This window comes from Pinus tabuliformis, chromosome 4_2, assembly GCF_031772625.1.
Source record: "Pinus tabuliformis cultivar Carrire ecotype Pingquan chromosome 4_2, CPIR1, whole genome shotgun sequence".
Taxonomy (NCBI): Eukaryota; Viridiplantae; Streptophyta; class Pinopsida; order Pinales; family Pinaceae; genus Pinus; species Pinus tabuliformis.
The window spans coordinates 923439420-923511508 of record NC_142304.1 but is presented as its reverse complement, the minus strand read 5'-3'; the positions used below and the strand labels follow the sequence as shown (position 1 = coordinate 923511508).

Below are 72089 nucleotides of genomic sequence, written 5' to 3'. Positions count from 1 at the left end.
TTTCAAGTAATATGAAATGATATATAAAATCATTTTTATTTTTTCAAATAGGAAAATTGGGATTCCCCACATCTCAATATATATTTTGTTTCAGCCAAAATCTTTTCATTAATTCATAAAAAAGGTACAACATAAGGACATAAAGCCCACTGCTCTCCTGACTTCACTCTAACTGGATTTGTTAGCCACGAGAGTGGTACAAAAATTGAGTAGGAAGTGTCATTTTTTACATAATCCCGAGAGACAAAAAAGGCAGATTACCTAAAACACGTGAAGAACTATAAAACAACCAACAAACAACATAATTCAAAGGTGAACGTCTGATGCTTGAGAAGCGTTTGGGGCCGCAACAGGGCCATGATCCCTGTGAGCATGAAATTCAATGTAAGTTAGGCACGCCTTCATCTCTTCCAATCATTCACTATCTCGACATTGGCTCTGACACAAAGATACCAAATGGTCCAATATGTCCCACTGATTATACTAAATCTCATTGAGCAATGCAATCACCTCATTCTTATCATCATAATGTTGTAGCCAAAGGTCTTCTACAACAGTCGAGATGTTGCACAGCTGCTCAACAATAGATTCTAGTGTGGGTGGTTACTCTACTCGACTTGACGACTAGGCCTGAATCTGGGCCACTTCCCCCACCATATCCACACCACCAATCATGTCCGCATTCGCCACTCTTGCCCACTTGTGTGGTTGGCCTCGAGGTCTTGCTCCATGCCAGGCTCGACCTCATTAGCGCAACATGGACACTGTATCTCCAAGACACCAGGAAAGGGCCTTAAAATTACAGGGAAGCAACCCACTTCTCTAGGGCCCACTGCTCCACACCTCCAAATAAGACTAAGACACACTATGGTTCCAATGTTTCCTGACACATCCAAAGTACCAAGATTGACACAAGCCCTTACACAGAGTCCAATTAACACCAGTGTCGAGAAAGGGATTCTCTGTGAAATCACTAAGACGAAAATGCCCTTCAATTGTGTTCCTCGAATACCCCAATTCGAAGCTTCACAATAGAAACTCATACTCCCAGTAAAAAAACTAAATTGAGCATACCAACCACATTCCAACCCCAGGACCAAAATGATAATTGAAACTAACAGGAGGTACCAAAATTACCACTACACCACCAAGGGTTCGAAAGTCTCTCCAAGAGTTGATCTCTGTAGAATGAAGTTGTGCAATAGGAGCTCCCACCCACGATTCAGGAGGTTATTTCAAGCATCCAAGAACCCCCTCCCCTGGATCTCACACCACCTTGAAATACACTCGACCAAGCACAAAACCGGGATAAATATGCTATCCATAATCACCAACCAAGACAAAGCTTCCAAAACCAACGAGCATGCATAGGTGTTCCTGTGGATACTCAATATTCGTAAAGCCTCCCTCCCTATTGCCCATACCAAGAGACCAAAAATGTATGCAATTGTAAATCATCCAAGGCTTTAAACATGTTTTCACCTTCTCGATAGTTCAACCATTTTGGTGCCACCTGTCATGGCTACCTCGCCACTTCGAAGCATGTGTCATTCCCCATTAATCCACCCAACGTGAACCATATGATGTCCCCTTTGTTCATCCACCCCCAAGAGGGTCACGTCCCAATAAATTTTAATATTATTAATTTTTCTATTTTTTTTTCAAATAATATTTGAAATGGTATATAAAATAGTCAAAGGATCTTTAACTTAAGTGGGTTTGTGAACAATTGGTTTGTCTAGTTGTGGGTTCAAGTCTTGGGAGGTTATGTGTCTTTTAGTTGGCATGTTTGTGGCTTTTGTGAAATTAATGAAATAGTTGTATTTGGTGTAATAGTGACCGTCAATCTTTCCGATTTAACGATTCTCCTTTGCATTTATGAATTAGTTAAATTTGGTGTAATAGTGGCACCAGGGAAAATTTTAAAGATGAAAAACTATCTTGATGTTTAAAAACATTGGTGAATCTCACTAGTCCCTAATCTGCAAAATATAAAATGTTTATCTATGTACTTGTAAAATTATTCAAATTTATAATGATTTTATATATAGTCTCTATATAATTTTGACGATTTTTAAGATAAAATAAATTTATATTGTAAAATTTGGGCAAATCATTTTTATAAAAAATGGAAATTGGAGAATCTTTTTTTGGAAAAATCATAGAAAATTAGCCCACCTGGGAAAATTAGCTTCTAAAATTTTCCATGAATAACAGTCAATCTTTCCAAATTACAGATTCCCCAAAAACTCTTATCATATATATAAAATTAGAAATATAAATTTATTATAATACAAATTTAAATATTCTATAATATATTGAAAATTTAACAATCACAATAAAAGTTGTCCACATTGATTTAAAAATTAATTATTGAAAAACTAATAACTGTAATATTTATTTATTTTCTAATTATTTAAATTTTATAACAAATTATTTTAATTCCAATTAATTATTAAAAGACTAATAACTTTAATCTTTTTTTAATGATTTAAAATCTATACCAAATTATTTTAATTTATGAAAAAAGGTAATTTCTAAACGAAGGCATCATTAAAAAGTTTATGAAAAACTACTCTATTTTTTAAAGAGATAACTTTAAAATATCAGGAGAGAAGTAGAGGAGAGAGCCATCTTTTATATAAAATGTTTATATAAAAAATAAATTCAATATGATGTACTCCCTTAATTTAATTCACTACCATCCTATATTTAAAATGCTTCACTCTCTATTCACTTTGTACATCTTGGATTACTTATTCCTTTAATTAAAATAATTGATTAACACATTTATAAGGGTTTTGATGAATTAGCAATCACCCTATATAACAATGAAATTAAAAATAAAAAGTATACTCCGAATCAGGTAATAAGGATGTGTGATCCCTTGGGGATTGAGGAGCCTTCTTAATTTTCGATGGAACAACACGCTGATAATATAGACTATGGGGTTTGAATGTTCATTGATGGGTTAATGGATATAGTGACAAATAATATTGGAGTTTGCTCCATGCGTTCTTGAGTTTTTTTGGCTAGATTGTCTCTGTTAAATGATAGAATTCGCAGAAGAGAAATGATATGAATGATCATTTTATTTCCTCTCTGTGGTTGGAGAGAAGACGTGGAGCAAGAGACAACATCATTCTTCACATCCTTTGTTAGCAAGTGAGATAAGTTCGTTAGTTGTTAAAAAATGTTGCAGTTTGTTAATTAATTGCAAAAACATAGTTACCGGTTGAAAGAATGTTGCAGTTTGTTAATTGATTGCAAAAACATAGTTGCAGGTTGACAGACATTTCCGCACGATTTTCCAAATGATTTATTTTAATTGACTTTGGATGGCAGGGGATTAATTCAGAAACACTTTGTGGAACCTCTCCTGTATTCAGATATGGATTATCATGTGCATGATCGACATATGAACAGATCGAGCTATCTACCGGGACATCCTTTTTCGGAGAAACATATCAAGCATTACTCCAACTTCCATCAGATATTGTTAGTTGGAGAAGGGGACTTTTCTTTTTCTTTATCTCTGGCTAAGGCATTTGGGTCTGCAGAAAACATGGTTGCCACCTCTCTTGACAGTAGAGGTCTCAAACGTTTCCTCCAATTTTTCTGTGTGTTTTCTTGTTGTGTTTATGATTGCTATTGTATACGTTTTGTGTTATGATTTAGTTTCTATATTTATGCCCTTGATGCAGAGAAGCTGCAACAGTTTTATAATTCAGCCCATGAGACTCTTTCAGAGTTGGAAAGGCTTGGAGCACTGGTATTGCATGGCGTTGATGTAACCACAATGGAGGAGCACCATATCATAATGAAGATGAAGTTCCATAGAATTGTCTACAACTTCCCTCATGCAGGATTTTGGGGACGGGAATCCCATTCAACAGTTATCAAGTAAGTTTCTTTTAGACTTTATATAATTTCCTGCTCCAACAACATTTATGAAAGTGATATAATGATTAATCCTTTTGTTAAATCAAGGTATTTATTTTGTAAGTGGAGATTAGAGCATCTGATCACAAATGCATGAAAAATATTATAGTTGGTCAATTTTTTTTATTTTTTACTTTCAGGAAGCACCGCCAGTTGTTGAAGATGTTTTTCAAGAATGCAAAGACTATGGTAAGCGAAATTGGAGAAATTCATGTTACTCACCAAGAAAGAGACCCATACAATAAGTGGGAGTTAGTGAAACAAGCAAAAGAATGTGGCTTACTTTTGAAAGAGTCGGTTAATTTTAGAAAAGAAGACTATCCTGGCTACGTTAATAGAAGGGGAGCTCCACCTAAAGCTGGTGTAACATATAGAATGGGAGCTCCACCCTATGCTGGTGAAACATTCTTTTTGGGAGAGTGTCGAACTTATAAGTTTGTCCTATGGTAAAAGCATTCTGGAACAAGCTTTTTGTATAAGACATCTTCCTTTGTAGGATAGCATTGTTACATACTTTTTCTTATTTGAAATTTCCATTTTGCAGTCCAGACATCCTTTACAAGCGCGAAATAATGGCCATACAAGCAGAAACAGAAAAAGCTGAATTAAAGAGGCAGAGGGATGCGGCCCTTTTGAAAAAAGATGCAATTATGAGAAAAGAGGCATGCCTTAAGGAAACTATTTTGGAGCTTGAATATGAAAGGCGAGCAAGGAACGATGCTGAAACAGAAAAAGCTGAATTAAAGAGGCAGAGGGATGCGGCCCTTTTGAAAAAAGATGCAATTATGAGAAAAGAGGCATGCCTTAAGGAAACTATTTTGGAGCTTGAATATGAAAGGCGAGCAAGGAACGATGCTGAAACAGAAAAAGCTGAATTAAAGAGGCAGAGGGATGCGGCCCTTTTGAAAGAAGATGCAATTCTGAGAAAAGAGGCATGCCTTAAGGAAACTATTTTGGAGCTTGAATATGAAAGGCGAGCAAGGAACGATGCTGAAACAGAAAATGCAGAATTAGAGGCATCGTTAAACCACTCGATGATTTTAATCAAGGAATTAAAAAAGCAAAGGGATGAGGCCCTCCATCAAAAGGAAGAAGCTGGCAAACCAAAAATGCAGAAAGGAATGATGCCCTTATTTGTGTCTTCTTCTGTGGCTTTTGCATTATTTTTATTTCTTAAATGTAGAAATAAAAATTAAAGGAGCCTCCAAGAATGAGCAATACTGTAGCAATGACGATTTTATAGTATAACCTGCCTTCCATTCCTGTGTATATTATTGTGTAGCTAGTGTGCTTTTTTAACATTTATATGTTGCTCTATAATGACAAACTCTGGTCAAAGAGCTACTACAGTGAGTTATTTGTCAGACAAGTATGCTCTCTGTAGCTTGGCCTCAGGTCTCCTACTTGTTTGGGATGAGTAATTCTTGTTTTGTTTGTAATTATATTAAAATATGTAATTGATGGGAGGGAGATAGAAATAGTTCCTATGTGAATAGCATTGTGTGTTTGTCTTAAAACAAAGTTTGATGTACTTATATGTTGCAATTATTTTGTTAAATAAAACATATAAAAAAAATGTTGATATGTGTAAACATGTTTATTTTCCAATTTTTATACATGGTATTAGAGTTGATAAAATCTTGATCATCTCCCAATTTTTCTACTACATGGTATTAGAGTTGGTACAACAGTCAACCCTAATGCTCTCACAGTAGGAACTGTGATCACACAAATTCTACATTGTAAATCTAGGATAAACGAGTGGATTGTTTTTATAAATGATTTCTATGATGTGTTCGTGATAATTTGTTTAACCATAGAGGCTATGAGATCAAGTGCATGGTGGGTTGTTGAATTTGTCACAATGGAAGATAACATTAAGATTTAATTGTGTTTTTTTTCGTTTTTTTAATTGAGGAAATTGTGTTTGAAACAACTTTAAGCATATATAGTTGTGTTGGGGATTAGACCACATTATTTATGGAGACTAAATCTCTTCACCTAATCATTGGACTACATCCTCAAAACTCTTATAATTTATGTTACACAGATGGCCTATTGAGATACAAATCCGAGTGTTCGTCTGCCAAAAGTGCGGATTGTTAAAGTGACCAGACAAAGATGACGGTAATCTGCTATTAGTGCTGGTGATGATTGAGATCTAGTGATAGTAAACTACCCGTGATGATCTTGCTTGAGTTGTAACTTGTCGCATGATGCTTAGTTCATGAATGGAGTTGTACGTGTAAGCCGTAATTGAGCAGAGATGCATGGCCCTGCGTATTGTTAGATCTCTCAAAAATAGTGAGGTCTTGAGATGTCGTTGATGGCAGCTTGTTCCATTGCGTTTTATGTGTTCAATGGTTGTGAGGAAAACACATGGGAAATCCTTAATATGACATAGATAGATGTTATTGGTATGACAGAGTTGAATTTATGTGACGTACTTACGAAGAATGTATGGTAGGTGAAGGGAAATGTTTTTTTTAATATGTCACTATAAATTTTGTTAAAATTGACCGATTGAACAATTACAACTCTTTTGAGGAGATTATTGAATAGAAATGTCAAAGATGCAAAAGTCAAAGATGTGGATGAAGATTCCACATACCTCAACAATTGAAAAGGAAGGATAGGCTTAGAAAGTAGAAGTTTTATGTACATTCAAGGGGAGTTTATTAAGAAGTTGTATGAATCATGTATATGAAGGATGCCATAATAGATTAGTGATTGCAATGGTTAGCTATCTATGTATTAAGTGGATGGTTGTTCGTTTATATAAATTTTGAAAATTTGTTGATGTCTACATGAATGAGTTATAAGATGCAAGTGCGAGGTTGGACTAGATATAGACTTTGCAAATCAGAAGTGTCCTCATGATATGTGGAGCATTTGATGAATTGAACCAATGACAGTTGATGATGAAGACTTGACCTCATAAAAATTGAGACAAGTACTAGTTAAGGGGGAGTGTTAGAATGAGTAGCTCCTACTTGTCTAATGTGTGATATATTGAAGGTTGTGATTGTTATTGTATTTCTCAATGCAAGGTAGAGTTTGTTTCTATGTGAATAGTTTACTTCAAGTTCTAGGAAGTTGTTAGATCTAGTTGGATATAAGAGATTCTTTTCAGTGAGATAACTCCTATTTTGATGTGTGGTGGAGATATTATTTCAACAGTTTGTTTGTGTGTCTATCTTAAAAAAAATAAAAAAATTGATGTCTTCAAATGTCTAGAATTATTGTTTTGAATAGAGCACAACGAGAAAGTTTTGATGTGTGAAAACAATGCCTAATCTCTCATTTCTCTACAACTCTGTTATGCCTTTAATAACATTATTTATGAATTCCTACTTTTTTATAAATTTGATATCCAATAATTTATTTTTTCCTTGTTAACAATTTTCCATCTTGATTCATGTTAATAGAGGAGACCTAGAGTCAAGAGTGAAGTGTATAGTTTAAAAAATTGTTATGTTTGAAAGGTGAGAAAGCAGAGAATTTGAGAGGGAAAAGTGCAGCTGAATGTTGTTCAATTGCTCCTTCCTTGACACTTGTTACTCCTTTCTTAACATTTTACTTCAAATATTCGGGACATTTGATTGAACTATATTGTTCTCTTCGTTTGATTTCTCATTATGTACAATTTCTTCTTCCATTGATTTATTGTCCACAAAAAAATGAACAATTTCATTGTTTGATTATGTTGGTTGTGAAGGCATGTTTATGCTTTTTTCATTGGTTCTTGAGACATTATGTTTGTTCATATTCATCATGGCTTCTAACAACCATGGTGGTGGGGTTACTTAGCTTAGCAATATCAATTAGTTAATGTTGCTTCCTAGCGCAATATCAATAATGTTATTTTTAAACACATTCTCATTGTTAGTGGCATGATCAACAGAGTAATTAAGAATGTCAAATGCAGAAGTTGCATGTGCTTCAGTTGGTGGAACAACCTCCATGTTACTGTCAATTGGTTCATGATTATATTGTGTTTCACTGACATATTCATCATCATCACCATATAAGTCTCTTTGAGGGAGGGAAATCATATTATCAGTTGCAATTTCATCTTCATGTTCATCCATTTATTTTTGTGCATCAACATGTGCTTAAACATTTCCTTCTTCTTGACTGACCACATGAAATGCTTCATTACAACCAATATCATGCATAAGGTAATCATAAGTGGTCAGATTCTAGTCTTCCTAAACCCAACTTTGATATTTGATGGTGTGAGAGCCATTTTAAAGGCTTTACTTGCAATCTCATTTAGCTCTTGAACCTTTTCACCTCAACCCTTAGATTCTTTTCCATCCATGAACCTCACTCTATCGGAAATAGTTCTTGAAATTCCCAAACACACTCACATCAAGGAGTTGCAATCTATGAGTGGTATGAGCAGGGAATGTTAATAGGTTGATGCCAAAATTATTAGCCTCCTTAATTTTTTGCATAGCAATATGGCTTCCAAGGCTATTTAAAACCGGTAGTTGTTTGCTTTTAGTTGATACACCACCTAGAATAGATGTAACAAAGTGACAAAGTCAAGTAAAAAAAAATTATTTAGTCATCCATGCATGGGGATGTGCAGCCATGCATGCACCTAATTCACAATTTTGTATATAGTTTTTCAGTTGAGTTTTACTCTTGAATAGATAAAATCTTGGGATTGAAGTACCAACTGCAATGACACAACACTGAATAGTGATCCACTCCCTGCTTTTAAGAAAAATATTTGGTACATTTTGATTCCTCTTGGCAATTACTTGCATGCCACAACCCCTTCTTGCTTGTAAACCTGTTTCATCAAAGCTCCATATATGGTTTGGAGGATAAGGGTGTTTCTTGTATGCACTAGAAAGAGTGTCATAGAACTTAGACACAATTTCAAGGTGTAGATTTAAAGCTTTGTCTCTATCAAGGCTCTCGGTTGTACACAATACAAGGTTGGTAAGTTTTTTTTCAAATCCAAACCACCATGATTTACCAAGAAACCCATCTCTGTATGGGTTTGGCCTCCTCTAACAGATTTGAGCAATTGTGGATTTGAGTTGTATCAACTCTAACCCATGTGCCAATTGTGTCATCTCCTTGCACCACTAAACCACCTTGAATTCTTCCTCTTCAATCATAACTGCAATAGGCCCTCTACATTTTGTATGAGTGAGCCCATTTATCTAATAATGTAGTGACAAGGGAGAAATGTCGTACTTTTTTGCAGCTACTCGAATTTAATATCCATTGAACTCTATATTGTCAATTACAGCTAACATGTCTTCATTTTCCCGTCTTTTTATAGTGTTGATCTTCTTAGTTGAACTGTGGTTGATGGTGGGACAACATCATCTTCTGCCACATAGTCATCCTCAACAACATTGTTGGGAGAACTATTGACATTCACATGATTCACCCTGCCCTCATATGATGAAGTGCATCGTAGTTGCACACCTTTGGTCACTCGTCTCCTTGTTTTCCTTGTATGAGCATCAGAATTAACTGTTGCCATAGCTACAACTATCTACAGATTTATTACATGCAATTAGTTTAAACACTAATATATTATAAAGGCTTATAGATAAGTTGAATTTATGCTTTCCTACAGGCAATTAACAACATGTCAGTTTATTCAGAATTTGTAGGAGATTTCAATAAAGAATTTGCAATAACATGGATTATAATAGAACCACAATTGGCAACAAAAAAATTCGCATCTTATGTCCAAGGGGGTTAGCGCAATCGGTGATCACAATAATGGGAAATTTGTGAAAATTAAGAGATCCAGGGTTTAAAGACTCCCAATTGTGACCTGATTTATAGGGAGGAGGACAGATCGTAGACCCCCAATGGTTTTCTAGTAGCTACATGTTAGGTGTTTTGTTGGGTTCCTAAGATACAAAGGAAGAAGAAGAAGAAGAAACTTAATATATTTTCATACATATGCCTTTTTGACAATACCTTGTAAAATCAAATCTACAGGACAAGGAATTCATGATGTGCACTAGAGATTAGGGCTTGAATCCAAATCCTATATCTTTGTCATTTCAAATGGAAAACTATTGCTAATGTACTTTGTTGTATGTCTTCCAATATATCAATTTGATAACTTGTTTCTTCCACTTAAAATACAATTATTGTATTTCAAATGGAAAATTACTCTCAACATGTTGAAATTGACCTAAACTTGGTTGTATGTCTTCAATTATATTAGTACGTGTTTTTGATAACTTGTTTTATGTCTTAAAATAAAATGATGTAGACATTGGAGAATTTCAAATAAAACAAGTGAAACATAGTCCTTTTTTGGTTAAGATGTTGATATGGTTAACATGTTGATTTGGTTAAGATGTTGGCTATACTGTTAGGAGTGGATCTTATACTTATTATAGGATTGGACACTAATTTTCCTAAAACTGGGAAAGCAAATTGCTAAACTTGGACATTATTAAAATTAGAACTACAACCCTTTATAATACATAACTTCCTTCTATAATCAATGTGGCACACAAAGTTTTTTTACAGACCATAACCTTAGTTTATGGTTAACTACAAGTTGGTGATGATCGCAAGAGGTAGCAAGTGCATCCAAGTGTCTTTGTGATACATTAGCAAAGGAGGTTAGGAAAACCATGTCATCAAAAATGAGAAGTAATGAGACAAAGGCATGGTGTAAGATACACCCATCACCAACTTTTGTATTCTTTCTATGAAACCTTTCAAGTTAAAAATTTAGATCCTAGATAATGTTGAAGAGAGAGGACAATCTTGTTTGACTCTGATAAGGCTCTTAATATTATTAGAAATACCATGTGCCATGTGGAAATGGTCCACTATTGTCTTGTAGATCCTCGTGACAACAATGACCAAGTTTGGTACTTCAATGACAAAGCCTCTCAAACAAAATGTGCATGACAAGCATGGAGTCAAAGGTCTTTTTTCCAGAGTTTTCCTCTCTTCCTTGACTTACAGAAAAGCAGAATGCATTCTGCTCTAGTAGGAAGACCAAAAAAATTTATAACACTTTCATCAATGGAATTCAAATTTTGTATAAGTTGATCTACCTCCTTTAGCTTCTCATTCACAAAATGGACTACATTCCTCATGTCTATTTGAGCATTAGGGATAATGACACTCACAATGCTATAATATATCCATGCAAGGCCTTATTGTTGTAGTCTTCTCATTAATCATGTCCCAAATCTTATTTCTTGCTTAAGATGTCGTAGCTCTTCCCAATGTATCATTGTATATAAACTTCCTTAAATATTTTAACTCCTCGTTTACTCTTAGGAAGGATTTGATTCCTTCAATAACATTGTTTTTTCTTATTGATTTTTGCAACCCAATTTTCTATGATTTATTTTTCTAATTTTAGATTCTTTATTTTCTCTTCTAGATCAATAACCTTTAGTTTAAATAATTTAAGCTTATCGGAGCTATAACCTCCAGCTACATCTTGTTTAAGAATAGAGTCAATTTTAATCATATATTCACTGATTTTGTCTTAATATTGTTTCTCCTCAGCTTCTAATCTCTAATTTGTTTTATTGTTTTCTCCTTCAAATATTTAAGTTGTGACTCCTTTACATTGAGAGTTCTCTATAGTTGTTGTACTCTCTACTCCTCTTCTTCCCTATGTTGATAGGATTTAACCAAATATGAAAAGTCAAGTTCATAAGCTTTGCAGGTCACTTTTAATTTTTCATATTTATCTATCTTTGGACTCCAATAATTGTTTGGTGTCATTCCCGCCTTTGGGAAACCCTAACACACTGACTATTTGACTCTCCAAATCTTTGATCATGTTTGCTTTAGTCTGTATTTTTGTTCTACCATTCATCGATTATGCTTCTACTCTAGCCAATACAGTTTATCGTTTTTCAACACTAAAGGTGGATTCAATCAACCTCATGAGAGAGACACTTCTTCACTCTTTCGTCCAGGTTTGAGTCCTTAATGGCTTTTTTAACAATTTTGGTAATTTTGGAAATTAGGTTATCTTTGAGCTTCTTGTAGCCGCCACTGTTCTAAAGGTGGTCTTTCATTTTGGTGATGTATTCATTTCTATCCATAAGTGGCTCTCTTATTATAGTGAAATCACCCCGCGAATTTATGGAGCCCTAAAAATCCATAAAGCAACTGCCCCTCTTAGACCTATTGTCAACGCTATTGGGGCACCCACATATGAATTGGAAAAATATGTGTTATAGACATTTTTGTGCCTAGCAGCATGAAGCATGAAATGTCAATAATCTGAGGGATCCAAAGTCCCTAAACATGTTGTTCTTACCCCTAGAGGAACAAGGTCAGCAAACCACAACACTGAAAATCAATTCTCCACCTAGAAACACTCAAAAACAGGCTATTTCTGGATCATGTCAGCTGCTCCACTGAGCATCTGCGCTAAATGTCAACTGCTCCACTCTGTACCTGCGCTGAATGTCAAAAGCAATGAAGGCTACCTGCGCTGGGTGAGATTGGCCAAGTGGCACAGTCATTCTGCAAAGTGTCAAATGCCCAGGAAGCTTCCAAAATGACACTTGGATCAGGGAATTCGCCTTGTGATGAGTAAGAGGATCTAGATCTCCAAGTGGAAGCAAGAAACTCCAAGTGGACTCAAGAACTGAAGTATAACTGAAGTGGGAGAGGACACTAGTCAGCTCCATGCCAGCCTCAAGCTGACTCATCCTTTCTCCAAAACTCCTATATATAGAGCTCTCTCATGAGGTCTAAGGAGGCTGGAATTTTGTGCAAGTAAGGAAGTGCTGTTGGTTTGAGTATAGAACTATTGGGTGATTTGCTTGAAGGAGGTGAAGAGGAGATTTCTTTCTGCTGGGAGGTGTTGCTCGATTGGGCCTATTATGGTTGTAACATTCTCAGAACTTTACTTCTTCCATTAATAAAGTATTTGAGGTTCTTCTATATGCATGTGCCTCAATGGTGAATTGATGCTTGTATATTTGATTTATTCTAATCCCTGAATCGATTATGGATGTATGCTTCTTATAGTTTCCTTTTCTTGTGCTTTTACAGGATCTTTGTGTAGCTGGGCCGGTGAAAGAGCAAGAAGCTAGGAGCAAGCAGCAAAGAGGGAAGATTGGATCAACCATTAGCGGAAGATAACGGTTAGTGGATCCCCTTTCTCTTCTCTCTCTCATCTCATAAAGAAGTAATCTTGAATAGCTTTGCATTCAGTTGTTGCTGAGGTACTATCACCCTTAGAGTGGGATAGGGTCATTCCGTATTGGATACTTTTCCCAACAACAATATGTTTCTAGCACCTTGGCCCCTCTTGTTGGTAAGACCAACTCATTCATAAATATTCCAATCATTATGTTGAATTCATTATAAAACAGAGGCTGGATGCTGGCAGGGAAAATTTTAAGCATGGAAATTTATCTTAAAGTTTAGAAACCTTGGGGAATCTTACGAGTCCCTAATATGTAACTTGTAAAACATTTAGTGATATTTTTCTTAAATATCCAATTTTATAATGACTTGATATAGTCTCTATAATTTTTTGGCGATTTTTAGGATAACATAATTTTATACTGTAAATCTAGGCGAATCACTTATAGAAAAAAATTGTTAGCCTCTCTCATAAAACAATAATAAATCCAAAAATAAATTAATTAATTAAAAATTCCAAGTTAGGAATTTGTGCCTAACTCTTGGGTTGTTCCTCTAAGATAGGAGTTAGTTTAGGTAACTCCTATATTGGTGTGTCTGGTGAGAAATTATCTCAACCAAAGGAGAAATTATCTCAACCAAAGGTGTCTAAGATAGCACGCACTATCTTGAGAACACTGTCTCTCATCTATTTATTTGTAACACTATATTCAATTATTTTTGTAATGTATGAATGAGAGATAATACATGAGGAAGCTTGAAGCTTCAGCCTTTTTCTGCCAATATTGTGTCTCTGGTTTTTATGTGTGATTTATATATTTCTATGAGTTAATTTCTCTTTTCAATATGTGGTATCGGAGCTGTATGGAGGGACCTGTACGCTGAGTGGATGGTTTGAAAGGCGTGATTAAAGTGAAGTCGCGTGATTTGGAGGGCCAATCGCGCCGATCCAGTATAGCTCTTCCGCGCATTTTCATTTTAAGGTTCGTCAGCTTGTGTACAGTTGGTAGATCGTGTCAAGGGAAAATTGGACTTGGAAGATATGCGTGGTGGCTGCAAGATCGTGGAGAAACCGGTGGCTTGCGTGTTGAAACCGCGTACCTGCTTCGGACACCGTCATTTGCTGTCAGAGCGAAATGGTTAATCGACTGTCCTTCTTTAAGCTAGATGAGATTGTCAAATCTCGTTCTCTGCAATTAAATGTATTTAATCTGGATCAAATGTGGATCAGATCGACTGCCCTTCTTTAATCCGGATGAGATATGGATCACATATACATACACAGACTATAAAATCTCGCTCTTTGTAATCAAATCTGGTTCTCTGCAATATGTTAATAATCCTCCTAGTCATTTATGGCTACTTCTGTGAGTTGGCGGACATATCCCCTATTTAGGATTTCGATATCGATCCACATACTCTTCCCATTCCGATATCGAAATTGCTTTGGCTTCGTCGCTGCCTGGAATTGTTGGTTTCCCTCTGCTACCACACTGGTACTGCCTGGAATTGCTGCCTTACTGCTGCTGGATCCACTGCGAATATGAATCTTCTTAAGCGGAATGAAGAACCTGTTGCTGTTGAACCATCGGACCACGAAGGTCCCCGCTGCCTTTTGACTTTGAATGAAAAGCTGAATCGAATAAGTTGAAGTGGTATTGTTGATTACACTACCTACGAATTTTGTTATGATCCCTGCCAGTTTTTTTTAAGTAGTATGTTCACGCTGCGTGCAAATTATGAAGCGTTTTCTCCAACAACAGATATTCAAGCAACATTGTTTTCATCCACTTTGTTTTTCTACGATTTCTCTGCATATTTTCTGCGGTAATATTCAATTTATTTATTCCTGTCAGTGTATTATCAATTGATTATCGTAGAAAACTAGAATGGTTTTTTTTGGGAGCAGAAGTTGCTAGAAATCTGAAGTTGCGCTCCGGGAAAGCAAAGTTTACTCAGAATTGCATCAAAGTTAGGGCATCATTGCAAAGAAAACAGCCAGCAGCCAGCGTAGAGGAGCGTGGAGGATAGCCAGCGTGTTTGATTGATATGCGTGTTTGAGTGATACTGCCATTGTTGACCTGGAGCGAACACCATAAAACACTTTGTCAATAAATCCCGTGAAGATAAATAAGAAAACTGGAGGACGTGTTTTAAAGAGAAGAGGGTACTATTCACGTGGAGAAAGTTTTAACGACGGTGGAGAACTCTTTGTGAACCCCAAATTCAAGGTTTGAATGGTGAGAATTTACTTTATGCATTAAACTTAAAAGTTTAGTTTGGAACTAAACGTGAATTCACCTTTTATAAAGTGATATCATAAAAGAATGATAAATTCATTTTTAAGTGGGATGATAAAGTAGAGTGTTTTATGGAGCTTTTGAAGAGATAAAGTTATGAAAGATTTTTTTTCAAGATTTCCAATCATGATAAAGCTTTGTCATGGAGTAATAAGGGTGATGTTTTGAAATCTTTGGAGTGATAAATTTTTTCAGTGGAAGGCTCATTGGTATAAGAGGTTGAGTCAGGTTTTTGAATGTATTTTTTCCAAATTTGTGAGTGTCAAATTCTCATTGTTTGAGAAAGCTTTCATGGCAATGTTGTAAAAGATGAAAGGTTGATGATCTCAATACTCAATAAAGACATATTATTTGTGGTGATTGTGTCCTAGATCCGCCCGAAATTGAATAAGGGGATCTAAGGTACACTATGTGTGCTTGATGGCGCATGTGTTTTATGGATTCATGTTTTTGCTTTTCGATCTGTGTCTAGTTGTGACACATCAATAATTTCATCGCATACATAAAGCAAGCACAGCACATAGCTGCAAGAACAACACTACAACAAATAATTAAAGTTTTCAACATCGCCATTCTACCTCAACAAACAATTTCACTCAATATAATCAAGTTCATGAATCTGCAAACTCCAGCATTTCAAAGCAAAGTCTACATCACTACAATCAAGTTAATGAATCTGTAAACTTCAATGTTTCAACGCACAGTCTACATCAACATTGTTGAACTTGTAATCAAACTCAAATCACATTGAATTGTAAGGGTGCATTCTCGGTTGAAACCGACACCCAGGTCTCGAATTGAGACAAATAGAATTCATTGTAGTGAATCATTGAAATCATTGTAAGCTTTTTTGGGTGCATTTTCGACAGTGTTCGACACCCTTCCTTTAAAGCACAATCAAGTGAGTCCATGAGTTTTAACTCCTTGAAACAACCATCACAGCAACTACAACAAGTTCAACTCTAACACCAATCAAGCAAGTTGAGATCAACAAATCAAGCAAGCGTGCCATTCAAGTCCCATAACAAGTGAGCCTGTCATTCAAGTAAAGTGAAACAGTTCAAAGCACGACATCTACGACAAGAGAGCCTGACTTCAAGTGAGCAAGTTCAGATGGCGCAGCATATTCAGTTGTTAAACATTCTTCACAGTTTGATCATCTCCAGTGATGAAGACATGGTGCACGTCAGTAAAGAAACTCTTGCTGATATTTCACGGCATCTACAGCAAACGCATGAAACCATTGAGTTTCTTCAACTTGAGTCCCAACTTCAAAGGAATGAATTGCAAGAAAAGAGTGATACTTTCAAGTCTTTGAACCATCCAGATGATAAGTCATTCATCCCAACAACTTCAAGTGTCGAAGTTGTTCATGATCAAATTCAAATTTCTTCCAAACCCATCATCAAGCCCTAGGAAGAAATTCAAAATAACAAGAATAGACGTGGCTTAGGATATGTCACTGATGACACCAACTTACATATCCCAGATTATTCCAAGCCAATTAAGTTCGTGAGTGCAGGATTTCTTGAACCACTCACCTCAGCAAGTTCTGAGAAAGTTGCCGACAATCAGAATTGCACGCAACCTGAAGTTGAAGTTCAACCAAAGTGTTCTCATTGTCAAAGAATTGGTCATATGGAAGATCAATGTTTTGATCTCCATCCTTGTTGCCATTGTGGCAAACCCAATCATTCCTCACAAAAATGTCGCAACCAACAAAAATCAGCCAGATTGAAGATACATTATCAATGGATCGACCCTTGGGAATGGTCATCCACAGTCAAGCGATTATCTCAGTTCTACAACGGACTACAATCACACATAGTGCAGCCAGCAGTGAACCGATGATGGTACTCTCATGCAATTGAATGAGGGAGTACAACAGTGAAACTCTCCTACACCTAAAGGGGGGGAGTTCAGATATATTTTGGAGAAGATTGTCTCTCTTTTCAGCTGACAAAGGGGGGAAATGTCAATGAAATTGACAAGTGGTTGTCAGACTGAAAGTCTCGACAACATCAGCGAAGTAGCCAGTGGGCATCTTCATCAGCCAGTGGGCATTTGTCATCAGCAGTGAGCATCAGCAAATTCGCCAGTGGGGGATCGACAGCCAAAGCAGCACTAAGCAGTTTTCATCATACAAAAAACAACATTGAGTTGTTTTTCGACATCTTCAGCCAGTGGGCGATCATCATCAGCAAATACGCCAGTGGGCGTTCATCAAATTGTGTCAGTGGACACCGGATGCTGTTTTTCAAGCAAAGGACAGTTGTATCCTTTTGCGGCTTGGCACATGATGGAGTTGTCAAGCGTCCCTCTGAGATGAATCAGTCATGCAGTTGGCTCAGTCTCTTCATTTTGCGGTTTGTTCAGCATCCAGATTTGGCGGTTTTTTCAGGCAATGTTTTTGAGGATCCACATGAGAACTTGGAAGATGGTTCCTCGTTCTTATTTTGGATTTATCATTGAAGGGGGGAATGTTAGCCTCTCTCATAAAAAAATAATAAATCCAAAAATAAATTAATTAATTAAAAATTCCAAGTTAGGAATTTGTGCCTAACTCTTGGGTTGTTCCTCTAAGATAGGAGTTAGTTTAGGTAACTCCTATATTGGTGTGTCTGGTGAGAAATTATCTCAACCAAAGGAGAAATTATCTCAACCAAAGGTGTCTAAGATAGCACGCACTATCTTGAGAACACTGTCTCTCATCTATTTATTTGTAACACTATATTCAATTATTTTTGTAATGTATGAATGAGAGATAATACATGAGGAAGCTTGAAGCTTCAGACTTTTTCTGCCAATATTGTGTCTCTGGTTTTTATGTGTGATTTATATATTTCTATGAGTTAATTTCTCTTTTCAATAAAAATGGAAATTGGAGAATCTATTTTTTGGAAAAACCATGGAAAATTAGCCCACTTGCGAATATTAGCTCCTAAATTTTTCATGGATGCTGGTGATAAAATTGTAAGTTTTGATGTTGTCCAACTCTTCACTAAGATCCCTTTAGAGGAAGTTTTACAGGTTGTAAAAGAGGTCACAGATCCCCAAACTGCAAAACTTGTTGAAATATGTCTTCACTCCACTTTCTTCACCTTCCAAGGTGAATTCTTTGAGCAAACATCTGGAGTAGCTATGGGGTCTCCACTATCCCCTATAGTAGCCAACCTCTTTATGGAGAAATTTGAAAAGAAATCTCTTGACACTTTTCCGTTCAAACCAAAATTCTAGATTAGGTTTGTCGACGACACTAGTGTCAATCAGATGCATGGGGACAAGGAGTTAAGTAACTTTCTAGATCACCTCAACAGTATATCTAAAGATATCAAGTTCACAATGGAGGTTGAAGAAAATAATAATATCTCATTCTTAGACATTCTCCTCATAAGAAATGAAGATGGATCTCTTGGACATAAGGTGTTCAAAAAGAAAGCACACACTAATAACTACCTACATGTAGACTCACACCATCACCTGACACAAAAGATGGGGGTACTCAGGACTCCTTTCAGAAGAGCTGTCAGAATATCGGACACCTATCATGTTGAAAAAGAAATTGAATATTTAAGAAAGGTCTTTGCAAACATCGGATATAAAAATATGGACATCATCAAGACCATCAGAAGAGCTAGATCCAGAAATAAAGACAAACCACCTATAGCAAGCACCGAAATTGCTAGTAGGAGAGCGTATCTTCCATACATTCAGGTAGTAATAGACAAACTAGCGAGGGTTCTAAAAAATAAATATATTGAAACTTCTGTCAAGCCTAGATCAACCATTAGACAAAAGATGATATCAATTACAAATAGCCTTGGTCATCTCCAATAAAAGGGTGTTTATAAAGTGATATGTTCATGTGGAAATTGTTGCATTGGAGAAACTGTAATGCCTTTCAACACTAGTAGAATATTCAACAAAGACTTGTCACCATATCTGTCTTAAAGACACTAAGGACATTGCCAAAGAAAACCATAAGTATAAGCGAAAAATGCGCGAAGCCCTTGAAATTATTAAGCATATTCACAATATCAATAGGGATGGGGGTTTGGAAGTAAGAAAAAACTGGATTCCCTTACTCCCCCACTTAACTGAAATTCATACACCACCACCTTCCTCTCCCCATCGACTCCTTTCTCTCCACATGAATGCTCGTTCCCGACTCTCCTGCATTTTGTACCCTCTTCATTTTCAATCCTCCTACTTCCATCCTTCCTTTATCTAATCATTAGAGACCTTAACAATTAATTCTAATCTATAATATTTTAATTTCCCCTTTCTATCCTTATGTTGTCCTTTCCATATTATTCCTTAACAAGATTTTACCTTTTCATGGTCCCCCGGGTATCCTATACAATATGATTTTATTCCTAGATCATTATTATTATCACTCATTTTTATCAATTATAATTATTGTAAGCCCATAAAATTAATAATAATAAGATTTATTATTAATTTATTAATTAACATCGTTATTGGTAATAAAGAAATTATTACTAATAACATTATAATTAATATTAATAATAAAATATTATTATTTATTTTTGTTTTTAATAATTATTCTTAATAAAAATTCCCATAATAAAATTGATTTTATTCTAACATTATAATTAAATTAAAATTTATAAAATTGAAATTTATGAAAATTTAAAAAAACATATTTGACAATTTTTTGTTTTCTTATCATTTTCTTTAATTTAGGTCAGGGTTTGTTGGTCAGCCTCCCTTTCTCTATCTTTTTCTTGCTTCCATCCTTATTTATTTCTTTCATGCTCTTCTCTTCTTTGCAAATTTGTCTTGATGATGAGTCGTGTTTCGAAACATTGACTCAAAAAATGAATATTGTGGATAGTCTGAGTTCTCAAAGCCCTCAAAATTCTCACCATTGAAATATCCAAACTCTCATCTAAAATATTTTTAATGAAGGGTAAATCACAGGTTGAGCATTAATTAGAAAAAAAATAAAAAAAATTCCAAACCATATAATACTAGCCAGTGCGCGGAGAGATGTAAAGGAACAACGATAAGAGAAGTGGGAGGAATGTGGAATGAAAAGGAATGCTTTAGGAAATATTGTTGAAGCACTGTAAAAGACCCTAAATCGTTCTAATTTTAAGCTTTACATGTTCATATAGCCAAGGTATTACAACTACCTTCCAACTATTTGGGAACACCATTTTAATCAATGTCTATTGTAGTTTCTCCCTATATATGGCATTGAAAGTTGCTTTGAGATCGAAAAAATCCCCATAGTTCTTTAGCTTCGGTATCATAATTCTTTTCTATCTCTGTGTGTGCACGCCCAAGTGTGAGGCGATGGACAACTTTGGTAAGGACAAATTGTTCCTTTCAAGCTCTTTAGTCCTTTTTCTTTTTCTTTTAATTTGTAATTCCTATTATGAGTTTGGAAAACATTGGGTTGATGATAATAGTTTTACAGTTCCTTGCAATGTTTTGGTTTCTCTTTTAAATATGTAAAGACCCATATAAACATAAAATATCTTACATGTTGAAATACTCTCTTCCACATACTATTTATGCTTCTCATGCATCAATGCTATTCTCTCAAATTATCCTTTTGCTGCTAGAGAGATGAATGATTTTGCTCGTATAATCATGCTACCAAACCATGAAACGATGTTTCCATAAACCAAATGCCTCACTTGTTAATAAACAATACACCCTAAATTAATTTTGATTTGAAAAAAATGTAGTTAGTATGTGGTGTGGTGGGTGATAATGCTTATTGCGAGCTTTGGTGAAATAATGTGAGTAGCATATATGTAAATGATGAGAAGCCAATCTATGAAATATGGTTAGTGGAAATCTCAACACCCTTAATGTGCTCTCTTCACCATGGATAATAGTTTATTTAACAAGGGTCTGTTGGCAGTTGATGATGATAGGAGGCCTTGAATTCAATGGTATTTGAGTTGTGTTTATGTGGGAGAACATGACAACGGCGGGGATAAACATCAGTAGAGAAAACACAAAAATGTTCCACATATGGTTGCAATTCATAATTGAGTAACCACATAGCTCTTCTAACGCTTAGGTCAGCCCACATGTTTTCTTACTAACCTATACTGATTGATTCATTAAAAAACCCCTATTTATATTGTTTTGACTAAATATTGTAAAAGGTACTCTTTCTCAAAAAAAAATCTCAAATTAAACACCAAAGTGCCTCCTTATTAGCGCATTATATCTTTAATAGAGTTGTTAGAAGAATTATTTTCTACTTTGTTGAATCACTATTGAATATGTGTTAAGTGTACTTCTGATCAATATAATCTTTGTCATTCAATTGCAGCCTAGCACTATTGGATTGTTTATCAAGCATAAGTAAAACAGGTTGCTATCCAATTTATGCGAGGATGCAGGTCGTGTCTGAGGTTGATCGAACCGTCCTTTAGAATTCCTAAATTCTTATGTTATCCCTCCTCTCACTCGTCATCGAGCCATGATGCTTCCATTGTTCCCACCTAGCCATGACAAGTTTCAAGAAAGGTTTGTCTGCTCCACTATGAAAATCACTTCTATCTTACCCTTGTCCCCTACTTTTTTGATTCATAGGGAAGTATGGATCTAATGCATAAGCGTTAATCTAAGATAATTGCTATTGGGTTGGGGAAACTATAGAGCATTTCTCTGTGGAGATGGTTATATGGTGGAATAAGCTCATTGATAGAGTCTTTTTTCCATCTAGAGTGGGTTGGGTTGGGATTCTCCTCAAACTAAATATCTGAATCTAGACCTTTAGCCAGCACTTGGCTTCCACCTTACACTAATTAGCAAAACACATTGAATTAAAATCTATCAGATTGCTCTTGATTTCCTTAGTCTTCTTGTGTAGACGAACTACCCAGTGTTACAAAGAAGATAGAGACTCTTGATGTGAGATTGTCATAGTAACTATCCAATTCCTGCCTTTCGTGGGGTAGATGTCTCTAAAATCTCAATATCGAATCCAAACTTGTGTATTAGGTTGACTTCTCTTTTCTTTCCGTTCAAAGCGAGGAAACAACTAGTTCTCCAACTAGAGCTTGATCTGTAATTGTTTCAACTGTCTGTACTCCTAATTACTTTGTTGCTTGCTCCTCTCCTTACAGTCGAGTGACTTCACTCCTCTACTGTCAATTTTGCAGGTCATCATGGCGTTTCGTAGGTTTTCGTTGTTCTTGCTAGTTTTTGTTGTTCTGGATAATTGTTGTCCTCTGTCTGATGCCTGTCATCAACTCTAATGGAATTTGACATGAGAGATCGTATTCCGAAGAGGAAGAAAACTTGGCTGGAATACTCGTTTCATAGGGCAGACTCGACAGCGAGAGAAGAAGACGAATAGACAAAAGGAGAAATGAAAACCAACCACGTGTCAAACTTGGAAAGGTGCGAGGAGTACGAAAATTAAACTCTATGATTCACGAGAGTGAACAATGTTTGCACAACAGAAGCCCACAAAGAAAAACATCTTTCGATATAATTAATAACATATTTCTCTATACACAAATATTTAGAAACAAAATACGAAAAATTAGCAAAATTTTAATTTTTTTAAATATTAGCGTTTCTCACATTTATTTTTAAACTTTTTAAATATTACCCTCTCTCTCTCTCTCTCTCTCTCTCTATATATATATATATATATATATATATATATATATATATAAAATATTAATAACACATTTTTCTATTCAAAATTATTTAGAAACATAATATCAAAAATCAATAATATTTTTAAATTTTTAAATATTTCATTTTCATATATATATGGGTTATTTTGATAAAAGTGACATTTATATGGGTAATTTTGATAAAAGTAAAATAATAAAAATGATATATTAAAAAATTGTCCACATATCATTATTTTATTAATTTCTTAACTTTTTACTATGAGCTACTTTTGAGTTAAAATTTCTTTCAATTGATTGAAATCCAATTTGATTGTTGATAAAATTTAATATTAAATAAAATGTAAATGTTAAAGGAGTTGTAATGTAATAATGTGATATCTACTATTCGAATGGTTTTTATTTTCTTGATTTAGACAAATATCATGATACATATATAATTGAGAAAACTATATCGGGATTGTGTTCATATGCTTGAATTTATGTTGATATAGACCTTAATAAGGGTATGTATCTAAATCTTGGATTATGGGAGTATAGCATTCAGAGGTTGGATATGTCAATTTTCGTGACATCTGCGAGCTACTTTCCATGCTTGAGCTCTTAGTCAAAAGATAAAAATGGGGCAAACTCAAAGCCAACTTGCTAGAATTATTCAAAAAAGCCAATGTCAAATAATGACACTAATAAGAATGAGGTAAATATGTTGATTGAGTATCCACTCCTTCCTCATGGGATAGAGTAAATGACATGGACAGGGTTGTACATGAAGCCTTTTAAGTGGAATAAAGAAACTTTGCAAAACTAGTACTTTTATTTAGACAAAGAATTTGTTCCCTTTACGTTAATTTGGTTCATTTTTTAAGAGAGTGTAAAGTTATTTTGAAAATAAAATAAAATGGAAAAACAAAATGATTCTTATGATTTATAGTGAGTTATTGTAAAAAAAAAAAAAAAAAAACATTGTGGCAATAAGTTGAAGAAAAAAAGAAAAATGGAAAAATGAATGATTAATTCCCTGTATATTAATGTGGTTATTTTTTAAAAGGGTGTAAAGTTGTTTTAAAAATAAAATAAAATGGAAAAACAAAATGATCCTTATGATTTATAGTGAGTTATTGTAAAAAAAAAAAATCACTATGATAATACGCTTAAAAAAAAATAGAAAAATGAATGATTAATTTTTAAAAGAAAGAAATAATGTTCATTAATTACGTAATTTTAATTTTGTAAATACAATATAGATTTGTATTTTAATACTTTAAACACATGAATGTTTTCTAATCAGATCAAAATTGCAAATTTATTTAAAAAAAATATTAAAAAATTATTTGTAAATATAATATAAATTTATGTTTTTTAATAATATTTAAAAATTTAAAAATACATTAATTTTCATTTTTTTAATAAAATAAATTTTATAATTTTATTTTGTAAACACAAAAAAAATATTCAAATGTAATATCTATATATAAAACTAACATAAATTTTATTTAATAAAAAAAATACAAACATATTTTAAATATTAAAATTTTCTAAAATAATTGAAGATAATAAATTTCCAAAATTTTGAACACTTTAATTTATATTATTTTATTAAAAAATTCAATTATTTTAGATAATAAATTTCCAAAATTCTGAACACCCACCGGAGCAGAGGCGTCACTGGTGGGTCTTCTCCTTCTCAGCGGCAGTTAGGTCTGTTCTGGCCACGGCATATCTGTTGGAGCGTTGAGGGAATAGCGGTGCCTCTGCCTTGTTTCGTGCCGCTTCTATGGATGTCCCCGTTGGCCTTTTTTGCAGGCAGATGCGGTTGATTGTGGCAGCGTTCTTCCTCTTTTTCTCGTCTGAATTGGGAGAGTTTGAGGGGGCGGAGAAGTAGTGGCTTCTTTTGCTTCTCTCTTCCTCATTTCGTGCCTCTCCCTCCATTTTGGGCGGACAGATCTTGCTGGTCTTTCTTCAGATGCTTATCTGCTTGGTTTCTTGGTGCCTCTTCTGCACCTTATAGATGGATTGCCCTGTTTGGGGGGCAATATTGGCCTTTCGAGACTTTATTTGGGATCTGTTTTAGCAAATTTGCATGTGGCTCGATCGACATTTCTACATATACTTCATGCATTTACTCTATGTAATCTCCTTATATGAATGTTTATGCATATACTTCTTACCTTTGCTCTATATAATCTTCTTATATGAATATATTACGATACACTTTAATTTATATAATTTTACTTAATTAATTTATAAGATTCTCAAAATTGCTTTCGAAAACCACTCATAAAGGTTCTCAAGATTGCTTTCTAAATCCACTCATAGATATTTTCTTCACATTCACACATCATATGATATAATACACATACATACTTTCTTCTTACACACACATCATTCCTTCCTTGTATGCTATACCGGTAAAGTTTCCTAAGATTCTTCAATACCCATACTTATACTAGCTTCTCTCACACACAATTAATTACTTCATTAATATCACACACTAATGCTTTATATATTGTATTTTAACACCACTTTAACTTCACAGATTAATGCATGTCTTTTCATACTAGGGGAGGGACGCCATTACCTGTGCGCCCTCCCCTCCACCTGGCGGACGGGCACGTTGCAGGCACGTGGCCTCGTACGACACCACGCCAACTCAATCCGCCACCTGTTAAGGAACGTGTCAAGGGTTTAGGGTTTATTTAACGAGCATGGAGGGGCTCATTTCCGTCTTTACCGCGCGATGTATGCTCCGACTGTGGGTTTTCTGTTCGGGTCTGGTGGTTGTTCGAAGCCCTCCGCCGATGATGGCGCGGGAGGGCTCCATTACCTGTGCATGAGGTCCGCCATTGTTGAGCTCATGTCTGCTAATTGCTGTTCAGCCAGGACCGCCGGTGGTTTAGGGTGGTCCGCCATTGTTGAGCTCATGTCCGCCAATTGCTGTTCAGCCAGGACCGCCGGTGGTTTAGGGTGGTCCGCCATTGTTGAGCTCATGTCCGCCAATTGCTGTTCAGCCAGGACCGTCGGTGGTTTAGGGTTTCCTGGGTGGTTGTTTAATTCGTGCTATTTGCTGTTTGGGGAGGAGCCAGTACCAATTTACAGGTAACTGCAAATTTCGGTGGTATTTGTGTGGTTTTTTGGGTTTTTTTCTTCTGCATTTGCTCATTTGTTAATTTTTTCCAATTGTTGCAGGTGTGGCAGGTCCGGCGAGCACTGGAGAAGGTCCGCCGAATGTGTGGCGAGCTCTGGACTGATGGCTTCTATCCGGTAGGATTTTTATCCTACCAGCCATTTTCTGAAGTGTTTTTCAACACCTCTCACCGTGTGTTTCTCAACACCTCACCTCGCTTATTGGAAGTTTTGTTGTAGCTTTTCGGTGTTAAGGTCTTGTGCTTTTTTCGGTGTTAAGGTCTTGTGCTTTTTTCTGATATAATGGTAGCCCTCTGGTTTTGTTGAATGTATAATTTATTAGCTGCTTTGTTGAAGGGTTTAGGGTTTTGGATTCTAATGGCAGCTTGGTTTTGGTTGCCATCTCCAAAGCTTGCAGCTAGTGTGAGACTCGGAACATACGGAAATGATGTTGTAGCTTTTCGGTGTTAAGGTCTTGTGCTTTTTTCTGATATAATGGTAGCCCTCTGGTTTTGTTGAAGGTATAATTTATTAGCTGCTTTGTTGAAGGGTTTAGGGTTTTGGATTCTCATGTGTATATTTCTTAATAGGAATTGTAAATGCTCTTCCGAGGCCAAGATATGCTATTTTTACTACACCTCTTCGCGTATCCACCAGGAGATTGTGAGGCTTCAGGTCCCTGCCATATTATAGTCTGCCTTTCAATATTGGAGCATGAACAGAGAATGTTTCAACTGCCTTTCGAGCTTCTGTACCATTCCATATAATTTAGGCATACTTCATGAATTGTAAGACTCCTAAGCCGGTGGTGTTCTAAGTTGTTTGCTTGTAGGAAGTTTGTCAGACTGTCTTAAGGTGGCTAAGCTGTTTCTAGGGTTCTACTGCGTCTAGTCTTGTTCTGAGGGTTTGAAGGGAGTTATACAGATAAGATGGTATGCGGATTCCTTCCTAAGCAGGTATTGGAATTGAACCACTAGTTCTTTGATATCATGATTTGAACAAGGTTACTGCTACTAATTTGAATACATCTTATATGTGTTAACACTATCATACCTAAGCTTTGAACAGTGTTAATTGAGTACCCCACTAGTTCTGTCCAATAATGATTGTTGTTGTATTTTATTCTTATCGCTAGTTCTGTCCAATAAAGATTGTTGTGGTAAAGTTACACTATCATTACATGGATCTTCTTGAAGCGTGGTTGAGCTTACGAGTAGTCTAACTTATGACTACTAGATTGTTTCACTTTCTTATATTCTTTTTTCACAATATTTTGGGACCTTAACGCATGCTCTAGGATGTTTTCTTTTTGTTTTTCCACCTTATGTTTTCTATGAGATGTAAGGTTGTTTGCTTGTAGGAAGTTTGTCAGACTGTCTTAAGGTGGCTAAGTTGTTTCTAGGGTTCTACTGCGTCTAGTCTTGTTCTGAGGGTTTGAAGGGAGTTATACAGATAAGAAGGTATGCAGATTCCTTCCTAAGCAGGTATTGTAAGGATTCAAGGTCTAGTGTTTCATTCCAAAGATCTAGCTTCCTTAGTCCTTCTAAGCTAATGTCTCAGACCATCTTCAGATTGTCTCTGTCCTTCTTCGGAATGTTGGTTTGCTTCTTGAAGGATACTAGAGCCTATGGTGTAAGCAGCTTACGTATTATTCATATATTATGATAGCTTGTTTCTCTGTATTGGTTACTAGTAACCACAATGCATAACCTTATGGACAGTGTTCACATAATCTACATGCCTTAATTACGATAAGCTCTTGTTCCTGTATTAGTATAGCTTGATTACAGTGATATCATAACTCTTACATATTACTGATATAAGCTCAAAGTAAGGATATGGAATATGAAGCGTATAGTCTAATCACTTACACGGGATCAATTGATGTACCATATATAATTGACTAAGCTTAAACTCCATATTAGTAGAAGTTGTAATACATTTATACCTATAACTATTTCACGCATATGGCTCTGATTCCCATTGAATTGATTACAATGAGTACTCTTATTCAAGCATTGTGTTAGCTTCTCACTTCCATGGGACTAATCTGATGAATACCGATATAGTGCTTGCAGTAGTTTGGGTTAGGTTCCTAAAGACTATCTCCCATGTTTGCCTATGCCATTCAATTTTGTCTATCACATGCATTTTGTTCGTTTCCTTGGAAAAATACTTAGCTCAATTATTTTAGAACTATATATGACTACATATTTGATTATATTAAAATCAGATTTGTTGGATTTATTTACTTATTTATGGTTGAGAATTTATTTGCAGCTCTGTGTCTTATTATCTCAGTGTTTCAGGTTTTCTTCAACAAATTTAAATAATAATTACTTCAAAAATGAAGAAAATGACTTCAAAGAGTCCAGTAGTTCCAATTGTAACTCTTTATGATCTTTGTGGAGTAAATATGTTGTGTAGGCTTTAAGTTTAGTTCAGTTTTGGTTTTGAGCTATTGTTGTGTATTAACTTCTTTCTGTATTCAATAGAAGATGGATGTGTTTGAGAGTTGGGATATTTTACAGAAGTATGTGCTTGTAGGTAAGCTTACTTAGATCTAGGTTATTCTTTCAAAGTTGAAAAACTGCTTACAGTGGCCTGCTTTCTATGATACTTGTTGACTGCAATGAATAATTAGATCTAAAGCATATTGCTACGGTGACTGCATAAATACCATAAGACAATAATAATAAGCCCAAGACCACTGCACATTGACCATAAGAGACTAATAAAGTCATATGTTTTTCTGTTGGTGACTTTCCAAGTGTTTATCTAAGGTCTGGTATATGTTTTCTGATATCTGAAATATGCTTTTCGAGATCTGGTGTACTTGTTTTAGTAAGAAGAAATCAATTTGCTAAGGTTTAATATCCATAAGAAATCACTTATCAGTGTTGGGAGCATCATTTTGAAGCTAATGGTGAAGTATTAAGTGATTTATTTTGTGAAATATAGTTCATCTTTGCAGTGGAAAAAGATGCCCCAAGACATAATATGAATTGACATAACAATTTCAAAAGGGAAATAAGTATCTAAGTTATCATTGTAGTGTCTTTTGTGGACTGATATCATTTGTGCTTAACTCGCAAATAAAACTACTTTACAACCAACCAAGCTGTTGTTGGCTTTTCAATGTAGTGAATGCATAGCACCATAATGTTGTTAGTGTTTCAAAGCAATAAAACAACCTAGGTTGTAAGCCAGAATGTTTTTGTGACAAGAAAAAGACACAATCCATCCAAAATCCACATCATAATGTGGTTACAAACAAAAACATATGACACCCCTATTCTTTATGGCCCTGAGAATCTTGAGTGCCAAAACTCCCCGAGTTACCTTCTTGAGCCAAGTAGGTTGGCCTACCTGTCAAGGGTTGATTAGGAAATGGTTGATTGCTGCCATATGATTGACTCCAATTTGCAGCTTCCAACCATGGAGGTATTGAGTACCCATACCTCACATTTGCACTACTGGTCCCTGCATTAAGTGGAGGTGTGTAATGAGCATACATAGAATTGGCACCAACTCTGGTAGGAATAAGGCAAGTGGGTAAATCCTCAGTAGTATAGTGAGGCACTTGAATGTTTATGAGATCTTGGAATAATGGTGTATTATCTGCAATGGAGTCCAATGAGTTTGAAATAATTCTGGTTTCATTAGCTATTCTTGTATCATTGTCAACCATATTGATCATCCCTTGTTCCTTTTCAAGCATTTGTTGTGCCTTTCGTTTTTCCTTTTCCTGTCTTGCCATTTGCTTTTGTTGGTCCTTAATTTGCCTTGCTTTATCTCTTTCAATCTTTTCATCTGCTCGATGTTGTGCGGCAACAATCCTTGCTGCCTTCTTCTCCTTGACTAGATCCTTCTTTTTCTGTTTTAATTCTTGCATTTCAAATTTCTTTTTTTCAGACTCAACTAACAGGGTTATATAGTCCTCTGAGGTGAGTAACTGTGAGCTTCGGCCCAGACGAAGACTACCTGGTGCACCTTGCTTTTTTTTCATTGATACTCTCTGTACTGGTAGCTTTAGGAATTGTCCAAGTGTCTTCTCCACCCCTCCCACCTGCATGTCATTGCTTGGTACTTCCCTTCTAGTTTCTGTTGGAACTGATTGAACTATATCATTATCTTCATTTGATGCCTCATTATGTCCTTCATCTTCTTCCATTGATATATTGTCCACAAAAAAATGAACAATTTCACTGTTCAATTCTGCTGGTTGTGAGGGCATGTTCATGCTTTCTTCATTGGTTGCTGAGACACTATGTGCATTCATATTGATCATTGCTTCTGCTAGCCATGAAGGTGGGGTTACTTGGCTTGGCAATGTCAATTGGTCATTGTCAACTGCATGTTCAGCAATAACATTAACAATATCAACAACAGGAATTTCATGTTCTTGAGTTGGTGGAACAATCTCCATGTTACTGCGAATTTGTTCATTGTTATATTGTGTTTCACATACAGTTTCATCATCTTCAGCATATAAGTGTCCTTGAGACAAGGAAATCATATTACCAGCTGCAACAACATCATCTTGGTCATCTACTTCTTGCACTTCAACACCTGTTTGGGCATTCCCTTCTTCCTGACCATCCACATGAAACGCTTGGCTACAACCAGTATCATGCATGAGAGCATCATAGTTCAGTGGCCAGATTCCTGTCCTCCTAAAGCCAGCCTTGATATTTGATGGTGTCAAAGCCCTTTTAAAAGCTTTACTTGCAAGCTCTGCTAGCTCAAACCTTTTCACCTCAACCCCTGGATTCTTTGCCATCCATGCAGCACGCTCCGACCTGAAATAGTTCTTGAAAGGGCCAAACACACTAACATCAAGGGGTTGCAGTCTATGAGTGGTATGAGCTGGCAATGTCAATAGGTCGATGCCTAAATTGTTTGCTTCCTCAATTGTTTGTACAGCCATGTGGCTCCCATGGCCATCTAATATCAAAAGGTGTCTGTTATTAGGCGAGACGCCCCCTGGTACTGATGCAGCAAAGTGAAAAAGCCAACTTAGAAACAGTTCTTTAGTCATCCATGCATGGGGATGTGCAGCCATGCATGCACCTGGTTCGCAGTTCTGTATATAGTTTTTCAGTTGATTTTTACCTTTGAATAGATAAAATCCTGGGATTGAAGTACCAATTGCATTAACACAACATAAAATAGTTATCCACTCCCTGCTCTTGGGCAAAATCTTTGGCACATTTCGGCTCCCTCTCTTGGCAATTACCCGCATGCCACAATTCCTCCCTGCCTGTAAACCTGTTTCATCACAGTTCCATATATGGTCTGCTCCATAAGAATGTTTATCATAAGCACTAGAAAGTGTGTCATAGAATTTTTGCACAACTGCAGGGCGCAAATTTAATGCTCTGTCTCTGTCAAGGCCCTCAGCAGTACGCAATACAAGTTCTGGATGCCTTTTTTTAAACCCAAACTACCATGATTTACCAGGAAACCCATCTTTGAATGGGTTTGGCCTCCCTTGACAGATTTGAGCAACTGTTGATTTGAGTTGTATCAACTCTAGCCCATGTCCCAGTTGGGCCATCTCTTTACACCACTCAACCACCTCGGCCTCCTCATCCTCAGTCATAACTGTAAGAGGCCCTCTACGTTTTGTATGAGTCAGTCCATTTATCCAATAATGTATTGATGAGGGAGGAATACCATGTTTTTTTGCAGATGCCCGAACTGAGTATCCATTAAACTCTATGTCGTCAATTGCAACTAACATTTGTTCTTTTGTCCATCCTCTTATAGCACTGATTTTTTTAGTTGAGCTTGCCCCTTGGACTGTTGTTGATGGTGGTTCTGTGGCTGATGGTGTGTTAACATCAGCAGCTGTCACATGGTCATCTTCAACAATGTTCCCTGGTGCATTGCTGGCATCGACATCAGCTGGCCTGTCATCATCGGACGATGTGCATCGCAGCTGCGCACCCCTTGTCACTCTCCTGCCACTTCTCCTTGTACGAGCAGAGTAACTTCCTTTTGCCATAGATGCAACAACCTATAAAATTATTGCATGCATTTAGACATTAGAATATATGTTAAATTATGCTTTATTACTTCTGCAAAAATTATCCCTATGAAGCTGATGATCGAATAATTCCTGTAAGCTAACCTTCAATTCCTGTAAGGTAAGCAACAAATAAGGTCAACAAATTATTACAGTTTTAAAATAAAATTAAACATAAATAGATAGCATTCTTAAATTTTCAAGGCTAACAAAAGACTTACACACATGAATACCATTTTGAAAGAATTCATACCATTTGTAACTTACAACACTAGGTAGATCTTGAGATTAAGATTTTTTCTCATCTGTGATGTCAGAACAAGTTTTTACCATGGTGGTGAACTTGTGCTTTTATTTACATTATTGGAACTTTCTTTCTCTGCTTAGCATATTTGACTACAAAAATTTAGGTAGATAAGATGTTTTCTCATCTGTGGTGTCAAAACAAGATTTTTACGATGGAGGTAAACTTGTGCTTTTATTTACATTATTGGGACATGTCTTCCTCTGCTTCGCATATCTGGTTACAAAAACTTAGAAATGCTTCCCACTTGACTGATATGGAATTTGTGAGTTTGATTTTAGTTTTTCATGTAATGTCTAAATGAGTCTTTTTCTCTATCTTTACATAATTTCAAAAGAGTTGAAATTATTGCTTCAGTGCTTAGTATTTTATTGGTGTTTACCATGCTTACTGGAAATTTGGATTCAGTGCCCTGTTTTGATTGTTTCCTTTACAGTTACTCTGTCTCTTCTTTCAATTAATTTGTCCTTAGGCTTTTTGAAACAAATGGCTTGCATCTCCTCATATTACTTCACCGATAGTTCACTAAAATCCTATTTAGTTTGTTCCATGTGCTTGTTGCATGAGCAAAAATAAGCGCGACCTTTGTAAAATGTGACTGAACTTAAAATTCGGCTGAGAGGTCTCACTTTTCATTATATTTTGATATATAAGTTCACGGGGTTTCTTCAGTATCTGTTTTTTTCTGGTATACCACTTTTGTTGCAGTTCCAAAATCTTTGCAATTCTAATATATATTCATAACATGACCAAGTGTGAAATAATAATTCTTACGCCAGGAGAACTTAAACTAGTATTTCTAAAATTGGCACCTTTAAAGTTTTGAGTTTTGCAGCTATGGCTTAATAGCGAGCTGGATTACTAATGTAGCCCAAGTATTTTTAAACTTAAAAACACCTGTTTTATTAAGCAGACTTAAAATCTAATAGCATCTTGTCCTCTTATTTGATTTGCTGTCTTTCTGAGCAAAATGTTTGATAGCTTACTGCACTAATTTGTTTGTAATCCTAGAAAAAATGATCTATTTTAGAAGTCTGAAAGTTGAGCTTATTGTACAGTGTATTGTTTCATATTGCTTTTGTTAAGTTGGTCCAATCAACATGGACACAGCGGGGCTTTCGTTGCGCTTACTGTACAGTGTATTGTTTCATATTGCTTTTGTTAAGTTGGTCCAATCAACATGGACACAGCGGGGCTTTCGTTGCGGAGACCCTACCGTGTATAAAGGGTTATCGGGAATGACAACAGGACGAGGAACGATGTTTAGAAGTTTCCCATTGAAGAAACTAGGAGAAACGATGTTTAGATGTTTAGAAGTTTCCCACTGTATTCAATAGGTTAACTGTATAAGCTAGAACACATACATAAACTCTGTATAAAAAAGGTTAATTGTAACTGTATAGGTTAACTGTCACCACCCTATGGACAGAACTGTAATGTAAGAAATCTGATAAATGAATGGACAGAACTGTAATGTAAGAAATCTGATAAATGAAAACAATGAAAACAGAACTGTAACAGAACTGTAATGTAAGAAAAATCTGATAAATGAAAACAGAATTGTAAGAAGATATAACTAACTTGAATATATTGGCCACTGTTTTGTGATGTTGTCTTCAAGTTTGCTGAATAGTTTGAAAGCATAAGATGCAACTTCAACAGTGGGTGGATTTGTTTTATAGTTTTGGGGACTTGATTTTAATTGGTGGACATGGATGCACATGGATTGCAATGGCTTCATTTTGAATGTGTGGTATGGATTTAATTTGCTGTGATCTAATGGTTGGGAATTGTTTATTTGTTGATCCATGTGCTTTGATTTGTTTTAATGAGAAATAGAATGAGTTGGGTGTCATTTATTGCAGTTATTGGGTCTGGGTGTCATTTATTGAACAAAGTGGATTTAATTGTTATTGGGTTGGGTGTCATTTATTGAACAAATTGGATTTAATTGTTATTGGGTTGGGTGTCATTTATTGAACATAGGGTGTTTAGTTGTTGAACAACACAGCAGTTATGGCTGACATACATTCCTTTTGTTATGTGCAGGTAGGCATATTTATTTGGGATGCAAAGTTGGAGTTCTCATGAGTGGGGGTTGAAGTGACTGTTGTTTTGTACTTCTGGAATAGACCAGTTTGGAAGCCTTTATGGCTCTAGCTGTTTTCTACTTGGGTCAATATGTTTTGCAATATTAAGTAGTAAAATACTATTTATGGACAGTTGTGGGCCCAGTCAATGTATGGGTGATTTTTGGACATAATTTAAAACTTATTTATACATAATGTTATTTATTTTTGTTTAAAATTTGGTTTCACAAGTCTTAATCACTGGTGGTTTGGTGGGACCAGTATTATATCAACTACTGGTCCCTGCACAAGAATAGGAATCCCTCCCCTACTGTATTTTCTGAGCTGGTGGATTACCATACATATTTATTCCACTTCACATTTACTGTCACTTCATTGTACGCACAGGGACAAGCGATGGCATAAATTATAATAGAAATTGACATGGCCGTACGAAAAATATTTTACTTTTGAAAACGTGGAGAAAAATTTCCCTTTTAGTCATCTGAAGAATTTCCTCAGTCACCTGGCCATCGACATGAAAGATATCTATAAATTATAGAAACCTTAAAAACTTCGTACTGATTGATTGACAAGGGTGTACGAGAAATACATTCAAGTGTGGCAATGATTTCAATTTAGTCACCTGGCCCTCCATATGAAATGACACTGTAAATTAAAGAACCCTTAAAAACTGAGTGATTATTGATTGCAATGAAGGATGAGTAGTGATGGGTTGTTTTGCCTCCACTTTTTGGCTCCTCTAACGCGTCATTGAAGTCACTATCTACAATGTATTTCTGCGAACTGGGCTTTACTTTACCTTCTCGTATTTCTTCTGGGCAATAAGTGAGTGACCTGTTTCCTTGGTGTTTCTGAGAGCGGCCTCTTTCTGTGGTATTTCCTTGATGTTGCGTTTGAACTGATCGATCATTTCTGAAAGTAATATTAATGTCTAATCATTTTGGTTTTCTGCAGGCTGGTGCGCATCACTCTCAGTTACTGCTTTAATGCACAGCCTTCCAACTGTCCAGAGCAGCTGCCCCTACCATCGGGGGTTTGGGATCATCACAAGATTGGGTTTCAAATCTCCTGCAGAAGGAAGAAAGCTCCCACCCAGTCAAGGTGAGCAAAATTTACAATTACTTTCTTTGGGGGTTTGCAGGGTTATATAAAAATAAAATGTATTTTGCTTGGGTTCATATTTTACGGATTGAGTTCTCTTAGAATTTTCAGATTACAGATTCTCATGAAGGACCACCTGAAATTTGAACATAAGGAATGAAACTGTGAATGCAATTTATGAAACATTCTGAAAAATGTCTAGTTGAGATATGTTCCTTCAGAATACTTATTATCGTTACAAAAAGCTAAAAAAAAATTCGAGATACATCAATAAATATTCGTGTGTGATTTCAAAAAAATTACTTAGACCCAAGGGTTGAGAAAATATTTTTGTTTTCGTTTTTCTTTAGTTTAGGTGATTCGAAATGTGCTTCTATACATATCCAATCTTGCCTTGGATAGGGCATCTGCTTCTGTATTCCTCTGCCTCTATAGGTGATCAAACGAAATCTAAGTGAAGAATCTGCTGTTGTATTTTTTAAATATTTGGAGAAAAAGTATAATTGTGGATTCAAGTGAAGAATTTATTGTTGTATTCATTAAATATTGGAGAAAAAGTATAATTGCGGATTTTTGCAGTTAAATCCCAATTAAATATTGGAGAAAAAGTATAATTGCGGATTTTTGCAGTTAAATCCCAATAAACATGAATAGAGGAGATTATTTGTGAGGTAATGATCTGAAGTAATAGTTAAGAATAAAAAATCAGTTAAATTGTTTGAAACAGAACCAATATTTGTATAGAAAGATACGGAAATTGTTGGAGAAAGATTAAGAATTCCACTTGCCTTTCCTAATGAGGGGTCTCTTGTGCTGCCTCATCGAAGAATGCTAAGTTGTGTCTATGTGTATATGAGAATGTAAAACAAGTTTCTGGAAAGAAATAATTTGTGCAATAATTTGTGCAATGGTTAGGCTTTGAATAGCAATCTTGGTTGTAGGAGCCTTATCTTTGAAGATGGTGAGAATGTAAAACAGGTTTCTGGAAAGAAATAATTTGTGAAATGGCTAGGCTTTGAATAGCAATCTTGGCTGTAGAAGGAGCCTTATCTTTGAAAATGGCTTGGTTTCTTTCCAACCATATTCCCCAAGCCACAGTTAGGAAAAGGGCTTTGTGGTGGGGTTTTGTCTGAAATGCAAACCATAAAGAAAGGCATTCTCAACACTCTTAATTATGATTTATTAATTATTTAAAAAAAATGTTTCTTTAAAGGTTAAAGTAAGTTATAAATTTTTTGCCTTAGAAAGTTTGATATTTCTGTACTTTTGATAAATTTAAGATATAGCCTTAGTACGTTGAAGTATTAAAATGGTGTGCTTCTTATTTGAAGATTATATGTTTGAAGATTATGTGCACCTTAATAAATAAGGTTTTTGGTCTTGTAAAAGAAATGGCCTCATATTTAAATTTGGTATTTAACTAAATTGTAACTTTGAAATTAAATTATTATTATTATTATTTACATGGACTAGGTACCTATGCATGCACTCAAAATGGTGGAGTAGCTCTAGAAATGTTTCCACCTCCTTGCAACTCAAACGGAAGGTGGAGAGTCAAGTTAATGATTATCCTTTGTAGTGGAAGAATGACGATAAATCATCCAAGGACATTTTATCTAGATAGCGGCTCAATCCATTACTTGTATAGGTTGATGAGAGCCCCCACAATTGTGGAAAATACAAGTATGCAACATTTTAAAGCTAGGCTTATTTTTAGAAATGACAATGCTTTAGCTATGGATGGATACACTTGGGTTAGAGCACAAAATACTCAGTTTGACTAGAACTTAGTTGGTTAGCATCTCAAACTCTTGTTCTTATCTTTATGTTTATGGTTTTCTATGGGTTCACATGATTAGAATAGCTAGTTTTCAATTGAGTGAGAGAGATTCGACTTAGAATTGCGTTGTTGACAAACCAAAGTTGTGGAGGTATCCCATTACCGTATTCATCTTATTTGCAATATCTTTGTATACCCTCCCTAATTTAATCACTCATAAGGCAATTTTGTTTTCTCTATATAATCATTAACCTGGCGCTCCGCCTTCGTGGCATTTAATGCTTTACTCTACTTTGTGGTGACATTTGTTTTTATTAATTTTGGCCCCTACCCTTTAATTTCTTAGAGTTTCCATGTTCATAGTCCTTGGCTTACTCTTCTAATTGTAATTGATCTCTAACTTTTGCAATCCCTTATGGCCATAGTGGAGATCCCCTTACACTTCCACTATGGTTGACAGGGTGACAAGTTGAGCGTTCCCTCATTTGTCAGGTGGTCCCAAACCTCTGTTGTCTAGTTCAAAGCCTAAAATCGTGCCAAAGACTTTGCATTTGAAAATAGCAAACATGGAATCATAAAAAACAACAAAACTATTGGTTTGAAAGCACATGTCATAGTGGCATCGCATACTCAAACTCATCAATGCATACAACATATCCAAACATATGATGTGAGTGAAATGAAGGACTTCATAGTTAATTCTTAGCTAAAAACAAAGACTAGATGTTAAAAATGGAAAAAAGTTATCAATAGAAAACAAACAAATGCGCAAAAATCATGTGGAAGTAGAGTTTGAAGGATGGATCCTTGACCTAGGGTATTCTAGAACATGTGATAGAAAGGTATTTACACTAACATATTTATATTGGTTGAATAAAGCCTTCATTGCTCAAATAATGGAGGAGAAAGGTAGCTAGCACCAAAATATTCTACACAAGATAAATGTGATGGAAAGAAAATTTGATACCCTATGCAAAAAGATCTTGAATGTTGAGATTATAGTGCATATTCATTTAGAGAATCAAATTAAAAACAAAGAGGAAAATGATCAAGTTATAATTCCTAAAGGACCCTCATTGAAATCGAGTTTCATGCATGAAGACAATGAAACCTAGGTGGGTCAACAACGATGGCAAGCTCAAGGACACGAGTCATTGGATTAATTCCTACTATTTTGTGATCTTGAAAGAAAAGAAGTTGGAGTCCCTTCGATACCATGTTATATGGGTTTTTTTCCTGCTGCTTTAAATAGCTTACAAAAGCATAGTTATAAACTCTCACATTTTATGATTTATGGTTAGACCCGTGACGAGGCAAAGCCCAAGTTTCTTTGACTCGTAATGGTCCTAGTTTATTTATAAGGTGGTAATTCCTATTATTTTTGTAAGCTTGAAAGAAAGTTGAAGTCCCCTCGATACCATGTTATATGATTTTTTTTCCTCTTGTTTTGAATAGCTTACAAAATCATAGATATAAACTCTCACATTTTATGATTTATTATTAGACTTGTGACAAGGCCAAGCCATAAGTTTCTTTAACTTGTAATGGTCATAGTTTATTTATAAGGTGGTAGGTCATTAATAAAATTAAGGGTACTCATTTTTGATGTTATATTCATAAAAAGAGACATTATCTTAAAAATATTATTATTATTTTAAAATGAATTATATTTTTATTAATATTTTTATACTATTTTATAGCATACATTTATCCCTGGATGGGGTGTTTTGCATGCGAGAGGGTGGGTGTCACACCCTCAATTATTTTTTCATTAATTGGCAAGGGTGCGGCATCGCCTAAGTAGTTAACATGTTCCATTGTTAACTTACTTTGCAAACTACGCCTAACATTCATCTTCATGCATTAATGTGCGGAATCCATTAACATTATAACATCATCATAAACATTCATAAGACATCAGAAGGAACACCATTCATATGCAATAATAATATTTTATTATGTATTTGAAGAATTTACAAATGACCGGGAGCGAAGCTCCACCGGCGTTCTACCCGTGTCGGGCGCCCACCTCGTGCACGCCTTGCACGGTGGTCACACCCTCACTTCACCGTTTCAACCCACAAGTTTCCTTGCCTGAGTTGGGTGGGCGCACCCTCACACGGCCCTCCACCCGAACTCTCAACCGAACTCGTGTCAACCGGCGTTTACCTCCGAACGACGGGCGGGTGCCTTCGTGCGCCTTCCACCCGCACTACGACTCATCACCAAGACTTCGTGTCAACCTTCATGTAGAGCTGCCCGGCGAGTGGGCGCATAACCTGCGCTCTTGCTGCGGCTCTTCTCCACCCTTTGCACTTCTCCTTGATGAGCGAGCAATGTTCGAATGTGTGCCTTTCACCATACTTCGCCCTTCAATATATACGGTGGGCAGCGGGGGTCGTGCCACCCAGTGGACCCTCTGCTCAACCTTCAACTGACCTGCTTTTGTTATGAAACATCGCCATAAGTGTTGGTCAGCCCGCCCATGGCACGGGACTGCCCCACCACACTTCGCCTGAATTCATCAACTTGTGCAGTTGGCCCACGGTGCAAGTCTCCAACTCGTCCGTGTATAAGTAAGGTAACCAACTCGTCCACGTTATGTCTCGCCCTCAGTCGCCTTCTAACTTGTGTGTTCGCTACTTTGTTTGGCGGGTGGGTGCGCCCGAGCGACTCGCAAGCCGCAAGGCGTTACATCCTCTCCCACCCGAAGGCATTGTCGACCATGACAATCCAGCTCTACGCAGTAGCTTCCTATCATACTTCATAATCTTCCGCTTCCATCTCCAAAGTGATTCCTTTGTTTCCCAGCTATCTTCCTCTGGTGCATTCTTCCATCTGACAAGAAATTCCCATGTCATGTGGCAACCAAGTCCTATAGTTCGGAAACTCAGAATCTTGTCCAACTCTAGGTTCGGTTTGTCCACAATCCCGGCTGGTCCTCTCGGTGGTTCAACTCTCTCTGGATGATCAGCACCAAGTATGCATCTCTTCAACTGACTCGTGAAAAACTGGATGCTTCATGTGATTAGAATAGCTAGTTTTCAATGGAGTGAGAGTGATTCGACTTAGAATTGCGTTGTTGACAAACCAAAGTTGTGGAGGAATCCCATTACCCTATTCATCTTATTTGCAATATATTTGTATACCCTCCCTAATTTAATCACTCATAAGGCACTTTTTTTTTCTCTATATAATCATTAACTTGGCTCTCTGCCTTTGTGGCATTTAATGCTTAATATACTTTGTTGTGACATTTGTTTTTATTAATGTTGGCCTCTACCCTTTAATTTCTTAGAGTTTCCATGTGCATAGTCCTTGGCTTACTCTTCTAATTGTAATTTATCTCTAACTTTTGCAATCCCTTTTGGCTATAGTGGAGATCCCCTTACACTTCCACTATGGTTGACAGGGTGACAGGTTGAGTGTTCCCTCATTTGTTAGGTGGTCCCAAACCTTTGTTGTCTAGTTCAAAGCCTAAAACCATGCCAAAGACTTTGAATTTGAAAATAGAAAACATGGAATTGTAAAAAACAACACAACTATTGGTCTAAAAGCACATGTCATAGTGGCATCCATTCAATACCATGTTTTTTCTTTTCTCGGTAAAGATTAAGTCTATTAAAGGAAAGTAATGTACATCAGGAAATTACATTCAGAAGAAGCAGGAGCTCAGGCAACCGGAAAGGATATGCTATCCACCTCGGCTCCTGGACGAAGAGAGAAGAAGGTAGGGCTGGGCAGGAAGAAACAAGAAGGACCAGGGAGCGAAAGCAAAGCATAGGAATCTACCCAACATGGGCAGAGTCAACTATTCGACACTTTTTCCCTTTCTTTTTACCAACTTTGACCCATTCAGGAGGGCAATGCTGAGCTGGCAAGGTTTGCAAGCTGAGCTGGGCCGAATGAGAGATTTCCTTATCTGAATCCGATGTAGATGATTCATGAATTCTTTTCTGAGAGAATGGCTGGACGGGCAAATTTTCGGGCATAGCCGAGGGCGGATCCTGAGCCATCTTCACAGTCACTTCCTCCTCATTCTCCTCCTCTTCATCCGTGCTGAAATCAAAATCGTCCATGGGGGGAGGGTCATGCGGCTTCCAGCTTTTGGATTTCTGCTTAGGATTGACTTTCTTTTTTTGGGCTGGCATCGAGGGACAAGAGCTCTGAAGGTGCCCTGTGTGGTGGTAGTTGCGGCAGCGGAAGGTTGTGTTCTCGTAATCCAAGTTCTGGGTCCAGTGGAAGTCTCCAATCTTGAGATTGATCTTGTCCGGGAGACCCTTGCTCATGTCTATTTCTGCACAGATTCTGGCATACGTGTATAGGCCCTTTTCCCCTCTAGACGTGTCTGTGTCTAGAAAGCGGCCTAGAGAGTTACCTATCCCTTGGAATACTGCGAAGTGCCATAGATGTGCTGGGAGATTAGGAAGTCTGACCCAGATTGGGAGCTTGGTAATGATTGCTGTAGATGGATCGAAGTCTGGGAACCATGGGGTGAGGAATAGACCTGCTGAGCCCCAGAACCATGGCCCTTCTTTTAAGGCCTTTTGGTAGTCCTCATCAAAAGAAAACACTGTAATGAAAAAGCCTTTTGAGCATAACAGAACCTGACAGTTGTTGGTCCAGTTTGAGTGAATCCACTGGTAGAGGTCTGCTGTGCGCGGCCAAAGCCCATTGAACCTGCATATAATACCGTGCTCTGCATACTTTTGGGTTTGCTCATCCAGCGTTGGATGCCCGATTTCGATTGAGGGGGTTTCCTCCAGTTTGTCCACCAGAAAAGGTTTGGGAGCCTGGACTGGTGGAGCTGTTTTTTCCTGTTTCTGTGCATGGACAACCTCTTTATATGAGTATGCCTTGGCTGAGGATGATTGTCCTGCAACACCCCCTCTCAAACGAAGGGCAATACTAATGGAAGCATTTCTTTTAATGTTGTAAAAAGAAAGAGAGTATGGATCTTCAAGTTGTTTACCTTCGTAGAGAAGTCGCTGAGCTGCCGAGGGGATCCCCAGCTTGAGATCCAGTGCGTGCTTGAGGTTCTGCACTAGATCTGTAGATTTCACCCATTGAAGCAGGGTTTTACCGGAGATGAGCTTGATTTGGATCTGAAACAAGACAAAAAAATCAGAGCTCCTCTGTCCTCTACAGATCTGAGACAAGGGGAGGCAGAAGCTTTGCTGGGTATTCTTTTTCTGAGTTTGCCGGAAGGGCATGAGAGAAGAGGATGGGGATATTCCTTTGTCATTGAGACTGTCGATGCATCCCGCGCCATCAGACCTCCATATGGACCGTTCAGATAGATGAGGAGGTAATAAAAAGGATGAGCTGCCTTCCGGAATATAGAACGATTTCCCGTTTGTCGTTATTTGAGGAAAAGTGTGAGAATGATCCACCTGATCATCCTTGGTCTTCATGTTTGCAGTCTGAGTGAAGCGAAGGGTTCCAGAAGCAGCCGCAGAGGGCCACAGTCTGGCGACCCCAGATATCCAAACGGAAGCGAGAAAGGAGCGGGAAGTTTTCAAACTAAGATGAAATACCTGCATAACAGTGCTTAAGGGGAAACCCATCGTCCTGTGTCTGAATCGCGCTCCGCAGATAACGTCAGGGCCGAACAGAGGCCATGCGGTGGCCAGAGGAAGGGAGGCGGCATCCAAGAAAATAGGGAACATCGTTCCATCCTGCAGATCATTGCTTAAGGAAAAAACCATTGCCTTGAGGCTGAAACGCACTTCGCCATCCACATCATGGCCATGCAGAGACCAGGCGGCGGCCAGAGGAAAGGAGGCGGTATCCAAGAAGCTAGGGTTCATCGCTCCAGAGCTCAGCAATAGTCGCTTCAATACCATGTTATACCATGTTATATGGTTTTTTTTCAATACCATGTTATATGGTTTTTTTCATGTTTCTTTGAATAGCTTACAAAAGCATAGATATAAACTCTCACATTTTATGTTTTATGGTTAGCCCTGTGACGAGGCAAAGCCCGAGTTTCTTTAACTTGTAATGGTCCTAGTTTATTTATAAGGTGGTAATTCCTATTATTTTTGTAAGCTTGAAAGAAAGTGGAAGTCCCCTCGATACCATGTTATATGCTTTTTTTTTCTCTTGTTTTGAATAGCTTACAAAATCATAGATATAAACTCTCCATTTTATGATTTATTATTAGACTTGTGACAAGGCCAAGCCATGAGTTTCTTTAACTAGTAATGGTCATAGTTTATTTATAAGGTGGTAGGTCATTAATAAAATTAAGGGTACTCATTTTTCGATGTTATATTCATAAAAAGAGACATTAGCTTAAAAATATTATTATTATTTTAAAATGAATTATATTTTTATTAATATTTTTATACTATTTTATAGCATACATTTATCCCTGGATGGGGTGTTTCGCATGGCAGAGGGTGGGGGTCAAGTTATCGCCATCCACTTGGTCATTCGACCGAGGACGTAATAGCACACGCCCTTATCTATTCATTCAACCACGCCAACTTCAACATGGGGAACGACATAATTCTGTGATCCAATACCATGCAACTAAAATACCACCCTTTCCCTTTGAACCTTTATCAAATTTCCTTCACCTTGCAAATTAATTATTGCATGATTTCTTGATCTCCTCGCCTTGTGCGACCGAGTAGACTTTGTTGCCACTAAGTATAGCATTCAATGTTATAGTCCACCTGGCAAACAATCTTATTTCTAATCGCTTGATCTCCTCACCTTGTGTGACCAAGCAGACTCTGTCACTGCCAAGTATGGCATTTTATGTCATAGTCCTGGTAATTCATAGCTCCACTATCACCAAAAACCTTGGACAAAAGAATATTATGCAAGGAAGATTTTTGAGGATGGAATTTTATCATAAATTTTAGAAACCTTGGTGAATCTTACTAGTCCCTAATATGCAAATTGTAATATTTTTGTAGAAATATTTAGATTTTCAATGATTTCATATTAGTCAATATAATATTTTGGCGATTTTTAAGGTAAAATAATGTTGTACTATAAAATTTAGGCAAATCATTTTTGAAAAAAATGGAAATTTGGGATTTTTTGTGTGGAAAAAAGCATGGAAAATTAGCCCACCTACGAATATTAGCCCCTAATTTTTTTTCCTAATATTAGGCAAGATGGGGCAATTCCAAAAGGATAATTCAGGTGCTTTGATAGTTCAGTTCTTGTATAAATGAGGAAGCCTAGCTCTTGAGGGATAGATTATATTGGCTCAGTTCTCTGAGCCATGCTTGCAACGATCCAATGCTCATATATTTCTATAAAAAATTCATGGAAGGGAAAGATAGCTCATTAGCAAGCTTTATTCCATGAAGTTGAAATTTCCCTACTTAACTTCAGCTCGAAACCCGACTCGCTCTACAACAACATTTACTGTATAACGGTCTATCGAGCATCTCAAAACTTGCCTAAGCATTCTACAACGATGAAAATGTATTACAACAGTCGGGTGGCTTTTTAGTTGGGCATGTCTATCCTCCTCCTGGCTCTTTATTGCGTCCTCTTTCATTGGTGTTCTTGCCTTGACCTTCACTCCTAGTAACAACGTGGCCTCCTATTCTTATCTGTTGATGGCTAATCCTCTGCACTTCCATGGAGACTTTTCCCTCTCATGGCTCTTGGCTCTTTGTAGAGCTCTTTCTTGTTGGTTCTTTTGTTTGCTAGGACCCTCCCAACGAATTTGTCTCTTGTTTGACGACTTACCTTTGTTTGTGTCATGGACTTGGCTTTGCTTTATTGTTACCGCCTTTACACCTGTCAATATTTGTCTCTTTCTTGACACATAAGTATTGTTCCTTGGCCTTGTTATGCCAGCGAGCCTGTGTCAATATGGCACAACATACTATCAAGAATGGGCTAGTTCAGGGAACACACAAATAAATTCATCACAGGGTGGAGGAAGCATCAACTCGCTTTCAAGAACTTACCCTGTCTCCTATTAAGGAAGAACTCACTCATGTTGAATAGAAAGGAACCAACCTGAGGCACCTTCTCTCAAACATGGAGGTAATGATATATTTGGTTGATTGGGTGCTTGATATAGGGCACACATGTGGGCGCTTCACTCAATATATGTGCATGATGGACTTGTACTGGCACGTGAAATTCCTATTTAGCAAGGTTCTCCTTGATCGAAATGCGAAGGGAGAGGGCCTCCACCTCTCCATGGAACATCTACATCGACACATGACAAACTTGAATCAATGATTGATGTGCATAGAGAAGTCTCCTCACTCTTGTTATGTCTTTGGTTTTTCAATCTCTTGTTTACATGTCTTTCTTTTATGGCCCCGAGGGCCTGCATATTAGCATATGTACGGTATATTTTGAATTTTTGGGCAATTTTTTGTCTATTGCCTCTCTTATGCATGTACATTTTTGGATATGATTAGGTTTTCCTAGTGACCAGCCAATATAAAACCAGTGTATTGTTTAGAAGGCAATACAAATATTTATTCCACAAAAAAAAGAAATATACATTTAAACATTTATTTGAATTATAATCATTTATAAATTATAAGCTTTATAATAAAATATTTTTTCCAAAAAGTTATTAATTGTAAAAATAATTTTCTTTTTCAAATGGAAAATATCTTTATATTTTATATAGAGAATATACATGTTTTAGTCCTCTGGAGACTATTTCTTAACAACACACTTAAAACCATTAGATCAAAGCTTAGCCTCAACAAAAAGACTCAAACCCATTTCATCAAAACTTATAATGTAACATCATATCACTCAGGAGAATGAAACTTGAATGAAAAAAATCCTAATCATTCCTTGCATCACCCAAACTAAACTCAATTATTATATATATATAAACTTATAAATTATAATTTTTTATAATTACATATCTATAATAAAAACAATTAAAATTATACTGAGTAAAATCATTTTTAACATTTGTAAATTTGAGATAAAGATTCTTTAATACCCACAACTTTAATATTTTAAGATAACACTTCGAAGGAGGTAGAACCCTCATCTTTTATCTTTAATCATTATCTTTTAACTTTATTCAAATATGATTCTAACTATGCCTTTGATCAATCATATATATACAATAGAGATTGGAGAAATTTAATACTAATAAATAACTTTTTCAAATATCATAAATTTTAATAAAAAAATCATGTTTTACCTTTATGATTTTAAATAAATAATAACATTCTTCATCACGTTACAATGATTTAATAACTAACTTTCACTATTATATTTGAGATCATATTTTCAATTATGTTTTTGGCAATAACGGAATAAATCTCTAAAACTTGGTCTTTTTTACTCGGATCAATATCATTTTCACTATAAGCGATATAAACATGGGAAAAATTAGGTTAATCTTTTTTTCTATATGGTTTACCAAACATTTTTAAAATAATTATTAATCAACTATTACGTAATCGTATTTTAATATTTAAATTATTATTTAATCATATTTTAATAACATTATTAAAATAATTATTTATTAATAAATATTTAATTATAAATTAAAATCTAAATAAATGTTGAAATTATTGGTTTATATTTCTATTCATTAAAATAAGAAAAATAAATATTTTAATGTTGTAGATTTATTTTAAATATAGATTTATCAAATGAAAATAAAATCCAATCTTTTAAGGTGCAAATTTCTTTTAAAATATATAAAAAAATGTTTACATTTGGAGAGCTTTGTTCTATCTTTGCATTTAATAGATCAGACTTAAGACAGATCTATGTTGGCTCTGGTTATATACGCATCATTTGTTAACTCCTTGCTAAGCATGAAACTAATTCAGCATCTCCTTAATTTTGACAATTACCCCAAAAAATGTGTTAAATCACAAGAATAAGAAATCTCTTTCTCTACACATAGAGATCTTTGATATTGAAACACACACATACATGATAATGATATTGAAATATTTTATTTAATGTGCATATTTAAATATTATTGAGAAGTAAGAAATAATTAAAATTTTCAATGAAAGAACTACATATCTCACTCATTCTAAAAAGTAAAAAGTACTTATAGAAGAAACATCAATTACTTTATCTCTCTATATATAAAGTTGGTGTAAGATTATGTTATTTAAAGTAGATATAGATATTGAACTAATCACACATTGCTCATACCAGAAAGTAAAAAGCACTTATGGAACAAATTATTATTTTTAACTATCATTTACTTTATCTCTCTTTATATGTGAAATTCATGTAAAACAATGTTGCCTAAGGTGGACATTGAAGGTTTTATTTCTAGTGGATATTGATTTGTTTTCAAGATTTTATCCTCGTAACTTTTTTAAATTTTTTACATATATGTATTATTTTATTTCTTTTAATCTAATATTATTATACAACATCTATCTATCTCATACTCGTTGTATTCACATTTTTTTTTATGTAATATTTTTTTGTGAGTTAATTTTTGTATTACCTTCGAAATTCAAGATAGATCATTGATAGGCCTTTGTTCAAAAATAAATTGGCCTAGATCCACCACAAAGGAAACCATATTTGTTGGTTGATAATAAGAGAGACATGGAATCAACATAAAGAAATGACAAACAACCAAAACGGTGCCATATCATAACATGATTATAAGATAAAACAAAAAAACTACAAAACAACATACTCAAGAATCTAAAGATTTAATAGGCGCAAGGTCCCCTGCACTTGTACCAGTTGGTGCAAAGGGCCTGAGCTCACATTGGAGGTGACTCTCCAAGTGAGCCAAGCAAGCACCTAATCTCTCCAGACAATACCACTGATAATGTTGCACCATTTGGATCTCGTTTAGGGATGAAATGATATCGTTCCTATGTTCATGTTTCTCCTTCATAACTCAACTTAATACAGTTTTCAACTGCTATAGTAGGGTGATAGAATGTAGGCATTGGTTCCTTCTTCCCATGGTATGACTAGGGCCAAGGAGAAATTTGGAGACCTCCTTGATAACTTTTGAAGCTAAATAGGCCTAGCGATCACTAATGGCATAGGTCTCCAACTGATGAACCTCCTCTGAAATGTTGGGAGAAGTCGATGAGTAATAAATGGAAGCCACTTCCTAGGCCTAGGTCTAAGCACGTGGTTGACATTGTTGGCTACTCCCACTAGCCCCTCCATGACTACCCATCCTCTCACGAGGCATTGAGGTCAAATAAAAAGGATACCATACCTAAAACCAAGGCCTTACTCGACTCCCCCAAAGAGAGAAAAATCTGACCAAGATCCCCTTGACTATGAACTAGTGACAGTAGAGACAACAGAGTCCCACGAGCCACCCCAAAGAAACAACAAACTAATATAGAATTGACTCACGGAAACGACGGCTTGCATCAACTCCAAATAACCATGCAACCATAGGGTGCACGGCGCAGGACAGGCCCAGACCAAAGAGCAGGACACCAACAATATTAAGCCATAAAATCCCCAAAAGGAGAGGAAAAGGACAAAAAATTGAAGATATCATAGGAACCACCAAAGACCTTGAGATCCAAAAGAGAGGGAGACTTCAGGCGTACTGTAGGAGGACTATTGGAAAGGAAGCACTCACAAATATAAAAAGGAAGATAAAATTCATAAAGTATGAGGAAACTATTACCCAAAAACTACTACCTACGATTGTCAGGGCTGACAGAGTCATTAACCTTGGTGTCTAATTGATGGTGCTGAAAAACTATGCTTTAAGATGTTGTAGACTCCACGAAATTTCGACTGACAACTTGAAGATCTAGTACTGAGTTGCCACCCACTCCCCTAAATGGACAAAGTGAGTGCCTGAAATTCGAAAGAAGAAGAATTTGTATGGAGTTGTGGGTTACGACTATTGTTGTACCATAGGCATGCGACCCTCACATTGAAAAACTATGCTTTAAGATGTTGTAGACTCCACGAAATTTCGACTGACAACTTGAAGATCTAGTACTGAGTTGCCACCCACTCCCCTAAATGGACAAAGTGAGTGCCTGAAATTCGAAAGAAGAAGAATTTGTATGGAGTTGTGGGTTACGACTATTGTTGTACCATAGGCATGCGACCCTCACATTGAGAAAGACTGAACATTACTCCATGACTTAGCCAAGTTGTCCTCGGCTTCAAACTCCATTGTGTTGAGAAGATGAAAATATAATCCCTGCAGCGACAGGGGTGGAACCTAAACCAGACATGAATACCATAATATATGCAATAAGAAATCAATTCGAGGGCCTTACAAAGAATGAACCATCACACCAAAGGAAATAAAGCCTCGCATGCTTTGCACATGGGAGGGGTTGGCCATGCAACCCCCCCCTTAACGCAGTGGGAGGTGGTGGGTGGTGAGCACCCTTCTCAACCTGTGCTAACACTTGTCGTTGTGCCATATATTTTTTAAGTAATATGAAATGATATATAAAATATTTTTTAATTATTGAAATAGGAAAAATGGGATTCCTCACATCTCAATATATATATTTTTTGTAGGCCAAAATCTTTTATTAATTCATAAAAAAAGTTACAACATATAGACATGAAGCCCATTACTCTCCCGACTTCACTGTAACTGGATTTGTTAGCTAGGAGAGCATACAAAAACTTAGTGTCATTTTTTACATGATCCCTAGAGTCAAAAAAGGTAGATTGCCTAAAATACATGATGAACTATAAAAAAACCAACATACAACATAATTCAAAGGTGAATGTTTAGTGCTTGAGCAGCCCCCGAGGCCGCAACAGGGTCGGGATCCCTCTGAGCATGAAATTCAATGTAAGTTAGGCGCGCCTTCATCTCTTCCAATAGTTCACTATTTTGGCACTGGCTCTAACACAAAGACACCAGATGGTCCAACATGTTCCACTGGTTATACTAAATCTCATTGAGGAATGCAATCACTTCATTCTTATCATCATAAGATTGTTTCCAAAGGTCTTCTACAACGATGTTGTGGACCTGCTCAACGATAGATTCTACTGTGGGTGGCTGCTCCACTTGACTTGACGACTGGGCTTGAACCTAGGTCACTTCCCCCACCATATCCACACTACCAGTGGCATTCGAATTCGCCACTCCTGCCCTACCAGCTCGCTTGCCTAGTTGGCCCCTTGGTCTTTCTCCCCGCTAGGCTCAACCTCATTGGCACAACATGGATACCGTATCTCCAAGACACCAGGAAGGGGTATTCAAATTACAGGTAAGAGAACCACTTCCCTAGGTCCCACTGCTCCACACCTCCAAATAAGACTAAGCCACACTATGGTTCCAATGTCTCCTGACATGTCCAACGCACCAAGATTGACACTAGCCCTTACAAAATCCAATTAACACCAATGTCGAGAAGGGGATTCTTTGTGGAATCACTAAGATGACAATGCCCTTCAATTGTGTTCCTCGAATACCCCAATTCAAAGCTTTGCAGCAAAAACTCACGCTCCCAGTGAAAAAATTGAGCTAAGCATACCAACCATGTTCCGACCCCAGGACCAAAATGATAATTGAAACAAACAAGAGGTACCACACTTACCACTACACCACCAAGGGTTCGAAAGTCTAGCCAAGAACTGAGCTCCTTATAATGAAGTTGTGCAACAGGAGCTCCCACCCAGATTGAGGAGAGCATTTCAAGCATCCATGAACCCCCTCCCCTGGATACCACACCACCTTGAAATGCACTCAACCAAGCACATAGCCAGGATAAATACGCCAACCACAATCACCAACCAAGATAAAGCTTCCAAAACCAGTGAACATGCATAGGTGTTCCTGTGCATACTCGGCTTTTGTAAAGCCTCCCTCCCTATCACCCATACCAAGAGACCAAAAATGTGTGCAATTGTAGATCATCCAAGGCTTTAAACAAGCGTTCACCTTCTTGATAGTCCGACCATTTGAGCACTACTTATTGTGGCTACCTTGCCACTTTCAAACATGCGTCATTCCCCATTAATTTGATCACCGTGAACCATACATTGCCCCCTCTGTTCATCCACTCCCATGAGGGTCATGTCCCAATAAATTTTAATATTATTAGCTTCCTATTGTTTATTCAATTCAAATATTATTTGAAATGGTATATAAAATAGTCAAAGGATCTTTAGCTTAAGTGATTTGGTGAACAATTGGTTTATTGAGTTGTGGGTTCAAGTCTCCAGAGATTGTGTTTTTTAGTTGGTATGTTTATGAAATTTATAAAATAGTTATGGTTGGTGTAATAGTAACTGTCCATCTTTCCAAATTATAAATTTCCCAAAATATTTTATAATACAAATTTAAATATTCTATAATATATTAAAAATTTAACAATCACAATAAAATTGTCCACAATTATTTAAAAATTAATTATTAAAAACCTAATATCTTTTTTTTTTTTTTAAATTCTGCAAAAAATAATATCTAAATGAACTGATATCATTAAAAGTTTATGCGAAACTACTTTGAATTTTTATATAGATAGTTTTGAAATCTCAGCAGAGAAGTTGAGAAGAGAGCCATCTTTGAAGTTCAAAGGTAAACGAAGTAATATGATTGAAAGTTTACATAAAATTATTTTTATTTTTAAATAAATATATTTGAAATTTTATGAGAAGAGTTTTTTTTTTTTTTAAATAAATATATTTGAAATTTTATAGGAGTTACAAATAAAATTAAATTATCTTAAAAATCAGTTAAGTTAGACTAGGTTTCACAAAATCTTGATAATTTACTCCTCTAATAAGTTAACCCCAACCTAAATTTAATTTAATGATAGCTTCAAAGAAGATAAAACTTTATTTAATTTAATATATTTTTAATTTTTCAGTGAATTAAATACTACTTAATATAAACCTTTCTGCTCAATGTAATTTAATTCTTTAATTTTTCTAATAAAATGTATTTTAATTTTTTCCCCTTTTACTAATTACTATAATTTATATGATATAATTTGATTTCTCTAACAATTTTTTTAAAATTCTTTGAAATGATTTTTATTATAATGAAAAGAAATTATATTGAGACTTACCAAAACAACTAGTGCATGAGTCAAGACAAAAAGTAGACTATAGTCATGTATTTCCTTCATAGTCACATAATTGTGTTATTCAGTTGAAGGAACTATTAAAAAAAAAATTACAATATCTTTCTTTGACCGCCAAAAAAAATTATGTAAACATTTTCTATTTCTATTCAAAAAGATGGGAGTCACCATATACCATAAAGAGTTACATGCCATATGACTATACTCCAAAAGGAGACAAAGAACTACAAAATTGATGTTGCCAGGGAACCACCAGAAAACAATGCCAAGAGTGCATCTAGAATAAGAGTCGGGAATGCCATTGATACGGAGGAAAACAAAATCCAAGAGTGCAACAGGTAGTAGCCAACCATAACAATTCCATCATCATTTGCAAGATGACACTGATTAAAGGAGACTAGTTGAAGATGAGAACCAGTGAAGGAGGCGTTGAATTTTGTTGAGGAGAGGTAGCGATCAGAGGTGCCATAACCAAAGGCACTTCATTTATAACTGCAGGAGCTTCACAATCCTCCACATGATGATAGTCCACTGATTCAGTATCCAAGTAGAGACTATGTATTTCTCCACTCTAGTAAGTTTGGGGTCAATTCCATCGAGGTTAATGAAGCAAAGATTCCTTAGTATCCTTTTCATGTCTTCCTGCCCTACAAACAATAGATGCAAACAATAGATAATTGTCAACTTGTTTGTCTTTTATATCCATGTGTAAGAAGATATCAAGTTATTGGAGTGAAGAAAGTATAAGCCGCATTTTGTAAACCGCATGTGTTCCTGTACCCAATTAAATCTATGTCCAAAGACTTCAAAATCAGAGAAACAAGATCCCCTCCAAACTCTTTCTACTCTAATAATAAGATCTCTTTTCGAACTTTTTGAAAGATAAAATAAAAAAATTCACCACTAAATCTCATCCAAAAACCTTAGTGTGGATAAGAAGAGAGTTGACCGTCCCCCTTCAACTAAACTGACGTTGTCGTGGAGCCATGAAACTAGAAATACCCCCGAAAACACACTCATTTAGTGACCCAAAGCAAAAGACGATTATTTTTTAACCAGAAGTAACATTATTTTTTAAAATAAAACGTTCATGTAAAACATAGATTCACGTTACAACGTTTTGAGTATGATATACCCCCTTTCTTGAAATATACTTATTTAATTCAGTAGTATCTTTTATTTAAAATTCTTCACTCTCTATTCACTTTGTACATCTTGGATTACTTATTCCTTTAATTAAAATAATTAATTAACACATTTATAAAAATTTCTGTTTCATACATTTATTATACCTTCAGTTTTGATGAATTCACAATCACCATATAATTTATTATACCTTCAGTTTTGATGAATTCACAATCACCATATAATTTATTATACCTTCAGTTTTGATGAATTCACAATCACCATATATAATAATCAAATTAGAAAGTATACTCCAAGTCGGGTAATAAGGAATAAGGACGTGTGGTCCCTTGGGGATTTCGAGGGAACAACACGCTGGTGATATAGACTGCGTAGCATGCAGCTCTCATGGGTTTGAATGTTCATTGGTGGGTTAATTAATATAGTGACGAACAATATTGGAATTTGCTCTATCAGTGAGTTGGGTACATCTTATGTTTTATATATTGAGAGCTCCTGAGATTTTTTACCTGATTGTCTCTGTTAAATGATAGAATTCGCAGAAGAGAAATGATCTGAATGATCATTTTATTTCCTCTCTGTGGTTGGAGAGAAGACGTGGAGCAAGAGACAACATCATTCTTCACATCCTTTGTTTGCAAGTGAGATAAGTTTGTTAGTGGTCAAAAAAATGTTGCAGTTTGTTAATTAATTGCAAAAACATAGTTGCAGGTTGAAAGCATGCAAGCATAATCTAAATGAAAATAACAATAATAATCATTTCGATGGGAGTGAAGATTTAGAACATGGAACACCGTCATTCTTCAAATCTTTTGTTGGAGATAGTTTTAAACTGAGAATCAATTAAAATAGTGATCATTTGATTTCTTAATTGCAGTGGAAGAAGAGCTGAAGCACGTGACAAAAATGGTTTCCAGTTTTTCCTTTGACATTTTTCAAGAAAACTAAGGTATGTTTGCCTGACATATTAGATATGAAAATATGTGGAATTGTTAGTAATGTTAGCATTAAGAAAATGACAATAATGGTCATTTCATTTCTGATTTGTAGGGGAGAGAAGAGCTGGATCAAGGGGCGACATCGTTCTTCAGATCCTCGACATAGAAAGTATGTTTATTCCTTGTCAAAGCTCCAGAATGGTTGCAAGTTGAAATAGTAATTGAAAACTTGCCTAATGTTGTATTGTTGTATTTTAGTATGTTTTAAGTATGTTGGTTCACTCCCTGGATTGCAATAATAATCTTGAATCGAGAGTTCTCAAGGCAAAGGTTTTTGGCCATTGTCTGCATTATTGACATAATATTATGATGAGAGAATCCAAGGTTAAGCTTAGGCTTTGGGACTTGTATGTTGAGTTTCAGTGGAGAGTGAGTTGGGGTTGTTGAGGGCTATGAATAATGTCAATTTGAGAGATCCTATGTTTTAATGGTTGACATACATTTCGGCACGATTTTCCAAATGATTTATTTCTGGCAATAATCGACTTTGGATGGCAGGGGATTAATTCAGAAATACTTTGTGGAACCTCTCCTGTATTCAGATATGGAATATCCTATGCATGATCGACATATGAACAGATCGAGCTATCTACCGGGGCATCCTTTTTTGAAGAAAAATATCAAGCATTACTCCAACTTCCATCAGATATTGTTAGTTGGAGAAGGGGACTTTTCTTTTTCTTTATCTCTGGCTAATGCATTTGGGTCTGCAGAAAACATGGTTGCCACCTCTCTTAACAGTAGAGGTCTCAAACGTTTCCTCCAATTTTTCTATGTGTTTTTTTTTGTTGTGTTTATGATTGCTATTGTTTACGTTTTGTGTTATGATTTAGTTTCTATATTTATGCCCTTGATGCAGAGAAGCTGCTACAGTTTTATAATTCAGCCCATGAGACACTCTCAAAGTTGGAAAGGCTTGGAGCACTGGTATTGCATGGCGTTGATGTAACCACAATGGAGGAGCACCATATCATAAGGAAGATGAAGTTCCATAGAATTGTCTACAACTTCCCTCATGCAGGATTTTGTGGACAGGAATACCATTCAACAGTTATCAAGTAAGTTTTCTTTAGACCTTATATAATTTCCTGCTCCAACAACATTTATGAAAGTGACATAATCCTTTTGTTAAATAAAGGTATTTATTTTGCAAGTGGAAATTAGGGAATCTAACCACAAATGCATGAAAAAATATTATAGTTGGTCAAATTTGTTTTTCTGTACTTTGCAGCAAGCACAGCCACTTGTTGAAGATGTTTTTCAAAAATGCAAAGACTATGGTAAGCGAAATTGGAGAAATACATGTTACTCACAAAGAAAAAGACCCATACAATAAGTGGGAGTTAGTGAAACAAGCAGAAGAATGTGGCTTACTTTTGAAAGAGTCGGTTAACTTTACAAAAGAAGATTATCCTGGCTACGTTAATAGAAGGGGAGCTCCACCCAAAGCTGGTGGAACATTCTTCTTGGGAGAGTGTCGAACTTATAAGTTTGTCCTATGGTAAAAGCATTCTGGAACAAGCTTTTTGTATAAGACATCTTCCTTTGTAGGATAGCATTGTTACATACATTTTCTTATTTGAAATTTCCATTTTGCAGTCCAGACATTCTTTACAAGCGCGAAATAATGGCCATACAAGCAGTATTGCCAAACAGTTCTTCCAAAATCTCTGCAGAAAACTTTCAGATAGCTATTTTGGAACCGGAACTTCAAAGGCATGTGAGGATGTCAGGTTGAATGGCAAAGGCATATGCAGAGACTTCAGTTAACTACTTGAAGAAGCTTTCAGACAAAGAATTTGCAAGGCAAAGGATTGACACCCTCAATCAAGTTGCACAAGCTTGAAGAGTAAAAGCAACGATTGCTGAGCAATTAGATGCAGCTTTAGAGTTAAAAGAAGATGCATTTAAGAGAAAAGAGACAATACTTGAGGAGGCTATTTTGGAACTTCAATCTGAAAGTCGAGCAAGGAAAAATGCTGAAACAGACAAAGCCCATTTGGAGGCATGTTTAAACCACTTGCAGTTAGTTTTAGTTGAGGAACTCAACGAAAATGATGAATTAAAGAGGCAGAGGGATGCGGCCCTTTTGAAAGAAGATGCAATTCTGAGAAAAGAGGCACGCCTTAAGGAAACTATTTTGGAGCTTGAATATGAAAGACGAGCAAGGGACGATGCTGAAACAGAAAAAGCAGAATTAGAGGCATTGTTAAGCCACTTGAAGATGATATTAATCGAGGAACTCAATAAAAATAATGAATTAACAAAGCAAAGGGATGAGGCCCTCCATCAAAGGGAAGAAGCTGGCAGACTAAAAAGAAACACTGCCATACAGATGCAGAAAGGAATGATGCCCTCATTTGTGTCTTCTTCTGTGGCTTTTGCATTATTTTTATTTCATAAATGTAGAAATAAAATTAAAGGAGCCTCCAAGAATGAGAAATACTGTAGCAATGACGATTATATAGTATAACCTGCTTTCCATTCCTCTGTATATTAGTGTGGAGCTAGTGTGCTCTTTTAGCATTGATATGTTGCTCTATAATGACAAACTCTGGCCAAAGAGCTACTACAGTGAGTTATTTGTCAGACAAGTATGCACTATGTAGCTTGGCCTCAGGGCTCCTTCTTGTTTGGGATGACTAATTCTTGTTTTGTTTGTAATTATATTAAAAGATGTAATTGCTACTGTATTGTTCGATGGGAGGGAGGTAGAAATAGTCTCTATGTGAATAGCATTCTGTGTTGGCCTTAAAACAAAGTTTGATAAACTTATATGTTACAGTTATTTTGTTAAATAAAACATATAAACAAAATGTTGATATGCGTAGACATGTTTACTTTCCAATTTTTATACATGGTATTAGAATTGATAAAATCCTGATGATCTCCAAATTTTTCTACATGGTATCATGCAAATTCTACATTGTATATCTAAGATAAACGAGTGGATTGTTTTTATAAATGATTTTTATTATGTGTTTTTGATCATTTGTTTAACCATAGAGGTTATGAGATCATGTGCATGGTGGGTTGCTCAATTTGTCATAATGGAAAACATTAAGATCTACGGGTTGAGCATGAATGTTTTTTGTAACTGTGTTTTTTTAATTGAAGAAATTGTATTTGAAACAATTCTATTTGAGCATAGTATTATTTAGAATTGGACTAATACTAAACATCCCCACCTAATCGATCGTTGGCCTACTTCCTCAAGACTCTTATAATTGTTTTTACATGGATGGCTGGCTGAGATATAAATCTAAGATACAAATCCGCGTGTCCATCTTGCCCAAAGTGTGGATTGTTAAATTGACTAGACAAAGATGACGGTAATCTGCTATTAGTGTTGGTAATGATAGTAAACTATCCGTAATGATCTTGCTTGAGTTGTCGCCAGATGCTTAGTTCATGAAATGAGCTGTACATGGAAGCCGTAATTGAGCAGAGATGCATGGGCCTGCGTATTGCTAGATGTCTCAAAATCAGCGAGGTGTTGAGATGTCGCTGATGGGAGCATGTTCCATTGCATTTTATTTTTTCAGTACGAAAAAGCACAATTTGTATTAATATCGGAGTAGAAATTTACAAATGTCAGTTGTTGTTCAAAACATAAGCCATTTTGTCATTGCAAGTACCTCATAACCTCAATAAGAAATAGCAAGTGATACAGTGATTCTCTGATTAAACTGTGTATATGTTATAGACAATTTTGTGCCTTACAGCAACAGGTATGAATTGTCAATAATCCAAGGGATCCAAAGTTCCCTAAACATGATGTTCCCACCCCTAGAGGAACAAGGTCAGCAAACCAACAGCTCTCAGATTAGTTCTCCACCTGAAAACACTCAAAAACAAGCAATCCTGAAATCAAAGCAGGTGCTCCACTAGGCTTCTGCGCTGAAACACAACTCCTCCATGGTGTACCTGCGTTGCAAAGCAGGTAGAACAAAGGCCACCTGCGTTGAGCGAGATTGGACAAGTGGCACACTGAGTCATTGCTCCAAAAATGACACTTGGATCAGGGATTTCGCCTTGTGATGAGTCAGAGGCTCTGTTTCTCTAAGTGGAAGCAAAGTTCTCCAAGTGGACTCAAGAACTGAAGATCAACTGAAGAGAGAGAGGACACAAGGCAGCTACACATCAGTTGCAAGCTGACTCATCCTTTCTCAATTCATCTATATATTGAGCTCTCTCCTATGAGCTCAGGGAGGCTGGAATTTTGTGCAAAGTAATTATATGCTGTTAGTTTCACTATAGAGCTATTGGGTGATTGCTTGAAGGAGGTGAAGAGGAGAAATTCTTTCTGCTGGGAGGTGTTGCTGGATTGGAACCTTCAATGGTTGTAACACTCTCAGAACCTTTACTTCTTCATTAATAAAAGCTATTGAGGTTCTTCTATATGCTCTTGTTTCAATGATATATTGTGATAATTGTATATTTGATTTACACTAATCCCTGAACCAGTTATGATTGCATGTTGCTTGTAGTTTCCTTCTTTGCTATTTTGCAGGATCTCATTGTAGCTGGGCCAGCAATAGAGCAAGGAGCTGGGAGCAAGCAGCCATAGAGAAGAGTTTGGATTCGACATTAAGCGCAAGGCAACGGTTAGTGCATTCTTTCATTCTCTTTTGCTTTCATAAAGAAGTAAACCTTCAGTAGTTTCCTTTACAGTTGTTGCTGAGGTACTATCACCCTTAGAGTGGGATAGGGTCATCCGAATCGGATATTTTTCCCTACAACAAACTGGTGACTCCGCTGGGGATCGTATCTGTTTGATTGTGTTTGTAGTATTTTGCTATTCATTTCCTGAACAAAAGAGTACCAAATCGAAAAGCTTTTGACTATATCAAAAAGCGAAGTAGAGGGCAGCTACTCTAGCTCATTTCTGAGCATGTTCATGATTTGAAGAGCTGATCTACAAGGATCCTTGTAAGCTCTTAGTGATAGCTTTTCATCCTCCTAATCATCCCTTTGAGTGTGCTTGACTGATTGCTTCTGATTTGAGCAAAAACTGTGCATTTTTGAGAAAATTGTGACCCGGAAACTGTGAAAACGCAACTTTCGTTTTCCAAAGCAGGTAGTACACAGGCTACCTGCTTTGCAACGCAGGTCCCGAAGGGGCTACCTGCGCTGAGAGCCAGACTGGCTGTGCAGCACCTGCGTTGGCCCAATTTTGCCTAGTGCTGTTGGGGTTTCCTCCCTTTCTCTTGCCTGTTTTCACCATAGATTTGGCTGCCAGTTACCAGTCTTGTACCTGTTCTGAAACCAACATTACTTGCCATCATTCCGCCTCTGTTATATAACGAAATTGTACTTGTTCTTTTGTATTTCTTATTTCATTTACAATTTCCCATACAAAGAGTAAACTAGTCTTGCTTTGACCTCTTAGATCTGAACCTGTGTTAGGCATTTTGCTGGTCTAAAGAGTTAGCTTGTGTGCTGTCCATAGCTGATTAGTCTTTTTACTTTCGTCATTATGGTTTGATTTCATGTATTTCCAGTGATTAAACAAGTAAATCTTAAGGTGTCTTTTGATTTTGGACAAACTTGTTTGTTTTCGCTTTAAATCGAAATCAAAGTTATATAACAACTTTCTTTTTGTAACCCAGCAACATTAAGAAAGGGAAAAGAAAATACATGCATTGTGCATTTTGCATTTGAAAAAGTTTGCATGATGATTTAGGAGAAATTGCATTAGTGTGTGCTCTATGATCTGTGTGAAAAGATTTGCCTTTCTTCTCCTCAGTAGTTAAGATTTTCAAAGTTGAAAGATTGAAAAGATTGCTTCTCATCTTAGACTGCATTCAGGAATTTGTTACATACATCTCGTGGTGATCCTTAAAGGCAAACTGCTAAGCAAGATCAACATTAAAATAAATTCAATTTACATAACAACGCTTTGTAACATAACGCAAACATATAGAGGTCTAGGTAGAGACGTGTTCCGGCGTCGTTAAACATAGTGACTGTCGATCTCTACGAAGGTGGGTGATTCCTCCTGAGAGTCGGTGGCACTAATACGGACTTGTGCTCCCACGTACCGTCGCGTATATATTGGGAGACCCCTATAGGAACAAAGCCTTTATCCATAGGAAGCTGTGTCGGCCGCCCTACTGATCGCGATGCAGTGAACACAGCATTCACGAAGATCGACCACCCGTACCGTAAAACGTATTCTGTGGTTTCGCGAAAAGTTTGGCACACCCTCTGCCTAGAACTCCAGAGAAGTTTCTTTTGGCCTTTTTCAAACTCTATAACTGAAAAAGTCCATCCGAGCATTTGTCACTTCGGGCTCGTTAATACATCGAAGGAGACTAGAGTCATCTTTAGCTTTTTCTCGACTCTTAAAACATGAAAAAGCAAAGTTGTGTCTAAAGCGTCGTTAATAAAATTTATTTTAAGCGGAACATAATCACCTGTTATTCCCACGTTGATCTTTCAGTTGAAAAGTATGGAGCCCACCAACCAAGGAAGTAACCTTGGCGGAAGTCCCAATCCCTTCTCCTCTTGGGGAGATGTTGGTGCGCCTCATATGGCCACATTGTCACTTCCAGGATTGACAATTGGCCTACCTGTATGGCTCTTTTCAACTAATGTAGTTCAGATCGCCACTAATCCTGAGCAGTCGAATCAACAGTCAGACCAGTCTAGAACTACCCACCAGCCTTCCACTTCTTACAATTCTTCCTCTGATCCTTCATCTTCACAAGGTAGAGCCGGCAAAGGTCAGCCTCCCATGGAGAAGAAGGAAAAGAAGAAGAAAGAAAAGAAGCAGAAGGGGCCTATGGCGAAGGCGACTGGGGGCAAGCAAAAGACAACTGACAAAAATCCACACACTGCACCGACCGGGCCTAAATCGCCATGTGTCATTTGCAAAGGGACCCATTTCCATCGTGATTGTCCTTGTATTCCCCGGATACTAAGGGACTGGTCCCCAAGGTTGCACAATTCGGTAGCATCAACCTCTGGTAGTCATGTTGATTGCAGTCCGTCAACTAGCGAGAGTGAAGGACGAAGAGGGAGACCAAGATCACCCTGTATGTTGTGTGAAGGCGATCATGCCATCCACCGATGTCCATTCTTAGATGAGGCAAAGAGAGTTTTGGAAGATCGTCCGGTTTCACCGTTACGACTTCCTCCTGGATACCAAAAACTCGCGCCTAATCCCTCGATAGTTGAAAATCCAGCTGGCCCGCTCAAATGGTCAGCTGAAGTGTCAGTCATTGAGAATGAACCTGCTGAATCCAGACCAGACGAAAGTCTAAAGGTCGAAACGGCAGTTGACCCGGTTCTTCCTTCAGAGGTTTCATCCTCAAATGACACCGTCGTTGAAGATTCATCTTCAAATGACACCCTCACTGAAGAGGATAAGGATGACACCGTCCATATTCTTTTCATCAACACAGACTCTGATGAGCATCAGGGCAATGCGCCCATTCCTTTATCGCAGGAAGGAACATCGTCAGGGTCGTATCCGGCCGTATATTCGGTCCCACCACCAAGCAACCTAGTTGTATCCTTTGATTGGAATCAACTAGGCAGACCCCGGTTACCAGCCAGTATCCCATTCAGAATCATCGTCCAAATCTACAAAATGGTGATGGCTGGAACTATCATTGATGAAGGGGCATCTGTGAGTATCCTTTCCTCTATTGCTTGGAAAGCACTGGGTTCCCCGGCGCTTTTACCTGAGATGAGAAATCTATCAGGTTTTGATAAAGGAACCAGTCACCCGTTAGGGATTCTCCCCAATGTTCCAGTTACATTGAAAGGGAAGACAGTTCATATGAACATCATGGTCGTCTAGGGACCCTTATTTTATAACTTACTCCTTGGACGAGACTATATATATTGCATGGAGGCGATAGTGTCCTCACTCTTTAGAGTTATGTGTTTTCCGCACGAAGGAAGAATGGTCAAGCTCGTAGACCAACTTTCATTTTCAGGATCACGCATCGCAAATAGTCAAATACCATCCCTTAACGGTTTATTCACTCAAGGAATGCCTCCACCCCCGGTTCTACTTCCCGATGAATGCGAGTGATTCGGAAAGAAAGAACTGGGACCCAGGGGGCATGCACCCTGGCCTGCCTTGGGCAGAGGAAACCTTGGGTATAAAGTTAATTTCCGCAGAAGAATGGACTAGTCTGTACCCCGTCAAAAGAGGGTTGTTCTAGGATAAAGTTCTTTTGTTAAAGTTATGTGAGTGATACAAAGTTCGCTCCCTTTGTCTAAAAAAGTAGGCTCTCCTAAGGGAGGAGATCCATTTGTGACGGCAAGTAGCCACCATCTTTGAAGTCAAGCCTCACCCTTTAAAACATATGTTTTGAAGGATAAGTAGGGGCAGTCTCCAAAGAAAGAGATGAAATTGCTGCAACAAGTAGTCACCATCCTTAGCAACCTAATGATAGACATCGTCGGAAAAAGAGTTTAGTTTGCGGCAGCAAACAAAACCATTTTTCGGATAATAAGTAAGAGGAAGAGCCTTGAAATTATACTTTATACCTGGGGGCATGCGAACCTTTTGGAGTGCAAGCACGGGACGACTATTTATTTTTTAAATTTTTAGGTCCTCCCTTTAAACCTGTAGGTCTAACCCGTTAAACTCGTAGGATTAGCCGTTTCCAGCTTGCATAAAGAAAGGATGTGGGGCAAAAGTTAAAACTTGCCAAATTGGAGTAGCTAATGAGGTATAGCTCCTTAAATAAGAATACCTCACCTGAGGCGTTCCTTGTATTAAGACTGGTATAATTGAGCAAGGTTTGAACGCATTCAAGCTCGTTAAAAAATGAACTGCCCCTTAAAGTTTAGGGGGCATATGCCTCGTCTGCATTATTATGCTGGGGGCATCCATAATCGAGCAGTTTTTGTACAGAGTTCATGCTCGTTAAAAAATAAACATAAATTGTGAGCAATCTTTCCCTACAGTTCAAGCTCATCCAGAAAAAATGAACCGGTAAATAACCTTGAGAAATGTAACCTTTGACTGCCATATTAAAGCCCTTGGTCGTGTTCTTGCAGTCTCACCTCCATCCGTTCATTTGGCCAATCGTTCATCTCCATATGTTTGTTTACCCATTTTGAGGAACAGCTGCGAAGAGTGATTTCACTTAGCCATCCTTGTGACACTGCCGTGATTGGAAAATTCCAACCTGTACCTGGAATCTGCTGCTATCCCTGTTCATCACTCGTTCCTCAAAAGACGAGTCTTCTTTGAGCTCTTTTCACTGACTCGTAAAATATGAAAAGTTTGTCGAGTTTTGGCCTTCCAGCTCGTTAAAGCGACTGGAAAGCTATCCCTCCTCTAGATTTTAATCTTTTTGGACCTGAGGGATTATTGCACAAAAAGATCGAGCGCTTGTTTTGTTCGGCTCGTTAAAGCAATCGAAAATTCATCCCTTCTGTATTGTTTTATACTTTTTCGGACTTAAGGGATTAGATGACGAAAAAGGAATTTTGGAGTCGACTTTATGTACCTTTTCAGACTCTCTAAAAATGAAAAGGACCGAGTTATCCTTGTCGTTAGACTCGTTAAATTTATTAAATAGCGACAAACTTGTCTTTAGACGAGAACGAGTTTCCCTATCGCTAGGCTCGTTAAAACATAGCGATGGGCTTGCCCGAAGGGCAGGTTATAGAACAAGCATATGTTATCCTCCTCAAGCTTGACAAAAATAAAGAGGTACTGGTCAGCAATGACTGGGGAAAAATTGGGAGAACCTCACAGCTTTAATGGTAGTAAGTCGCTCTTGAACATGACACTTTGTCCTCCGTATCACATCGGGTTGGGTTGTTTCATTCACCGGTCTCATAACCATGGTCCTCGCCACACCATCCACATTTGGGGTAATGCTACCAATCCATCACATCAGTGTCGTTATATCTTCAAGAGATGTTGTTCTGCAAAGAGTCAACCGTGTCCCATCCACTGCCATACATTGTCCTTCATCCATTTCATGACCGCCACCCTGAATCATACATCACAGTTTGTTTTCACCTCATCACAATCACTAGCTCCGTTCCACGTCACTGATGTGGGATTCATTAAGGCCCTCCTTTGACGGATCGCTCCTTGTCGACATCAGCTCACTATCCAAGGAGTTGATCTAGGAACACCCCCTTCAGTACTTTGAAGCTTGCATGCCTCAATGGCAAGTTTCTCACTTCCGGCGACAGGTATACATCAATGACCTTCGACCAGAAGATTTTGCATGGTGGTCAACGCCAAGTCCTTTATTCCCACCATGTGAATTGTACTGCCGTACCTTGAAGGTCATCATCCTTATCGGTGATTCCTCTCGCGCTTGTTAACGGTTTACATCATTGACCGGTAATCAAGCGATGTCTTTTCATGTTCGACTTCAAGAAATTCTCACATGGATCGACTTGTACATCGAGTGAAGATCGGAAGAGATTGAAGACCCCGGATCTAGTTTCATCCATCCGGGCTGCGATATGTATTCAGGATATAAAGACATTTGATATGTACATCATTACAGCAGATGATCATCCTTCTCAAAGGATGATAATTTCAGCAGAGAATTATCAGTCTACCATCAGACGATCGTCTGTTCTATGTACCAAAATGTATTTATAAAGCTGAGCATGGGAATGCCCGCCTCAGCTAGATCATGAAAAAGTATGAAAGAATAATGTATTGTATTGTATCTTATTACAGGACACTTCTCAGCAGATTGAATGAACTTCGGATCCTCCTAATAAAGCATTTCACCCGATAAACGACCTCATACTTTAGGGGGCATCTGTTATAGACAATTTTGTGCCTTACAGCAACAGGTATGAATTGTCAATAATCCAAGGGATCCAAAGTTCCCTAAACATGATGTTCCCACCCCTAGAGGAACAAGGTCAGCAAACCAACAGCTCTCAGATCAGTTCTCCACCTGAAAACACTCAAAAACAAGCAATCCTGAAATCAAAGTAGGTGCTCCACTAGGCTTCTGCGCTGAAACACAACTCCTCCATGGTGTACCTGCGTTGCAAAGCAGGTAGAACAAAGGCCACCTGCGTTGAGCGAGATTGGACAAGTGGCACATTGAGTCATTGCTCCAAAAATGACACTTGGATCAGGGATTTCGCCTTGTGATGAGTCAGAGGCTCTGTTTCTCTAAGTGGAAGCAAAGTTCTCCAAGTGGACTCAAGAACTGAAGATCAACTGAAGAGAGAGAGGACACAAGGCAGCTACACATCAGTTGCAAGCTGACTCATCCTTTCTCAATTCATCTATATATTGAGCTCTCTCCTATGAGCTCAGGGAGGCTGGAATTTTGTGCAAAGTAATTATATGCTGTTGGTTTCACTATAGAGCTATTGGGTGATTGCTTGAAGGAGGTGAAGAGGAGAAATTCTTTCTGCTGGGAGGTGTTGCTGGATTGGAACCTTCAATGGTTGTAACACTCTCAGAACCTTTACTTCTTCATTAATAAAAGCTATTGAGGTTCTTCTATATGCTCTTGTTTCAATGATATATTGTGATAATTGTATATTTGATTTACACTAATCCCTGAACCAGTTATGATTGCATGTTGCTTGTAGTTTCCTTCTTTGCTATTTTGCAGGATCTCATTGTAGCTGGGCCAGCAATAGAGCAAGGAGCTAGGAGCAAGCAGCCATAGAGAAGAGTTTGGATTCGACATTAAGCGCAAGGCAACGGTTAGTGCATTCTTTCATTCTCTTTTGCTTTCATAAAGAAGTAAACCTTCAGTAGTTTCTTTTACAGTTGTTGCTGAGGTACTATCACCCTTAGAGTGGGATAGGGTCATCCGAATCGGATACTTTTCCCTACAACAGTATAGGGGACTAAAAGGAGATAAGCTAGATACAAAATTACAGCCAGCAGTGGTATGCCTATTTTAGGATACTGTATGGTCTTGTTGAAAAAAAAACCATCTATGATGGGGAAGAAAATCCCTCCTCGTAGAGGACATTGTTTTATGCCCAGTGGCCAGGCAGCCAAATAATCTCCAACAGAAACAAAACCAGACTTCAGTAGTGCCCAAGAGAGAGCCTATATTCCTGGAAAAAGAAGGTCCTCCATGACATAGGTGTTGTTCTCCCAGTTGATTTCCATGTACCATTTACCAGATTCTTGGAACATACCTTTTTTTGATAGTCTGTCAGCTTGCATATTTTGGGATCTGCCTATGTGCTGGATTGAGTAGCCATTTTGAAGTTGCCAAAGGACCTCTATTCTCTTCATCCATCCTAGTAAAGAAGGGGTGTTGATGGAAGCCTTTCCTAATACATGGTCGATTATGATCTTGGAGTCTCCATATACATGTAGGAAAGGGATATTTAAGAAATTGCTGAACCACAATAGGCCCCAAAGAGCCATTGCTTTCGCCTTGTTGTTGGTGCCATTTCCTCCATTCCAGAGAATATTCTAGGTTAGTTGTTCAGTTATGGATATCCAAACCCCACAAGCACATAACCCTTTTTGTGCAGTACCATCAAAAAATCCCATTGGATACATTAGCAGTGAGTTAATGTGCCCACGGGGATTGTTACTTGGCCATTTGGGCTGGGGGAAAACATTGTAGTTTGTTACAATTCTGTGAAAGACCTGCTGGAAATCCTCTCTCGTGTTCTGGAACAAGAAGTTGTTCCACCATTTCCAGATTGCCCATATACTGATTAAAGGAATGGGTCTCCAAGAGGGCTTTTGTGTACCCCACCATTCCAGTGAATCCTTAATGGATGAATGCAGTATAAAATGAAAGCCAAAATATTTAGATAAATTTTTCCATACCTGTGTGGTGAGTTTACATTGCAGGATGATGTAATTGTTTTTTTTAGCATCGTCTTTACAAATAGAACAGATACCCGGCCCTTGCCAGTGTCTTTTCTGTAGATTCTCCTAGATGAGGTTCTTGCTGTGAAAAACTAGCCAAGAAAAAATGATAATTTTGTTTGGAATTCCTGTTTCCAAAAAACTGTGGGGAATTGCAACCCTGATTGAAGTGCTGGTATTCTGGAAAGAGAGAGATAAGTATCAGCTACAATAATATTATCAGTCTTCATCTTACCTTTCCATGTGAGATAATCTTGGGGTTCCGTATGGCAAATACCAATGTTTTTTATATTTGCTATGATCTTGTTCCATTGTAGGGCTGCTTGACCATTTAGGCCAATGATGTGTGCTTCCTTCCAAATCGGTAAAGGGCCTTGCCAGCCCGCTATAGCTTGGCCCCATAAAAAAATGCCCAAACCATGAAGGGTATTTTTAATGTTCTCTGGTATGGAGCATTCCTCCCCAGCTCCAAGTATTGGATCCACAGCTATAAGAATATTGTTTCCATTCTGAAATCTCCATGTAAGTTGTTGTAAGAAAAAATTCTCCATTTTCCAGAAACTTTTCCATATCGCTGAACCCTGTTTGATGCCTATGGTGCCTTTCCTGTACCAGTATTCGAAGTCTTTATTACCAAGGTACTTTTTTTGAATGGTATTACTCCAGGTGCCTTTCCCAAATAAACCCCTCCATAAGGATTTCATCAATAAAGCTCCTCCAAATCTGCGGAGATCCATAATCCCCCATCCCCCCAATACTTTTGGAAGAGTAATGCTGGCCAATTTGGTGAGATGATATTTTTTCTTTTGTGGTAGCCTCCCCAAATGAAGTTTGTTGTGATGCGATTTAGCTCCCTGATAACGCTGGTAGGGATATGGAATAGGTGGGCCCAGTGTACAGTTAGTTGTGCTAAGACTGCTTGGGCAAGAATAACTCTCCCACCCATTGAGAGACATTTGAACTCCCATCCAGATATCCTTTTATAATATCGATCAATGATCCATTGCCAGTCAGCTCTATTGTAGCAACAAGGTTTTAGGTGGTATCCGAGATACTTCATTCCCTTTTGAATAGGTATTGCCTTGATACAATATAATCCTTCAATATTTTCAATGGTTTCCTTGTCGCATTCCCCATGATAAATTACAGATTTTCCTTCATTAATATGTAGTCCTGTAGCACTTGTAAATTTCTTTAGAATATTAAAAAGACATAACCAGGAGAAGCGACAGAGCATTCCCAAAATCAATATGTCTTCTACAAAGAGACTGTGTGATACGCTATTGTTGTTCCTTATCATCAGTGGCCGAAATAACCAGGGGAAGCGACGGAGCATTCTCAAAATCAATATGTCATCTACAAAGAGACTGTGTGATATGTTGCCGATGTTGGTTATCATCAGTGGTTGGAAATGTTCCATTGCGTTTTAGGTGTTCAATGAATGGTTGTGTGAGGAAATGAACGGTTGTGTGAGGAAAACACATGGGAAATCCTTAATATGACATAGATGCTATTAGTATCACAGAGTTAAATTTAAGTGATATTGAACTTATGAAGAATGTGTGGTAGGTGAAAGGAAATGTGTTTTTTAATGTCACTTTAAAGTTTGTTAAAATTCACTGGTTGAACAATTACAACTTTTTTTAAGGACATTATTGAATAGAAATGTCAAAGATGCAAAAGTCAAAGATGTGGATGAAGATTTCAGATATTTCAACAATTGAAAAGGAAGGATATGCCAAGGAAGTAGAAGTTTTATGTACGTTTAAGGGGAGTTTACAAGTTGTATGAATCATGTATATGAAGGACGCCATACTATATTAGTGATTGCAATGGTTAGATACCCATGTATTAAGATGGATGGTTGTTTATTTATATAAATTTTGAAAATTTGTTGATGTCTACATGAATGAGGTATAAGATGCAAGTGTGAGGTTGGACTACATATAGACTTTGCAAATTAGAAGTGTCATCATGATATGTGGAGCATTTGATGCATTAAATCAATGACAGTTGATGATGAAGACTTGACCCCATAAAAATTGAGACAAGTACTAGTTAAGGGTGAGTGTTTGAATGAGTAACTACTACTTGTCTAATGTGTGATAGATTAAAGGTTGTGATCGTTATTGTATTTCTCAATGCAAGGTAAAGTTTGTCTCTATGTGAACAATTTACTTCTAAGTTTTAGGAGGTTGTTAGATCTGGTTGGATATAAGAGATTATTTTCAATGAGATAACTCTTATTTTGATGTGTGGTGGAGATATTATTTCAACAATTTGTTAGTGTGTCTATCTTAAAAAATGTTTGATTTCTTCAAATGTCTAGAATTATTTTGTTGAATAGAGCACAACGACAAAGTTTTGATGTGTGGAAACAATGCCTAATCTCTCATTTCTCTACAACTCTACTATGCCTTTAATAGCACTATTTATGAATTCCTACTTTGTTATAAATTTGATATCGAATAATTTATTTTCTCCTTGCTAGCAATTTTCCATCTTGATTCATGTCAATAAAGGAGACCTAGAGTAAAGATTGAAGTGTACAGTTTAAAAAAATTGTTATGTTTGAAAGGTGAGAAAGCAAAGGATTTGAGAGGGCAAAGTGCAACTCAAATTTTGTTCAATTGCTCCTTCCCTAACACTTGTTACTCCTTGCTTAACATTTGACTTTCAATATCCAGGACTATTGATTGAGCTATATTGTTCTTTTCATTTGATTTCTCATTATGTACAATTTCTTCTTCCATTGATTTATTGTCCACAAAAAAATGAACAATTTCATTGTTTGATTATGTCGGTTGTGAAGGTATGTTTATGGTTTTTGAGACATTATGTTTGTTCATATTCATCATGGCTTCTACCAGCCATGGTGGTGGGGTTACTTGGCTTGGCAATATCAATTAGTTAATGTTATTTCCTAGTACAATATCAATAATGTTATTTTTGAACACATTCTCATTGTTAGTGGCATGATCAACAAAGTAATTAAGAATATCACATGCAGAAGTTGCATGTGCTTCAGTTGGTAGAACAACCTCCATGTTACTGTCAATTGGTTCATGATTATATTGTTTTTCACTGGCATATTTGTCATCATCACCATAGAAGTGTCATTGAGGGAGGGAAATCATATTATCAGCTACAACTGCATCTTCATGTTCATCCACTTCTTTTTGTGCATCAACATGTGCTTGAACATTCCCTTCTTCTTGACTGTCCACATGAAATGTCTCATTACAACTAGTATTATGCATAAGAGAATCATAAGTGGTCAGATTCTAGTCTTCCTAAAGCCAACCTTGATATTTGATAGTGTGAGAGCCCTTTTAAAGGCTTCACTTGCAATTTCATTTAGCTCAAACCTTTTAACCTCAACCCTTGGATTCTTTTCCATCCATGAACCTCACTCTACCGAAAATAGTTCTTGAAATGCCCAAACACACTCACATCAAGGGGTTGCAATCTATGAGTAGTATGAGAAGGCAATGTTAATAGGTTGATGCCCAAATTATTAGCCTCATCAATTGTTTGCATAGAAATATGGCTTCCATGGCTATTTAAAAGCAGTAGTTGTTTGTTTTTAGGTGATACACCACCTAGTATAGGTGCAGCAAAGTGACAAAGCCAATTCAAAAAAAATTATTTAGTCATCCATGCATGGGGATGTGCAGCCATGCATGCACCTAATTCACAAATTTGTATATAGTTTTTTAGTTGAGTTTACCCTTGAATAGATAAAATCTTGGGATTGAAGTACCAATTTCATTGACATAACATTGAATAGTGATCCACTCCCTGCTTTTAGGAAAAATATTTGGCACATTTTGAATCCTCTTGGCAATTACACGCATGCCACAATTCCTTCTTTCCTGTAAACCTGTTTCGTCAAAGCTCCATATATGGTTTGGAGCATAATAGTGTTTCTCATATGCACTAGAAAGAGTCTCATAGAACTTAGACACAATTGCAGGGTGTATATTTAAAGGTTTGTCTCTATCAAGGCTCTCAGTTGTACACAACATAAGGTCTGTAAGTTTTTTTTCAAATGAAAACCACCATGATTTACCATAAACCCATCTCTGAATGGGTTTGGCCTCCTCTGACAGATTTGAGCAATTGTGGATTGTTGTATCAACTCTAACCCATGTCTCAATTGTGCCATCTCCTTGCACCACTAAACCACCTCGGCTTCTTCCTCTTTAATCATAACTGCAAGAGGCCCTCTACATTTTGTATGAGTGAGCTCATTTACCCAATAATATATTGATGAGTGAGCAATACTGTACTTTTTTGCAACTACTTGACTTTAATATCCATTAAACTCTATATCCTCAATTACAGCTTACGTGTCTTCATTTTCCCGTCTTTTTTATAGTGTTGATCTTCTTAGTTGAACTTTCACCTTGAACTGTGGTTGATGGTGGATCTGTGGTTTATGGTGGGACAACATCATCTTCCGCCACATACTCATCCTCAACAACATTGTTGGGAGCATTGTTGACATTCACATGATTCACCCTGTCCTCATATGATGAAGTGCATCGTAGTTGGACATCCTTGGTCATTTTTCTCCTTGTTTTCCTTATACAAGCATAAGAACTAACCCTTGCCATAGCTACAACTATCTACAGATTTATTACATGAAATTAGTTTAAACAATAATATATTATAAAGTCTTATAGATAA

The 72089-nt window shown here is 36.9% G+C and overlaps 2 protein-coding genes across 3 annotated transcripts in view; both read left to right on the top strand.

Annotated features, from left to right (window-relative positions):
- The window catches only part of LOC149172709 (uncharacterized), a 14566-nt gene extending 9158 nt beyond the window's left edge, over positions 1 to 5408 (top strand). For both annotated transcript variants that reach the window (XM_089427795.1, XM_089427796.1), the window contains exons 3-6: positions 3346 to 3593; positions 3705 to 3903; positions 4083 to 4388; positions 4487 to 5408. In XM_089427795.1, coding sequence (XP_089283921.1) covers positions 3392 to 3593; positions 3705 to 3903; positions 4083 to 4388; positions 4487 to 5138 — 1359 coding nt within the window. In that variant the 5' untranslated portion in view covers positions 3346 to 3391 and the 3' untranslated portion in view covers positions 5139 to 5408. The remainder of the gene's footprint in view (positions 1 to 3345; positions 3594 to 3704; positions 3904 to 4082; positions 4389 to 4486) is intronic.
- A 50040-nt stretch (positions 5409 to 55448) lies between these two features.
- LOC149172708 (heavy metal-associated isoprenylated plant protein 41-like) lies at positions 55449 to 56197 on the top strand. Its single transcript, XM_089427794.1, has 2 exons — positions 55449 to 55641; positions 55815 to 56197. The coding sequence occupies exons 1-2, from the start codon at positions 55538 to 55540 to the stop codon at positions 56086 to 56088; spliced, it is 378 nt and encodes a 125-aa protein (XP_089283920.1). The 5' UTR covers positions 55449 to 55537; the 3' UTR covers positions 56089 to 56197.
- The last annotated feature ends 15892 nt before the right edge of the window (positions 56198 to 72089 follow it).

Excerpts from the sequence above, each read along its gene's own strand:
- LOC149172708 (XM_089427794.1), top strand. The coding sequence starts at position 55,538 with ATGGAGGAGCACCATATCATAAGGAAGATGAAGTTCCATAGAATTGTC. Across the intron at positions 55,642-55,814 it reads TACCATTCAACAGTTATCAA|CAAGCACAGCCACTTGTTGA; the intron begins GTAAGTTTTCTT and ends TGTACTTTGCAG.